This window comes from Notolepis coatsorum, assembly GCF_963971535.1.
Source record: "Notolepis coatsorum genome assembly, chromosome: 18".
NCBI lineage: Eukaryota > Metazoa > Chordata > Actinopteri > Aulopiformes > Paralepididae > Notolepis > Notolepis coatsorum.
This window is the reverse complement of record NC_140182.1, coordinates 21,138,947-21,211,035: the sequence shown is the minus strand read 5'-3', so window position 1 is coordinate 21,211,035 and position 72,089 is coordinate 21,138,947. Positions and strand designations below refer to the sequence as shown.

General features: G+C 42.6%; 1 protein-coding gene across 1 annotated transcript; it reads left to right on the top strand.

Moving 5' to 3' along the window:
* The first annotated feature begins 13,365 nt into the window (after positions 1-13,365).
* hsd17b12a (hydroxysteroid (17-beta) dehydrogenase 12a) lies at positions 13,366-67,513 on the top strand. Its single transcript, XM_084335610.1, has 11 exons — positions 13,366-13,679; positions 45,437-45,483; positions 48,575-48,650; positions 51,336-51,443; positions 55,784-55,848; positions 55,943-55,987; positions 56,533-56,567; positions 58,535-58,616; positions 58,969-59,034; positions 60,990-61,139; positions 65,828-67,513. Exons 1-11 carry the CDS (start codon positions 13,499-13,501, stop codon positions 66,110-66,112), a joined length of 1,140 nt encoding a protein of 379 aa, XP_084191736.1. The 5' UTR covers positions 13,366-13,498; the 3' UTR covers positions 66,113-67,513.
* The last annotated feature ends 4,576 nt before the right edge of the window (positions 67,514-72,089 follow it).

The following is a 72,089-nucleotide window of genomic DNA, read 5'->3' as shown; positions in this document are numbered from 1 at the left end:
GTTAAAAAAAACACAAACATTTAAATATTTTCAATATACCAAATGCAAAGTGGATTTTTCTGGGGGGGATTATTACAGGCTAATAATTGTTATAATCATCATGTGTCAATGATTAGCAACAACACTGATTTTTAATGGATTTTTTGTTTTTGTAATGTCAGACTTAACAACTCTTATCAGAAAAGTGAGAGTATTTCATTTTTAATCTGACATTACAAGAACAATGAAAAATTAAAATGGTTATCAGGGCGGTTAGGTGGCCGAGCGGAGATTGCGTTCGTCACCAACCCCGGAGCTGTGAGCTGGATTCGCCTGTTCGAATCCAGCTCAGTTCGAATCCAGCTCACAGCTCCGGGGTTGTCACCAGCTTGGCTGGCCGTCCGCACTAATACAATTGGCTGTATTAGAGGGTGGGAGAAGCTGGCGGGGTGGGTCCGGGTCGTTGTAAAACAGCGACTCCTACAGTTCGGTCGGGGCGCCTGCTAAGCGCGGATAGGACCTGAGGGGGATAGTGTGGTCCTCCCACACGCTACGCCCTCTCAGTGAGAATCCGCGCTGCCAGGTGAAAAGAAGCGGTGATTGGCTGGACGTGTGTCGGAGGAAGCACGTGGTAGCCTCCACTCTCCCAGATGATCTGACTGTGGGGGGTAAGTGCGCAGCGACCAGGAAGGGATTGGGAATTGGCATACGACTAACATTGGGATGGGAGAAAATCTGAGGAAAATGGAGGGGGGAAAAGATAAAAAAAAAAAAAAAAAAAAAAAAATGGTTATCAGGACTGAAGTTGAATAAAAGATGTATGGGAGGGGATGATGATGATGCATGGTAACGTTAGCTATGTTAGCTAGCTAGCATGTTTATTTTTATCACTGACTAACCTTGTGGTCCCGTGGTGCAAGAAAACATTTGGTAAATGTTGCCACATTTAGCGGCATCTTTCTCTCTCCCTCTCAGCTCCATGCTTCCTCTTTTTTTCACTGTTGGAAGTGTTGAAACATTTAATTTCCAGTAATTTCCATCTTGACTGGTCTGTTCTGTGAAATACAAGCAGTAAGCAGTATGTATTTTTCTCTCTTTCCCTCTGCTCGACCCTTCCTCTTTTTTCACTGTCCATTTTCAAGCGCAGGTTATGCTTGACATTTTTTGTCTTTCGCTGTCTCTCCCTGTCATTTTGCAGAAGTGCCATCTGCCATTCCATTCGCCATCTCCACTGTCAATCAGTTGTATGGCCTGGTCCCGCCTCCACCAATCACATGCGGCTCCCTTTGTGTGTGTGTGACAGACAGACAGAGCTCCCGATGGCGCGTGATTACCAAAACAAGCCGCATTTCTCGGAGACGCTCTCTGATTGGCACTGACTGACGCTCTCTGATTGGCCAATCCGTGACGAGCTGTGTCTTTGCCCATTTCCTTGTCAAACAGCCTGCAAACTACCTGGTGTTCTATCGCCATGCTCTAAGACAAACTCTAACCTTAACCAACTTCGAAAGAGTGCCTAAGCTTAACCGTCGAAAGAACTTGCCGTCACGCTCTAAGACAAACTCTAACCTTAACCTACATCGAAGAGTGCCTAAGCTTAACCAGTGTAGAAACAGGCGTCGGCCAATCAGAGAGCGTCTCCGTGAAATGCGGCTTGTTTTGGTAATCACGCCCCGATGGCCAGTCCGGGCCTTCGCCATACATGGATGCCAACATGAATCTGAAGGAAATCCTAACATGCAAAGTGTCTAAATGATGTGTTTCTTAATGGGGAATTTAAATATGAGTACATTTTTTGGGATAGGATAACTCTAACCTACATAATTTTGTATTGCAAAATTTCCAAATGTACCCATTCCCTTTCAAAGATTTTAAAAGATATGGGAAATCATTTATAATGACAAAGCCATCATTAGCACTATCCATCGTCACACATCGTCACACGTGCAGAGTTCAGGAAGAAATCCTGGACAGTCTGTGTTATACCCTGTATGAATGTTGGCTTTTTCTGAGGATGCTCCCTTTCTCTCATTAACTTATAGGTTAACCCAAAGTCTTTCATTTGTTGAAGAAGACGATACTTTTTAAGAATCGTGCCTGATGACACACTCAGTGCTGGTTTTTGGCGCCGTGGGCCAGGAGTTTGTTTGTTTGTCTTCAGCTCTCTTCTGAGGATGTGGTGGAATAGCAGGGCCTTTTGGATTTTCTGATTCCTTACTTTGCTTCCTGATAGCATATTCGTTGTTTCCGTGCCTGGAGAGTCCAGTGGTGATGTATTTGTAGCCTTTTTTCAGCACATTATTGTTTTTCTCAGGTTGTTTTGTTGCTTTGTTACATTTGTAATCTTCTCTTTTAAAGTTTGTATTTCTCTTGAATGCCTTTTTCGCGTTTTACTTTGTTTCTGTTCCTGTCTGAGAGACTCTCTGCGCTTTCTGGCATTGTTATCTAGAATATCCTGATCTGGGGGGGTGTCTGCCTCCAGCACTGCACCTTCACAGGACCTTTTCTATCTGCACCTTTTCTGGACCTCTCTCCAATAATTTCTCCGATACCTCTGTGCCCTGTCTCCCATCTTGTCTATTTCTATTACTTTTTTGTCTTGAACCCTCTTTTTCCACCTTTGTCTTTCCTGCTCTTGCATGGCATGTTTGCTCTCTTCGTCACTGTATATCTTTCTCTTCTCTTTCATTGGTACTCTCTATTTCTTCTGCTTCGCTCCTCAACTGACAATTTTTGTCTAGCCATGCTTTCCTATAATACAAAAGTAATGAAAATGTATTAGAATAAGACTATAAAATCAGGTGTGTATTTACTAAACATGATTGATTGATGTTAAAGCTGCAGTGCGTAGTTTCTACAACTAGATATTGCAAACATCTTCACACTGGCTTGTGCAGACAAAATCCATGTTCAGTGGAAGCAGTGGGAGAAAATTCAAGAAGACAGTCATTCCAATATTCCTAGGGTATATTACAACTGATAAGATTGTGACAACTGACTAGCAAAGAATTATCCTGTTGATTACTCCATACCATAATGTATTACACTATGGCTGGAAAGTCAGAGAAAGGATGATGCAGCAATCTAGACACACATGAACCAGTCCTATATTAAGAATTATTATAAATATATTAAGATGAAATATCCACAGTTTACCACTGTGCACCTTTGCTCTGATGATCTAAGTAAACAGTATAATAACAAGAATAACTGTTTTCTTCTGTCTTGTATCCCTTCTGGGATAGGGCAACATGGAACTCCTTCCCCACTCTATAAGAGGCAAGAGTGTAGTTGTTTGGTAGTGAAAACTACACACTGCACCATATTTTACATCAATCAATCAACGTAGACAAGTGATATATTTATATTTATTTATTAACACATGTGCTGGGAAAGTAAGACAATTATTCAATAAGCAGACCACAGCCTGCCCATGCTCTAAAAGTCAGAAGTGTATTGTAATGCATGCTATTATATGCACACTTCTGTGCAGATACAACTCTGAAATAACATTTAAATCCTTTACCATGTTCAAAAATAGTATAATAATAGCATATTATGAGGTTATTGATGGATTTGTCAGCTTACACGTCAACTCCGTCAGACACAAAATCTGATGGAATTGACGTCTGACAGAGTTGACAAAAGGGCACACATTTTCCCTCCAAGCCTGTATTGTGCACTACAGCTAGCTAGTTTTTTGGCAGTTGCTAGCTGTATTAATAATCTCACTGAAACACTTGAATTCAGTCCACTATTGTTTTTTAAAAGTATAATAACGGAGAGACGGTGTTGACATGTTCCAGCTGTGACCATCGGAATATTGACATTGTTTGTCTAAAATATCAAAAAGTGTAAAACTTACCAGACCATGGGTGGTAGTGTTGCATTCACCACATTCAGGGGAAGGAAAATGGGTCCTCAGGGATAGAGAATTCTAATCTACGAATTCCAATCTGGCTTCAGAACATCCCATCCACTGACACATGCCTCCTATATTTGAACGACCACATCAAACAAGAGGTGGACGCGGGCAAATACTGCGGCATGGTCATGCTGGACCTACAAAAGGCCTTCGACACTGTCAATCACTCCATTCTAATGGACAAGCTAAAGGCAATTGGTTTTGATAGCTTATCAGTGAGCTGGATGCAATCCTACCTGGAGGGGAGAGAACAGATGGTAGAGGTAAACGGTACTCTATCCCCCCCCTCACAGTGAGCTGTGGTGTTCCACAAGGAAGCATACTAGGACCACTACTCTTCCTAATTTATGCAAATGACATGTCGTCAGCCTGTGACTGCAACTTGTTCCTGTTTGCGGACGACTCAGCCCTGCTGGTCTCTGACAAGAACAAATTGCAGGTTGAAAAAACCCTCAGCACGGAACTAGGCAAAATCTGCATATGGCTCGCTGATAACAAACTATCATTACACATGGGCAAAACAGAGTCCATTCTCTTCGGTTCAAATAACAAACTCAGCAAGACCGACGGCTTCTCAGTTACAGTGGGTGACAATATTGTCACAAGGAAAGACGAAATTACCTACCTGGGTTCCATCCTAGAGGCAAATCTTTCCTGTGACAAAATGGCATCCAATGTAATAAAAAAAGTCAACCAACGAACTAGATTCTTGTACCGGATCTCCTCTCTGGTAAACAAGAATACCCTGAAGACTCTGGCAGGAGCACTCATTCAAGGGTACTATGACTATGCGTGCACCTCATGGTACCAAAGCACCTCAAAGGCACTTAAAACTAAATTACAAACATCACAAAACAAACTGGTCAGACTACTACTTGACCTGAACCCCAGAACCCACCTCACCCCTGCCCACTTTGACAACCTAGGATGGCTTAGAGTAGACGACAGAGTACAGCAACTTGCAATGGGCCTGGTCTTCAAGATACACTATACGACCGGGGTGCCCATGTACATGTCAAAATACTTCCCAAAGGTCAGTGAATACCACAACCACTACACCAGAGGAAGCTCAACAAATCATGTTAAACCCAGATTCGGCTCAAACAAGGGACTAAACACGTTTCGCAATTATGCCACAACAATGTGGAACGCCCTACCCAAAGCTGTAAAGGAATGTGAATCCCTGCCCACATTCAAAACCGCTCTTAAAGAGCACCTACGGGAGGCTGCAATTCGAAACTGGCCACCGTAAATGCCCAAAACCCCCACCACCTCCTAATAGACAGTCTCCTCCCCACCACATGTATATATTCCCTCCCCGCCGTATGTATATTTCCCTCCCACCCACCCACCCCCTCCTAATGTACAGTCCCCTCCCCATCATATGTATATACTCTGTCAGGATCTAGGGGTAACAGTACTGTATATTTGAATACCGCTTATGTCACAAATGTATCAGTACTAAATACCTATATGTCCCTATACCATAAATGTCATGTATGTTGTGTATGTCATAAATGTCTATATGAAATGAAAATGGGGGACCCTGATGGAAACAAGACAAACGTCTTTCTCAGGTCTGCATCCCCTTAACAATTGTATGTATTGAGCCGTACTGTATTGTACCCATTCTGCAATCTGTTAAATAAAGTTTTCATTCATTCATTCATTCATGCTATTGCCTGATTTAATTAGGTTTATGAAAAGGTCTGACAGAGTTGACATAAACTGAGGACACAACTTTGATAGGTAGATATCTATGGACAATATTATTTGAGTTTCATGGCATGCATTGTTTTATACATGTATAACCCTTATCTTTGATTTGATATGTATGTTTTCACAAGTGGAGAGGTCTTTCAAGCTTTTTTGGGCTGGTCAATAATGTGACCCCTTGCTGAGGACAAGATAATTAACATGGGAGCTTCTAACCACAGATTATACATTTAAACAAATATCCCCCAAAAAACAAATATATGTGCTAAAACATAACATCAGTATACACAATACCTTTAGATGTAACTTTGTGAGTATATCACTCATTATGAATTTATTTATTTTTTATATAAATTAGACTTTTCTATGTAGGACATGTTTTGAGACTAAACACAGAGAGTCCCGTCACATATTTGTCAAGCGCTTTCACACAATCATAGTTTGATACAGTTTGTTTGTGTGTGCGTGCGTGCGTGTGTGGTGTGTGTGTGTGTGTGAGAGAGAGAGAGAGAGAGAGAGAGAGATAGAGAGAGAGAGAGAGGGAAAGAGAGAGAGAGGGAAAGAGAGAGAGAGGAGGATAAGAGGATAAGATCTGAAATGGAACATCTTCATACTTGTTTTTACAGGACAAAGATACCGTCCCCATCAAGTCCCACTAAAGACCATCACACAGGCTACAGGTAATACTCTATAGCAACCACTAAAGACCATCACACAGGCTACAGGTAATACTCTATAGCAACCACTAAAGACCATCACACATGCTACAGGTAATACTCTATATAGCAACCACTAAAGACCATCACACAGGCTACAGGTGATATAGCAACCACTAAAGACCATCACACAGGCTACAGGTGATATAGCAACCACTAAAGACCATCACACAGGCTACAGGTAATACTCTATAGCAACCACTAAAGACCATCACACAGGCTACAGGTAATACTCTATATAGCAACCACTAAAGACCATCACACAGGCTACAGGTAATACTCTATAGCAACCACTAAAGACCATCACACAGGCTACAGGTAATACTCTATAGCAACCACTAAAGACCATGACACAGGCTACAGGTAATATAGCAACCACTAAAGACCATCACACAGGCTACAGGTAATATAGCAACCAGTAAAGACCATCACACAGGCTACAGGTAATACTCTATAGAGTCTATAGCAACCACTAAAGACCATCACACAGGCTACAGGTAATATAGCAACTAGTAAAGACCATCACACAGGCTACAGGTAATACTCTATAGCAACCACTAAAGACCATCACACAGGCTACAGGTAATATAGCAACCAGTAAAGACCATCACACAGGCTACAGGTAATACTCTATAGAGTCTATAGCAACCACTAAAGACCATCACACAGGCTACAGGTAATATAGCAACCACTAAAGACCATCACACAGGCTACAGGTAATATAGCAACCACTAAAGACCATCACACAGGCTACAGGTAATACTCTATAGCAACCACTAAAGACCATCACACAGGCTACAGGTAATACTCTATAGCAGCGTTTCCCAAACTCTGGGTCGCGACCCAAAATGGGTCGCAGACATGTTTTTATTGGGTCGCCAATAAAAAAAATAATAATAAATAGAAAATGTATAAATATATATATATATATATATTTTTTTAAGCTGTAGATGTGTTGATTCAGTTTGGCACCACATACTTATGTGAATCTTGGTTTTCTACTCTAGCATACCTGAAAAACAAATACAGAAACAAACTAAATGCTCAGCATGACCTCAGAATAGCACTTTCAAAAACCAAGCCCAGAATAGATCTGCTGGTTGAAAACTTCAACCAGCCACATACCTCTCATTAGATTTCATTGTGCCATAGATGAAATATTATGCCCCTTCTAGCATGATGTCAGGTCAGTAGAATTTTTAAATAAGTCAGTACAAATTAATCAGAATGTTGCTCAATGTTGGGGTTTAAGGTTGAGGGATAGAGGGAGGGGGTAAGAAATGGAGAGTTGAAAAAGGGGTGAGAAATAGAAAGGAGAGTAGAACATGTTTGTTAATTTAAAAGTGTTACAAAATTGTATGTACATATGTTATGAGGTGGTGAGAAACTTAACATTACACTCTGATTATTGCTGTGATGTACTTTTATAATTAAATAAATACATTTCATATACATTTGAAATTCATGGTTTGTTGTGTTCTTTATCAGTAGTTTATAAATGTATGTTATGGCAATTCATGATGTATTTTTGTAAGTTTGGGTCCCGGGAAAACACCAAATTTCTCTTTTGGGTCTCGAGCTGGAAAGGTTTGGGATCCCCTGCTCTATAGCAACCACTAAAGACCATAACACAGACTACAGATAATACTCTATAGCAACCACTAAAGACCATAACACAGACTACAGATAATACTCTATAGCAACCACTAAAGACCATAACACAGACTACAGATAATACTCTATAGCAACCACTAAAGACCATAACACAGACTACAGATAATACTCTATAGCAACCACTAAAGACCATAACACAGACTACAGATAATACTCTATAGCAACCACTAAAGACCATAACACAGACTACAGATAATACTCTATAGCAACCACTAAAGACCATCACACAGGCTACAGGTAATACTCTATAGCAACCACTAAAGACCATCACACAGGCTACAGGTAATACTCTATAGCAACCACTAAAGACCATCACACAGGCTACAGATAATACTCTATAGCAACCACTAAAGACCATCACACAGGCTACAGGTAATACTCTATAGCAACCACTAAAGACCATCACACAGGCTACAGGTAATACTCTATATAGCAACCACTAAAGACCATCACACAGACTGCAGGTAATACTCTATATAGCAACCACTAAAGACCATCACACAGACTGCAGGTAATACTCTATATAGCAACCACTAAAGACCATCACACAGACTGCAGGTAATACTCTATATAGCAACTAGGGATGCACCGAATGGGAAATTCTTGGCCGAAACCGATACCGAAAATAGAAAACAGTTGGCCGAAAACCGAAAGCCGAAAGGCCGAAAATGATTCATAGAATAGAATTTTTTTTACCAATGTTGTGGAACATTATGATTATGGAAAAATATATGATTATGGCAAAACTTAACTTAAATAATAAATAATCACTATTATGGGTCCATAAAACATTTATTCAGCACTTCTGAATGCATACAGTACATTAATTCCATATTTTCTCTGGCTGCGCAGCGGACATCTGTGCTCTACTGAGCGCACCTTTCTAGTCCCCAGCTGAATGTGCTCACTTGACTCGGCACAGTAGACGCGCGACAGACAGACGGCGTCAATGTGAGAAACACAATCCCCCCCCCCCTCTCGCTCTGAATAATATGCATATTAGATCACTCAGTGATTAACCGCGACGGGCATATAGTAAATAAGGATATAAAAGCATGTTAAAGACGCATTTATTGGACGCGTTGTGCGCAGAGTTTACATAGAAACAGCGCGACTCCCGACAGCGCGACATCATCACAACAACACGCGTTAGGTTACAGGTTGTTTCTGTTTCGGTGACATATTTTCGGTGAAAAAACTCTTTCGGCCAAAAGCCGAAAGGCCATTTTTGGCCATTTTCGGCCGAAAGTTTTCGGCCACCGAAATTTCGGTGCATCCCTAATAGCAACCACTAAAGACCATCACATAGGCTGCAGGTAATACTCTATAGCAACCACTAAAGACCATCACACAGGCTACAGGTGATACTCTATAGCAACCACTAAAGACCATCACACAGGCTACAGGTAATACTCTATATAGCAACCACTAAAGACCATCACACAGGCTACAGGTAATACTCTATATAGCAACCACTAAAGACCATCACACAGGCTACAGGTAATACTCTACTATAGCAACCACTAAAGACCATCACACAGGCACCATTAAAATGGGTAAAGATTGGGAAAAGATTGTCTCTCTCTCTCTTCTCTCTCTCTCTCTCTCTCTCTCTCTCTCTCTCTCTCTCTCTCTCTCTCTCTCTCTCTCTCTCTCTCTCTCTCTCTGTTTCTCACCTTGCATGCATGCAAGCACACACACACACATACACACAGATACACAAACACACAGACACAAAGACACACAGAAATCCAGATTATGCTTTTTATTGTTTAATTATTTTTACACAAAATGTTACGAAAGATGTGGAGAACATGAGAGGAGGGGGATTTATGTTTGACAATTATTTATGTTTCTGTGTGTTATTCTTTCTCTTATTAAGGAGACGTTATCTCAGAGCAGGCCTTATAAAATATTGATGTGATGCAGAAATGTGAATATTTCAAATAGGCTACATATAGGCTACATAGTAATTTATTTGCCACCTGTATTCAAATGTATTTTGTATTTGTATATGGTCAATGAAATTGGAATTGTTTGTCATATAGTGGATTTCTTGTGTTTTATTTATAATAAATATGTAGGGGAATTTAGCTTCACTTTGTGGTATTAAATGTAAATAAGTAGCAAAACATTTTACTTTGATTGTACCTTTTGGAATTGATCTGGGACCCCTGATATTGGAATAGCATTATGTGTTAACCCTTTCACTGCCACACGACAGAAGGTTAACCCTTTACTATTACTACTATAGTAAAGGGCTAACCTTCTGTATTGTCACAGTGAAAGGGTTAACCGGCTGTCGTGTGGCAGTGAAAGGGTTAATGTAAATGGCAGCAACAAAGTTTCTCCACTTGCATCTGTCTTTTGCCATCTTATCTATATGGTCCCCCGGCTCTAGTGGTGTTGCTGGAGCTCCAATATTATAAAGATCACAAAGTCTGCTTCTGTTCAAGTGGCAATTGTCACGAACGATTTGTTAGGAGATCTCCAGGTTTAGTGCTTACTGCTCATACATGATAGACAAATATAGCCTAGTAGGCCTACGTAACTTAAGTGAAGAGAGAGGAGGTAAGGAAGGGACTGAGTTTGTTGAAGGCAGAACCTGTGACCAAACGGCATCCAGAGTCTGTCTGTATGTCGCTGTCCAGTCATGAGGTGCTGAAATGCTGTGCCTGCTGTGTAAAATGTCACAGAGAATATTATGACCCCTCTAACACACAACGTTCCTTTGGCATGTTGTATCAAACGGTACACTCTCAGTTGTTTTAGATCGAAAATATTACTGTATGTGGAAATGTTAGTTTAATTGTACATATACTGATTTGCTACTTATTTGCTTGAAATTAAGAAGCTTGACTATACGGCTGTACAATACACTATCTTTAATATTATTATTTTAATTATTTGATAAATAATCACAGTTTGCGTCTTTATTTGGCTGGCATACACTGACTATTTGCAATATTGTTTTAACTATATGGTAGCCAGCCACATAATTAGGTTTCCATGTCATGCATGACTAAAAACTATTATTTCCTCTTGCTTTCAGCTGTCGATTCGGGGAACGACCGGGTCTTGAGGTAGGACTCTGTAAGACGTCAGTGACACGTTGGGTCTTGAATAGCATGACTGTATTTATTATAGCTGTGAAATATAATGACGTTTGTTGTTATTAATTTAAGAGATTGCATTGCAGGCTACTTTAGCCTATAGTGTATAAAGGAATGTGAATCCTCTCCTTCAAAACCGCTCTCAAAGAGCAGGTGGCTGCCATTAGAAACTGGCCCCGGTAAATGTCAAAATCAACCCCCCACCTGCACCCAACCCCCTCCAATGTACAGTATCTTCCCCTTCGGATGTATATTTTTTATGATCTATTTTTCTTACACAGTACTGTATATTTGTATGTCTTGATAAATTGAAAATGGAGGACCCTTATGTAAACAAGACGAAAGTATTTTTCTGGTCTGCATCCTAGCAGTTGTTTGTATTGAGCCGTACTGTATTGTACCCATTCTGCAATCTGTAATAAAGTTTTCAATCAATCAATCAGTGTGCACTTAAACAGTTGCCTTTATTTAATTTCCCAAATGCTATATGTTTCCCCCCAAATGCTGTGTAAATGTGTTGGTCCAGTATTTTGGATCCAGTTTATTTTGGATTTTATTGTTGGATAATATGTTATGAAAATGTTAGATCGATGGGCAGTGTTGTACATATAGGATGTGATTCTGTAAACTATAAACTGAAATCAGAGAAAGTTGGTCCAAATATTTGAGTTAATTTGTCAAATATTTGAGTTAATTTGTTATGAATGTATTATTAAATATGAATTAATCACAAAAATAAGGGGGAAATAAAGAGTTTATTCTTGCTGATCCAATGTGTATGCCCTGTTCATTTCGGTGTCTGACTTCTGTCCAACACTGTCGACCCTATGCCGAGTACATAACGGCTTTCTGTGTGTGTGTGTGTGTGTGTGTGTGTGTGTGTGTGTGTGTGTGTATGTGTGTATGTGTGTATTCACACGACTGGCTCTGTATTTATGTAACACACACATCTCATCGCATGTACTCTTCGCAAACTCTTTTCAAAACCACTCTCAAAGAGCACCTACGGGAGACTGCAATTAGAAACTGGCCCCTGTAAATGTCCTAACCCAACCCCCTCCAATGTACAGTAAATGACCAAGTATGGTTTCGTCAATATTCACATGTACAGTTTTGCTTGTACAGTTGTACAGTGTTCCCCACCGACCCTCCTACCAAACCCCCCCACCCCACCCACCCAACCACCTCCAATGTACAGTCGCCCCCCCCACCCACCCACCCACCCCCCCCTCCACCTACCCAACCTCCTCCAATGTACAGTTTCTACGTCAAATGTATATACTCTCTTCTCTAGACTCTTTTTGTATCAAAAACAGTACTGTATTTGCAAATCTGGTATGTAGCAGTACTGTCTATCTGTATGTCGTGTATGTCATATTATGTTATGATGAATTGAAAATGGGGGACCCTGATGTAAACAAGACGAAAGTCTTTCTCTGGTCTGTGAGCTGTACTGTACTGTACCCATTCTGCAATCTGTTAATAAAGTTTTCAATCAATCAATGTTTTGGATAAGGTACTTACTACGAGGAGATAGTCTCGCGAGTTTATGGGATGTTTGGGGCTTGTAGTTTATTTTTTGCATGCGCACTTTGTATGCTCTGTGTTGGGATTGATAGCAGAATGATACGCCACAACAATTATTTGGTGCTACTGGGGTTTTAAATTCTTGACGAAGGCAGCTTTTCTTGACTTTTTGTGCTTTACAGCAGTATGATGCAGCCAGAATACCTAAAATAGACGGGTGACTCATGTTTAGGTGGGAGCGCACAGATGCCACTGACTGACATCCCATTAGCCAGTAAGATCTACCAAAAAGCTCTCCAGGGGGCGGGTGGAAAGATATGTTTTCCACCAATGAGAGCATCCTTTCATTCATAAAGTGGTGTGGGCATCCCCCCCCCTCCCCGAAAGCGTGGGTTTCATAATACCCACTGAAACCGACAAACCTGTTCCAGCCAGAACCAATGACAGGCTCCGGATGGTAGCTGCCGTAATATTTGCCCAATCGCTACCCACCCCGGTCTCTTTTTGACCCACCCTATTTCATACAAGGAAAAATCGAATGAATGGGGGTGTGATCGCTCTATTTGATTGACATGCAAATGCAACCAAAGGGTGGGGAGTATCAGTTGTCGGACAGCGGCTGTAGCCAATGACGCTTGGAGGTGGGTTCGCTTGGAGGCTATAGAGTAGGTGGTGGGCGGTGCGTGTTAAAATCAGGCTAGACTAGTGTTGGGGGAGTTGTGGGGAGTGTTGTGTGTGATGCTACAAACCTCTTTATAAAGGGACTCTCTCGTTGTGGCTCGGAAATTAGAGCACCTAAAATTGAGGTCTCCACACACACACACAGTCACCGAAAGCTGCTGCCAGCCATGCATTCATTGACCGTGGTGGAGGACATGCTTCGCGGGGCCGAGGCGCCTCTCTTCTGGGTCGGCGCGGTGACCGTGGCCTCCCTGGCGCTGTGGCTGCTCTACATGCTGCAGGCGGGGATCAGGATCTGGGTGCTGGGCACCGGGCAGCCGCTCTCTCCGAAGCTGGGCAAGTGGGCAGGTGAGTCATGGGTCACATCAATTGCACCGTACGACGCCACTACTTTACACCATGATGTCACAAAGAGAGCAGCTCAGAAAGTATATAGGTTGTCGACTCGACGTGAATGAATTAATGAAAATTGTATTTAACAGATTGCAGAATGGGTACAATACAGTACGACTCAATACACACACAATTGTTAAGGGGTTGCAGACCAGAGAAAGGCGTTTGTCTTGTTTACATCAGGGTCCCCCCTGAAAACGTGAAAACCTAAAATTAGGTTATTGTTGTACTCAAATTTCACTAATAATACCAGGGGAAAATGCTGCATGATTCTGCTCCCATTTCTGTGTGACTCAATTCAATGGAAAGTTGTGTGTTACATAATGGCCCCACAGGTAAGCGAACTGATTGGTATAAGATAATGGATCCTTATTAGCCCAATTGGCTTTTCTCTGATGCCATGATACACGCTCCAATCAGCATCCACTGGCGAGGAATGCATTGGTGAAGCATACATTATTATTGCCAAATTGCGCAGGCTATGCGCACCTTTTAGAGCTGTCTGTGTGATGTGTGGCATTAGTTCATATCCGCATGATGTGGCACAAACCTATATTGCCAATTAAGACGTGACATTTGGATCATTTCTTAGCTGTCCTCCTCCTTCCTTGTTGTATAACGTGACACGTTGGATAATGAATACACTGACTTTCTTGAGATATACAGCACTTTGGTCATTATGGGGAAATAATCATGTTATTTAATAGAATCGTTGTATTTATGCGGTATCGTTTCTTTTTTATTCTATATATTTTTTTTGGATGATTGGTTCCAGAGAGACCCTTGCTATTGATGCTATTTACACAAAATCTGATTACCTTGCCCTTGTTCTATTTGGACTATAGCCTATATTATGTTTGAGACCAGGTTAGAATGTCACTCTTTTTTTCTAAACATGTTTAAATGTCTTATACATTTTTAACGTGTGTGTGTTAGCACATTTAAACTAGTCTCGTAGGAATCGCCCTGGCGAGGCTTGACCCAGTTCTCCAGTCTCCTCTTTCGAGAATACTTCGCGTCTGGATGGATCAGAGGCGCGTCATCCATGTTTTCATATCCAAAGCGGCGATCCTTTTATAGACATGTTTGAGTTTTCAGATAACCTAGACCTAGATGTTTATCACTGCACCACGACGACGCACTTTCAAAATCGTCCATGGTGGTGATGCCCCCGTTAGCCTACAGGAGGGAATAACTCATGATGATGCATTAGGTAGAATGCCTTTCGGAATGCGTAATGTACATTTTTGTGACTCCGCATATGCTGCGCGGAGTGATACCGGTTCACACCGGTGAATCATGCGCTTGCTCATCGCTTCATCGTCATTGGTCATCATGTAGACATTTAAATACCGCACCACCTGCATCATATCACCGGCATATATCTTACATTTAGTCATTTAGCTGACGCTTTTATCCAAAGCGACTTACAAGTTCTGTACGACAAGTAATCAGGAAGGGCACAACTCTTATCAGTTGAGCTTTTTTTAACTAATATCTTCCTATACACCTTAACTTAAGAGTTAAGACTCAATTGCACAACCTTGGTGCACCCCCCCTATAATTTATAATGTACTGTCTGGGGTTATAGCAGCACAAACTGTTTTTAAATGTTGATGTTTTATTTTTCGATTTATTATTTCCTCTCTCCATACTTTACTCACAGATCGCGCTCTGCTGTCCTATAGAGCCTTAAAGGAGCAATTCACACAAAAAAAAATTCCCCCATAACTTAAGTGTTCTATATCTAGATTGTTTCGCTGGGATTCTATAGTTTTGGAGATATTTTCCGTAGAGATGTCCGCTGTCCTGTCGCTCCAATACAATGGAGCTGAATGGCACTCAGCTTGTGGGTTGCTAAAGTTTGAAAAACTCAAAAGCAAATTATCTCTTTAACACACAGACCTTGTTGTGAGCAGTTTCATGATGTAGGAACTACTTTCTACTGAACTACACCCCAATAATAATGAATGGGGGTGTACTTTGGTAGAAAATGGTTCCTACATGAAACTGCTCACAACATGGTCTGTGTGTTATCCCGAGTAACAAGGTCATGATTTCTGGAAAGAGGCATTGCTTTTGAATTTCTTTGAATTAAATGTAAATATTTAGTTTTGAGTGCCATTCAGCTCCATTGCATTAGCAATAATGGACATATCTCCAAAACTATAGGCAACATCTTCAGGACAGGTCATGAACTTGCAGGCCACTCCCTGAAGCTATTTGCTGCTGTGGAACACGGTACCAGTCAGACTTGTCCCCTGCATTCATTTCCAATGACGAGCGTCTCTTCTTTCACTGGACGTATCCTACAGGCGCGTTGTTTGTCGGGTGTGTAGTGGGGTGGAGGCTGGGAAAACGGAACCACGTGTGCCCCAGCTTGTTGATCCAGATGTGCAGGTTTTGTCAGGTTGCTTGCAATGGTATGGTGACTTCATGATGACGCACACATAGCCTTCTCTGCTTCCATCCCTTTTCTGGCTTCAAGTGCATCATGGCGCGAGGCTCCCCGTGTCGAGGCAACAAGGCACCTGTTGTAACACACTCGCCCCCTGGCGGCCCCCACCTTTTTAGATTTGATTAATTATTTTCATGTAATGTCACTCGCAGTTCTCTTAAAGGAGAATAGCTCTAATTCTTTTAACCCTTTCACTGCCACATGCACGACAGCCGGTTAACCCTTTCACTGTGACGATACGGAAGGTTAGCCCTTTACTATATCACACAACCGACGGCGATGCTCCAAATGATGCTAATGATGGAGCATCGGCGCCGTCGGTTGTGTGATAGTAAAGGGCTAACCTTCTGTCGTGTGGCAGTGAAAGGGTTAAGGATCCACTTTTCATCTGACCTTGGGACAGTTCAGTTAGTCGGCGACGGCTATGTGTGAACAGGAACAGCTCGTTCAAATTTAAAACAAATAATAATCTTGAGACTTTAAAGTCCTGCTGATATGGCTGGAGTTATTCCCTTGAGAGACAACAATATTTTATATATATATATATATATTATGCGTGTGTATGTATAATCTCACTTTTAATAACTTTACATCAAAATTGACTTTATAGGTAACAATAACCTGTGTTTTGAGTTCCAAACTAAAACACAAACCTTTATATCCTGAAAATCATATAGGTGCCGTCTTGTCAATTATTATTATTACAGCCACCAATTAATTCTCAATGAAACTGTTATCCTCTGACTTCACACATTAGGGGGGTGGGGCAAACTGTTTCCTCTTGTGTCTGGCTGTAAGATACAATGGTGCATGTTTTCAACAAAAAAAAATAATTAAGACTGTGTATACTAGTATTAATAATGCTTATTTAACCAGGCAAGTTGACTGAGAACACATTCTTATTCTCAGCAAAGGCCCGGGAGAGACACACACACACACACACACACACACACACACACACCCATGGGAACTTCCCAGTACTCCAATTTTTTCAGTTTTATCTACAGTTCTATCTGTCCATCCAGATGGTTTCAGTGCAGATTGGCAAGGTTTTTGGAGATATCTGCTGTGGAGATATCTGCCGTCACACCCAATACAAGGTGCTCTCAAAGTGCCAAAAAGAATACATTTGAAAAACTCAAAATGAATGCCTCTTTCCAGAAATCATGACATGATTACTCAAGATACTCCAAAGGTCTTGTGGTGAACATGCAGTTTCATTTCATTCACTCAACTACACCCGTTATATATTATTATACACAAATCAATCAAGTGCCATTCAGCTCCATTGTGTTGGACTGATTTCTTATTTTGGGATTCTATTTTATTTTTTAATATTTTGGGTGAATTGCCCCTTTTTAAAATGATGTGTACCCCCACTTCAAGGTATGCTATTCAACATTCATGTTTCACATTCTAGTGTACTGGATGCATTTCCAATGTAATTTTGTCTGTAATGTTTCGCATGATCACCACAACATTCACATTACTCTTATGTAAAATGACAGTGAAAGATTCCACTTTGACTATTGATGTTTTATATAACATTTATATTTGTTGTTCCTGGGGAGCAAAAAGTGGATTGACGGGGACATTTACCAACGCACTTCTTTCTAACATGCACAAACGCATTACTCCACTCTCTCTACACAGCCTTCAACTTGTACACCCATAGCCTTCTCATAAGTATACGTCATTATCCAGATGTCTCTGTACATCATATATATAATTCATATCATGTATGTAAATGCTCCACTTAGTTTAGTCTACTCCTGTATAAATAACTTAGCTCGCCATTCTACAGAGATCTAGGCTAGGGCAATTGCTGTAACCTAGGTATCTCCATGTTGCAACATGTCATTCTGTCAGCAAACTCAACTATATCCTTAATCAAAGACTCTATTGTTCACCTCTGTGAATAATCTCGTAAAAAGTATTCCACACCATAGAGGAAAGCAGAGTTTCACATACTAAGATCAGAAATCTGATGTTTTTTCCCCATCATCCTTCCTTCCTTTCTCAAAACTGCAAAGCATTTGTCAGTAAACAACCACTTGTAACTTTAACTTGTGAGTTTAGGCTTGGGGCTAGTTTCTTCCATCATTAAACTTTAGTAGTGTTGACAATAATGAGAAGGATGTATATCAACCAATATGGGGGATAATCAACCTGTCCAATCCATTTTGAACAAGTGGTGCCCACTGCCCTGTCCTTTCCAGAACAACATGTGAAGTTTGCTGACTTGGCTCATTGTGCCATGTGCTCCTTTTCAATGTGCATAGCTGCACATTGTGCCATGTGCTTTTTTTTGTATACTTATTTCAACATGCATAGCTGCTAGCTGTTTAGAAGGGAGGAGGTGGCAGTTCTGGATCAACTGGTTCACTCCTCTGTGAGACGAGACAAAGCTTGCCTCTAACCACTTAACCTGGATACGATATAGTAATGTTTTTAAAAGTGGGTTAAAAATCTTTGCTTTAGGCAACTCACTTCTCTTTTGTCAGTTTTACCAATCTGTGCTTTCAAGTCACTTCAATTCCTAACCAGGCCCGTGTTTGCAATCTCTTAGCAAGGCCTGTGGTGAAGCGTGGTACTGAAGAGGCTATGTGTGTGTGTGTGTGCGCGCAGCAGCAGAAGCAGGGATTTCTCAGGAACTCCTGCTTGTAGAGTGGTGTTCCCCGTTGTGCATGGGACCCCTAGTGGTAGAAAGGCGAGTTGCAGTGAGCATGAGGTATCCCTCTGCTCTAGCCGTGTACAGTACTGCTTCATCTCCCAGCTCTTGTCAACCAAATATTCAACTATATTATATACACACTGTAGTGTAGAGTATCATCTGTTCTCGTTTATTCATAAAAATCAATATGGCTTTATCAGTTCAACATTTCAAACGATAAATAAGGAGCTTCCCTAACGATTCCCATAATTGAGTTATTTCCTCAAGCAGCATTCAGTATAGAGCAGTGCTTCTCACACTTTTTCTGTCAGGCCCCCCTTTGCCGGACCAAAATATTTTGGGCCCCCCCTCGCCCCAACAAAATAGTCATGAAATGGGCCATGTTTAAATTTATTGAAATAACACCAATATCGTGACCTTTCAAATTGACAACGCCTTCCCTCGCGAGAGCCACCTTGCTTCGCTGTGAAACAGCACTGCAGAATGGTCAGCTCCCATCTCCTCACACAACGCAGAGAACAGGCGTGCTTTCAGCAGAGAACAGGCGCGCTTTCAGGGGTCGGGTTTTGATGAAATGTACCACGTTTATAACTTCTGTCAAAACCTCATTCAGCTCAGGGCTAAGCTGTCTTGACGCTAGCGCCTCTCTGTGAATTTACAGTGCGTCCATTGCGCGTTTGGTGAGACCCCCTTGATGAGCGCCTGTAGCCCCCTCCTTTTCCCTGCCATGGCCTGTGCACCATCAGAGCAAAAGCCCACACAGTTCTCCCATTTCAGTCCATGTTCTGTCAGGTAACTGGCAATAATTTTGAAGAGCTCATCAGCTGTCTCTCTGTTTTTGACATATTTGCAAAACAGCAGATCTTCACTCGGTGACTGGGAATTTACAAAGCGAACATAGGAAATAAGCAAACGGTCTTTATTGCTGTCAGTCTTTGACAAGGCAACACGCATGTCATCCTCAAGGCTCAACTTGGCCCTATATTTTGTTTTCAGAGCTGTCATGGATGAAAAGCCAGCTTCACACAGATATGTGGTGCTGAATGGTATCAACACCTTAACTGCTGCATCATGAGATTTTTTTTATCCAGAGTAACTTGGTGATCCTTTTCTGTGTTAAATAATGATTTTGAGAAATGGTCAAACTTATCCAAATATGGTATTTTCATGGAGAACAGTGCAGCTGCAACAGATGGCACTTTAGTGATAATTTTCTGTAATCCAAAAAAGAATAAAAAAAATCTATTTTTTTTTTGTATCTCAAGGCCCCCCTGTCATGCCTCTGCGCCCCCCCTGGGGGGCGCGCCCCACACTTTGAGAAACACTGGTATAGAGGATTATAAAATAAATAAATCTAAATTTAAACGAAAAACCTGAGGACTTGCTTTAAGCATGGATGTAGCAGCTGTTCTCCGCACACTATAAGACGGTCCTCTCCTCTATCCCCCCTCATCTCCCTCCCCGCTCCGTTCCTCTTCTCTCCTCCCCTTTGCCCCCCCCCCCTTCCCCTGCTCCTCGCCCCCAGCAACCCATATTATGTAAGGGAGTTGGTGTGTTTGTTCTGTGACGCTTGGATGTACGTGTGTGCAATTCCGTTGTAAGGAGTGAATTGGACCAAGAGACAAGTTTTTTTGAAAGAGGTGGATTTTTGGATACCCCCCCCCCCCCATCTCTCACGCCCTTCCCTCTCTTGTCCCCCCCCATGACGACATTCGTTTATTGAGAAAAGGGTCGTGTTATGTAAGAGGGATAAAGCCATTCATGAGTATATCCAGCACAAGGGGTGATACAGACTTGGTTCAGCACTTACGCAATCATTTTATTCAATATTTTACATTTACATTTTGTCATTTAGCTGACGCTTTTATCCAAAGCGACTTACAAGTTTTGTACAACAAGACAGCAGGAAGGGTACAACTCTCTCAGCTGAGTAACAATGTTCATCAAAGTGTTGAGTGCTATAGTGTAGGTTATATTAAGACAAGTTCATGACAGTAAGGTTAGTTAGGGTTAGGGGTTTTACATATTTTAAATTTATTTCAGATAATGATTGAAGAAGTGTGTCTTTAGTCGACAGCGAAAGATTTGATGGGTTTCGGCTGTCCTAACTGTGGTGGGAAGTTCGTTCCACCATTGTGGGGCAAGGACCGAGAATAGGCGACTTCTCTTTGATGACCCTCCCGGAGCTCGGATAGGAGTAGTTTCTTATTTGGCTGTAGAAAGGGAAAAGATTTAAGACTTTATTATTATTATTATTATTATTATTATTATTATTATTATTATTATTATTATTATTATTATTATTATTATAAATTAAAGCTCTTAATCACAGCCTATCAAAAAGTTACAAGTAATTATTTTGGTAATTGTTTTTCAGACGGAATTGGAATGTTTGAGGGTAACAATTTCTTTATTTTTATGAATAGGTCTTGGATTTCATTCACTTTAAGGAAAATGCACATGAATGAAATGTATGTGTGGTGGCGGTTAGAGAGAGCGCTGCTGTTCATCATGTGATGAGCACGCTCTATGACACTGTGACACGTGCAAGGGATGCTGGGTAAAATAAATCTGCAGCTTGCTCATTTCATATCTCTCGCTCCAACTCCTTATTAATCCTTTATTTAGTAACTATTTTCTCTCTATTCTCTCATTCTCTATCTCTCTTATTAGTACTACAGTCGACACGGGTGTCATTCCCTCAATTATTGTATGTTTTTCTGTCCGCTCAGACTTCTGTCCTCTCAGATATCTGTCCCCTCTGAGACATCTCCATCCTGTCATGTCACGACCCATACTTTTATCAAATCAAATTAAAAGATTATCTTTTCAGAATAAGGAAGTACTCTTAGTCTTATTAGTCTATACATTTTAAAACCCTTTTAAAGCAAATTACTTTATATTCTTATTTAATTTTACCGTCACAACAGTTAATATGATCTATTTTATGCTCAATTCTTTCAGTTAGTGCAGGAAGTTATTCACCCGTTTAAACGTAACTTTTAAGTTGGCCTAATGTTAATTTACCTGACCACACCACACAGGGTGGTCTTACTTGGACAGTATTAAAGAGTTATTCATATCGCGGCATTAAAAAAATAAAATAAAAAAAAAATTGGTTAAAATCGTCCTCATTCAATTGTTGTTTTTAAGTTCATTTTCAGGGGATTTGACCAAGAATTATTCCAACACATTTTGCATGCCCCAATGACTCATTCATTTAGAGATGGCTAAGTTTAGATGATTATGTGATTATCAGAGACCCTGTCCGACCATGTATTTCCATCTTCCCTGTTTTCTTTCTTATCTATGCTCAGGCCAAATAACCATCTGAATATCGCTGCCGTTATCCTTATTTTGTATTTTTCAAAGAGTAGCACTTGGTAAAACTTTTCTGACCCCCCCCCCCCCTCAAACATGGCTGCTTGTAACCATTGGTGACCACCTTCGAAAGAAAAAAAAATGCCTAATTTCTATGCAGTGGTAAGAGTAGGTAAAACATTGGAAAAGCATGATATTACTGTTCCACTATAACTTATTTACAAGATCCAGTAATAAAACGCCAATTTATCACATTTATGTTGATATTTTTCTCACATATTTGTACATGGCAACTGTTGTTTCTTCCAACATGGAGGGAGAATGGGACATTCTTTTTATTTTATTTTTTATCTTTTCCCCCCTCCTTTTTCCTCCGTTTTTCTCCCATCCCAATGTTAGTCGTTATGCCGATTCCCAATCCCCTTCCTGGTCGCTGCGCACCTACCCCCTACAGTCGGTCTGGGAGAGTGGAGGCTATCGCATGCTTCCTCCGACACATGTGTAGCCAATCAACCGCTTCTTTTCAACTGGCAGCGCGGACTCTCACTGAGAGGGTGTAACGTGTGGAAGGATCACACTACCCCCCTTAGATCCTTTCCTCGCTGAGCAGGCGCCCCGACCGAACTGTAGGAGTCGCTGTTTACAACGACCAGGACCCACCCACCAGCTTTCCCACCCCTAACACTGCCAATTGTGTTAGTATGAACGACCAGCCAAGCTGGTAGCAATGCCGAGAGCTGGGCTCGAACCCAGCATCTCCTGCACTAGTGGCGAGCGCCTTGCCCACTGCGCCACTTAGCCGCCCCGAGAATGGGACATTCTAAAGATTCTGTGAAAGGCCTCTTATTATGTTAAATACATGGGTTCTCGCTGCCAGCCTGACTAAAATAATGAGACCTGTGTAAACTCGACCCCTGTACTTGCTCGTTCCACACAATAGTACATGGTATGAGTCTAAAGTGGTTCTCATTTTCCCAAATGATTTAAAGAATATTATGATTTTATATAAAGTATTTTTTTAGTGCATGTATCTTTTGAGCCGTGTGTGAGCTGGTAGGAATTTGCTCGTTTTTGTTTTTGTGTGTGACAAAAATAAAAACTGTAAACAAAGTGCAATACCATGTGCAATACCGTGCAATACCATGATAGTGGCTTTGGTAAATCAGATCACGCGTCCATTTTTCTTTCACCAAAGTACAAACAGAGAATCAAAAGTACTCCTGTAGTCTCGCGAGAGGTGCAGAAATGGGATTTGACGTCAGAGGAGACGCTCCAGGCTGCGTTTGACTGCACAGACTGGAACGTGTTCCGCGACACAGATAACATTAATGTCTACACGGAGACAGTGCTGGACTATGTTTGTACCTTGGTGGAAGAAACAATCCCCACTACCAAAATGAGAGTTTACCCAAATCAAAAACCCTGGGTAGACAAATCCGTCCGTGAAGCTCTGAGAGAGCGCACCAAAGCATACAACGACGGCCTAGTGGCAGGCAACATGAATGACCACAAGGTGGCGCGACACAGCGTAAGGAGGACAGTGACAGAGGCCAAACGGCGCTACAGGGATAAAATTGAACTCCAGTTTGAACAAGCTGACTCTAGAGCTATGTGGCAGGGGCTCAAAACGATGACAGACTACAAAGGCGCCTCCCTCAAACTGAACAGTGACATCTCCTTAGCAAATGACCTCAATACCTTCTATGCGAGGTTTGATGCTGGTAATAACAACACCAGCCCACAAGCCACGGCAATGGGGGGGGGGGGGGGGGGGGGTCGGCTGCTGATGGAGACGCAGTGTTCAGGGTAACAGAGCATGAGGTGAGGTGGACCTTTAAAAAAGTGAATATCAGGAAGGCAGCAGGTCCGGACGGCATCCCCGGCCGCGTCCTAAAAGTCTGTGCCGACCAACTGGCCCCAGTATTCACTGACATATTTAACCTGTCCTTAGAACAGGCTGTCATCCCCACCTGCCTGAAGAAGTCCACTATTATCCCTGTACCCAAAAAATCCAAGCCTGCTTGCCTCAACGACTACCGCCCTGTAGCTCTCACCTCCATAGCCATGAAGTGCTTTGAGAAGCTAGTAAAGGGCTACATCTGCTCCTCCCTCCCCATCAACATGGACCCCCTGCAATTTGCATACCGCCCCAACAGGTCCACGGAGGACGCCATAGCCCATGTGCTGCACACAGCAGTATCACACCTGGACAAGAGGCAGGGGAACTATGTGAGAATGTTATTCATCGACTACAGCTCGGCATTCAATACCATAGTCCCCTCCATACTCATAGCCAAGCTCAGGGACCTGGGCTTGAACTATGACCTCTGCCAGTGGGTCTTGGACTTCCTGACTGGCAGACCCCAGGTGGTGAGAGCAGGCAACTGCACCTCCTCATCCATCACCCTCAACATAGGGGCCCCCCAGGGCTGTGTTCTGAGTCCCCTCCTCTACTCCCTGTACACACACGACTGTGTGGCTCAGCGGAGTAGCAATACAATCATCAAATTTGCTGACGACACAGTGGTGGTGGGCCTGATCTCTGCCAACGACGAGAGGGCCTACCTGGAAGAGGTCAAGGTCCTGGCGGGATGGTGCCAGGAAAACAGCCTCTCCCTGAACGTCAGCAAAACAAAGGAGATGATTGTGGACTTCAGGAGGTCGGGGGTCAAGGACTACAGCCCCCTCAGCATCGACGGGGCACCGGTTGAGAGAGTCAACAGCTTTAAGTACCTCGGAGCCTACATATCCGAGGACTTGACATGGACCACACACATTGACAGTGTTGTGAAGAAGGCACGACAACGCCTCTACTTCCTCAGGCGCCTAAGGAAGTTCCAAGTCAGTCAGAAGATCCTTAAGAACTTCTACTCATGTACAATAGAGAGCATCTTGACTGGCAACATCACCTCCTGGTTTGGGAATAGCACTGCACAAGATCGAAGCAGACTACAAAGAGTGACACGTTCAGCCGAACGCACAATTGGAGGGGGGCTCCCCACCCTCCAGAACATTTACAACAAGCGTTGCAAGGGCAAGGCTAAGAGAATCATTAAAGACTCCAGTCACCCGAACAACTGCCTCTTTGAACTGCTGCGGTCAGGCAAGCGATACCGGAGTCTCAAGGCGAGCACAGAAAGACTCAGAAGAAGCTTCTATCCCCAGGCCATCAGGCTGCCAAACGAACAATGAACACTACACAACAACAACCACCAAAACGCACATAGCACACACATCCACACGCACACACTCACTTTAAACAAACACACTGTAGCACCCACTCCACACACTTTATAGCACACACCCACTTTAAACAAACACACTGTAGCACCCACTCCCCACACTTTATATTTATTGATGAAGGATTGCACTACAACTCGTACACCTTACTGTAAATTGTACCTAAATTGTACCTCATCCCATTTCTGCTTTGCACTATATAGTACTGTACATTAGTACACTGCATAGTATTGTATATTATATGGTAACTCAGAACATTGTACATATGTCTATACCGAACACTGTGACCTCATTTTCTTCTTCTAAATTACATGCTATACTATGTTATTTGATACTATCTTGTCTTAGCACAGTCTCTGGAGCGAAACAGTAAGAAGCATTTTGTATGAAAGTATTCTGTACTTCTGTATGACAACTATTAAAGAAACTTGAAACTTCTTGCTGTTTGACAACATTACAGATTCTACCTTTAACCACTCATGTACTGTACCTTAAACCTAACCTTAAATGACCACACCAGTCTCCTTTTGACTTCTCGCCATCGCCAGAGATTGTTTCCTTCTTTGACACATTTTGTGTTCATAGGTGTGTATACAGTGTGTGTTGGTAGATCTCAGCCTACCTTTCACACTGCCTTTGACGTTAAAGGGTTGAAAATATGCTCCATGAAACTTGAAAATCAATGGCATAGGTAATTTACCCTTGTGAAAATCACTATCTGGGTGGCTGAGTGTAGTGTAGAGGTCTAAGCACTCTCCTACCACCACAAACTGCGGAGTCAGTGGTAGCTCGGGCTTGGTCAGTCGTCCCTACAAACACAATTGGCAGTGTTTGCGGGTGGGAAGCCGGTGGGGTATGCGTCCTGGTTGTTGCAATAGCGACTGCTACTGGTCCTGTTCAGCAGGGAGGGGGTCTGGCTACTGGTCCTGTTCAGCAGGGAGGGGGTCTGGCTACTGGTCCTGTTCAGCAGGGAGGGGGTCTGGCTACTGGTCCTGTTCAGCAGGGAGGGGGTCTGGGGGAGGTGGCTACTGGTCCTGTTCAGATGGGAGGGGGTCTGGCTACTGGTCCTGTTCAGCAGGGAGGGGGTCTGGGGGAGATCCCTGTTCAGCAGGGAGGGGGTCTGGGGGAGATCCCTGTTCAGCAGGGAGGGGGTCTGGGGGAGATCCCTGTTCAGCAGGGAGGGGGTCTGGGGGAGATGGTCCTGTTCAGCAGGGAGGGGGTCTGGGGGAGATCCCTGTTCAGCAGGGAGGGGGTCTGAGGGAGATGGTCCTGTTCAGCAGGGAGGGGGTCTGGGGGAGATCCCTGTTCAGCAGGGAGGGGGTCTGGGGGAGATCTCTGTTCAGCAGGGAGGGGGTCTGGGGGAGATCTCTGTTCAGCAGGAGGGGGTCTGGGGGAGATCTCTGTTCAGCAGGGAGGGGGTCTGGGGGAGATCTCTGTTCAGCAGGGAGGGGGTCTGGGGGAGATCTCTGTTCAGCAGGGAGGGGGTCTGGGGGAGATCTCTGTTCAGCAGGGAGGGGGTCTGGGGGAGATCTCTGTTCAGCAGGGAGGGGGTCTGGGGGAGATCTCTGTTCAGCAGGGAGGGGGTCTGGGGGAGATGGTCCTGTTCAGCAGGGAGGGGGTCTGGGGGAGATCTCTGTTCAGCAGGGAGGGGGTCTGGGGGAGATCTCTGTTCAGCAGGGAGGGGGTCTGGGGGAGATCTCTGTTCAGCAGGGAGGGGGTCTGGGGGACATGGTCCTGTTCAGTCCTTGCCCCACAATGGTGGAATGAACTACCCATCCCAGTTAGGACAGCCGAATCCCATCCAATCTTTCGCCGTTGACTAAAGACTCACTTCTTCAACCATTATCTGAAATAAAATAAAAAAAAATAAAATAAAAAAAATCTAACCCTAACTAACCTTACTGTCATGCACTTGTCCTAATAAATAAATAAATAACCTACACTGTAACACGCAACACTTTGATGAATATTGTTACTCAGCTGATACAGAACTTGTAAGTCGCTTTGGATAAAAGCGTCAGATAAATGACTAAATGTAAATGTGAATGTAAATGCCTTGTAGAATTCCACACATAAGAAAGAAAGATACTGGGATGAATAAACAAAATGGGAAATAAAATGTAGAAATGCATGCAATACATAAATAAATATGAATCTCCATATATGAAATAGAACATTTAGATAAGGTGCTACTGAGATGTTTTGGTGTTCTTTGTTTTTTTGTGGAAGTAGCCCTTCTTAAAAATGCATGAACATTCACTGATAATTAGTCTGTAGTGGAGTCTACAAGGTCTACATTGCCGGACCATGTAGAATCCAGACCTTGTAGACTGACATAATTCTGTGCATAGTTTAGTCTACACAGGCCATATTTCAAATAATCAAAATCTTACTTCATTCATCTTAAACATTCTTGATTTGGGGGATTGGTAGTTCCCATGAAATCTGAAGTTGTTCAAACGACAACAGCGATCCACCTTGAATTAAATCACTGTGTTGGCTGCGTCACAGTCACGAAAGGGGCTACTTAATTCATTAATCCAATCCACTTTATTTATAGAGCACATTTAAAAACAACAAAGTTTACCAAAGTGCTGTACAAGTCCCACAACATAAGATAAAAAAAAATATATATATATATATATATGAAAAAATTAATTAATATTTTTTTTAAATTCGAAGCTTCGAATTAAAATCGAAGCTCGGCCCCGAAGCTTCGAAGGTCAGCCCTACAAGTCTCTCCTCTCAGAAAGAAAGCTCTGTTTTCCGGGGTATTTGAGGTGAAGGAAACTATTGATTGCTTGTGACTAGGCGAGGGGGAGGTTATTTTTGCCCTGTACCCAAATATTCATTGTTCATTCTATTTTGGGCAGCTCTTAACACTTTGGACGCCAAGAATGAGTTACGCCGTTTTTGCCCGCCATGCGTTGAATGCGAAGAACGACTTACGCCGTTTTTGCGATCAATATTTAATTTTTTCGCCATGGCATTCATAATTCATCCAGCCAACCTCCAGACTCCAGCGGGACCCTGTATGAGATTGCAACGCCTCAATACCACCGCCTTTTTTTACATGTTATACTATTATTTCATACTCGTAACAGAAAGAAGCATTTTGTATAAAAGTATTCTGTACTTCTGTATGACAACTATTAAAGAAACTTGAAACTGGTGGATGGTCGGGCGAGTTACACTCTCGCCAAAACCTGAAGTGCCGATCGGTGCGTCGAGGAAATCCCTCCTGCAGTGATATCTTGTTACGTGGCTCCAGACAAACACTATAGTGCATTTGGATCGCTTTCTAAACTTAATAATCTATATGATTTCAGCGTTTATTGCGCCATACAAACCGGAAATGGATGTAGGAGATCGGCGTCAAATAATTGGGATCTTTTTCCTCCAGTCTCATCGGCGAACGGTAAGAGGACCGTAACGTTATTTTCAGCCCGATTGTTTATTCATTTCACTGCAAACCATCTGATCAATATATCAACCCATACTAAATAAAGCCGTTACTGACGATCAAGGAATTATAAACGACCCCCCCCCCCCCCCCCTTTCCTTCACACATGATGAAGCATAATGTATACCGATCATATACATTTGAATTTTTTAATATAGCATGTATAGAAAACAAACAAAATCTATAATCCATCATATGCGTCGGGGCCTATAACTCTAGTTTTTGGAATTACAGCAGAAAAGATTTAAAACATACTTATATTCTAGACGACGGTATTAACACAACAATGTATGAATGAAAAAATATAACGTTCCCACATCCTGAACGATAGATAATCGATGTTGAATGGGCCATAGTAATGTCAATATAGCAATAAAATGTAAAAAGTTATAGCCCTGCAAAGAAGGTAAACATCTCCATAGGCTTTCAACGGTGGCAGACTAGGTATATTGATGGATATAACCCATGGCGCCCAATGTGTTAAGACTTAAGTACATGCTCTGCACCCCCCCCCCCCTCTCTCTCTCCGTCAATCCTTCTCTCCCTGGCTCTGATCAAGCTTTATTTTGGTTGACTTTTGATGTGACTTTTCTCCCTTGCTATGTGTAGCTGTGTGTGTGTGTGTGTGTGTGTGTGTGTGTGTGTGTGTTTGGATGTAGATGGTGGGCAGATGTGAGGGGGGGGGGGTGGTGGATCTTCTAATCTACTGCATCCCTCCCTCTCTTCCTTCTCTGTGGTGGGAGGGGCTGCTGTTTGGTAGGGGAGTGATGAGTGCGACAGATTACATAACAGTATAACAAGAGTGGGGCAAACAAGGACCGCAGTCTCTCCTCACAGATGATCCTAATTGAGGGGGGGGGGGGGGGGGGCGCACCAATTTACCACTAATTTCTAAACTGCTGATTGAATCTGGACTTCCAATTAACTAGACTGTAGAGGCTCATGTCTGGGGCCTCTGGGCTTCCAATAGGCTAGAGGCTAATCATAGTAATCACAACTACCTACCTCATATTATGTATAGTCTACCAATATAAGTATCTGTATGTTACTATTACTGACTTTACTGTTAACATTTGCACTCTGATTGGATGCCAAACTTATTTTCGTTGTGCTCTAATGACAATACATTTAAATCTAATAGTCTTCCAATAGACTAGCCTGTAGAGCAGGGGTCTCAAACTCGCGGGCCAATTGCGGCCCGCTGGATTATATTTTGCGGCCCCCCAGATGATTTCCAAAATGAAAAAAAAAGTCATGCAGTCGTGTCATCACAAACACTGGCATTTAAAGGGTACAAATAAAACAATTCCTGCACCAGAATGCAGGAAATTAAGTCTTTGTAACACAAAATCTCCTGGTGGGGGACCCCCAGCTTAAAAAGTGGCCTGACTGGGGCTATATTTCGCACTATATTTCCTGGCCTGAATGATTTCCCCAGTCTGGCCCTGGTTAAAAGCCTCCAATGCTTATTAGTGTGTGTGCGTTTGAACGTTTGCATGTTTCAACCATACATTTCCATAAAAATTTAAAAAAATACTTGAAACCTGTGTGGAATATTTGATGCGGCCCAGCCTTACCCAGACTACTCTACCTCCAGCGGCCCCCAGGTAAATTGAGTTTGAGACCCCTGCTGTAGAGGCTAATGTCTGGGCTTCCATTCCAATAGACTGTAGAGGCTAATGTCTGGGCTTCCATTCCAATAGACTAGCCTGTAGAGGCTAATGTCTGGGCTTCCATTCCAATAGACTAGCCTGTAGAGGCTAATGTCTGGGCTTCCATTCCAATAGACTAGCCTGTAGAGGCTAATGTCTGGGCTTCCATTCCAATAGACTAGCCTGTAGAGGCTAATGTCTTGGCTTCCATTCCAATAGACTAGCCTGTAGAGGCTAATGTTTGGGGTTCCATTCCAATAGACTAGCCTGTAGAGGCTAATGTTTGGGGTTCCATTCCAATAGACTAGCCTGTAGAGGCTAATGTTGTGTGTTCTGAGGATGCTGACTTTACGTTTGTCTTCAGATGGAACAGCCCCGAAGTTCTAGTGTGCTTTTTAGTTTTTTTAATACAAATTGTAATATTCTGAACATGGCAGGTTTAAAAACCCAACTTCCTTCTTCACCACAAACGTGAAACGTCACCGGCTGTGGACGTGAATATGCAGCAGCAGTCTTTGGTGCTGATGTTGCGTGGGTGGGGTGGGTCTTGTTGGTATTCAGGTGCTGCGGCAGGCAGGCAGATCCCAGACCAGCCAGTGCAGCATGTTGCTATTTTTACTCCTCCTGCTGCTTTTTTTAGACCCTCTCAATAGTGAGCAGGCAGGGGCAGCTTCTCCACTGAGGAGGGGGGAGGCGTTTGTGTGAGCGAGAGGGATGGGGAGGTAGGGGGGGGTCTCAGAACCTCCTGAATATGATGTGCAGCACTAAAGCGTATAGCGGAGCCGAGGACAGTGCACAGACGCCCCCCTCGGGTGGTTTGTAGAGCCGTCATGGTGGGCTAGTTTCTCTCTTAAGGCACTGGAATGGAGGAAACTATAGGGTTCTTTACGTGGGAGATGCTGGAGATGAATGAAATACTGAAAAGGGGGCAACAGTCCATACATCCTTTTTGTCTGTCATGTTATGTAGACACCCATGCATGCACGCACACATGCTGCCCATGCGCACAAATGCATACATATACACACACATTATGTCTTTACTACCCTAACCCATCCTCTCCTCTGGTCTTTTGTTCTTGCACACGCACTTCTCATACGCGGCAGTCCCCCCCCCCCCCCCCCCCCTCTACACCCATCTACCCTTTGTTGTTGGTGTGCGACTGTGCCGTGCGTGTGTCTTCACTGTCGAACGTCAGCACGGTGCATTCATTCACGCGCTTGCTTGCGTAGCGCCTTTAGTGTGCGTGTCGCAGATGTAATGCAACGCTCACGTGAGGGGAATTACATTTAGCTGGCGGCTCTGGTGTGTGTGTGCGTGCGTGTGTGTGTTTGTGCCGCGCGTGTGTGTGAATTTTAACAATGGGATGTTTGGACATGGTGTTCTTTTTATTGAGCCTGTGAAAATGAAAGTTGAAATGGGTGAGTTCATCTGTAGTATCTTTGTAGGATATTTGCAGCCAACTATATCGAATGCACATCTATTTATTATTATTATAATTTTTTATTAAAAAAAAAGTGATCCTTTATATTTCTCACACGGTTACGTTTAATGTCGATGCCTGTTAGTTAGGTTTGTAACAAAAATAACATATTTTCATTCCCTAATTGAGGCAGTCATTCTCCTCTCTCCCCCGCCCCCTCAACCATCTCGCTCTTTCTTCCTCCCTCCCACTCACTAGACGATACTTATTGAGAAAATGGTACCGTTATATAATGGGGGGGAGGAGTGTAGTCATTCATAAGTACAGGCACGAGGATTCAGGGTTTGGGAGGGGAGTGTGGGTCTGGGGGGGGGGGTGTTGACGGCAGCATTAATGCACAATGGAACATCCCCATTCAAACTATAGAATCTATGAAGAATGAAGTAGCAATATAATCTATGAAGTAGCAATAGATGAAGTGATTTAGATTTTATTTAGACATAAAAAAAAAAAAATACAAGATTCCAGAAAAACGTCAAGGATGCTACACAAAAAGTCAAGACTTATTTCCATTGTGGTCCTTGGTCTCAGACAAGAACAGAAGTAACAATACAATCTATGAAGAATCGAGTAGCAATAGAGGCACTTTTGGTCAAAAGCCATTCCCTTTTTCAGTTTTTTTTTTCCTTTTGTGTGACTGATTGACTGACTCCTCATTGTTGCGTGTGTGTTGTAGCTACTGACCAGACCCGAGCACCTGGGGCTGCTGCACATACCATTGACAACAGCATCTTTTAGCATAGTGGACCACATGAACAAAATGCCAACTTTGGTTGAGGCAAAATAAAGCAAGATGCATGTCACATTAACTATTATCACAGAAATGCATTTCTGACGGTAGCTATACGCTGCATACACTTGGCATGATTGGAGATGTGGAGTACTATCGGCATTGAGGTCATCGTTGATTTCATTGCCTTGTTGTTTTTTGCATCTTTGCTTAATTAATGTGTATTTGAAGTTATTTACTCATTCATTGAAGCTAAAATGCGGCCTGGGGGTAACGTTAGCTTTATCTTAACCTAATGTTCGTGATGGTGATGCTAGCTGCTAACGTTGGCACCAACAGGCCATGAAATTCTGTAATATGCATCAATTCATCGTCAATTTTACAACTTTGCTTTCTTTTGCATCTTGGCAGCAAAGCACACAGGGTTGTGTGGTGGGTGGTTGTGTTGCTTTAGTGGCTTAACATTGGCTAGTCAATAGTTGCCAGCCCCAAACTGTAGTGCATGCATCAAGTGCCACTCCAAGTGTTAGACATCGAATCTACAGTACACACGCATAATTGTTTACATTAATCATGCGTACATCCCGATTCCCCAGTGGCATGTAACCGGGTCCAGCTGGGCTTGCCTAGTCTCGTTTTACCTAAATGATGGACTCCTTAACTATAAGCCACCATCTATGCCATCACAGAAATATTTACAATATGCTTCGACACTTTAGTACTATATTAAACAAAATAAAAAGTACAATAATAATTATTAAAAAAAAAATTATTAGCAGGAGGATATTTATTGAGGGAAATTACAATTTTATACATTTGTCGATTTTTAAATGAACTGTAGTCGAATAAGAATTCCTTTAGTTGTGTAGAGTGACGTGGTTTGTGACTACATTTCTTACCTCATTATGCTCTCTTCCGTCTTCTCCTCATCGGTCTTATCTTCATTTGTCGACATGTAAAGTAGATGGTGTGCATAGTATGAATGCCGCTATGACATTGACATTCAAAACTAAACTTAAACTGTGGTGGTGGTGCTATTGATTGAGCCATGTGCGTAACCAATGACCTCGTGTGTAATACTTGACACCTGACGGTCATGTGCTGCTGGCGTACGTGCCAAAAAACCTGGGGAAATGGAATTCCGTCTGGGTTCATTTAGCGAATGGTTATGTCGTGTTGGCATCCAACTGGAATGTGGCGTGTGCACAGCGAGGCTCTCTTGGCCCGTGCAGCGAGGCTCGCTTGGCCCATGGCTGACTCCCTGACCTGGGTTTCTGCTCCGTCTCGTTCCGTCAGCCATGTTAAAATGACGTGACCTGCCTCTTTGTCATTCTCCTGTCTTTCCTCGACAGTCGATGCCGGGGTAATGGCTCGGAGAATACAGAAGTATGTGGGGTCTAGTGTTGTAGTTTTTTAATATATACAATAATATTATAATATACTATTTATATATATATATCATAGAATATTTGGCCAAACAAACTAGTCTTGTATTTTTGACGAAAGAACACGGTTATCTATCATTCTGCTCTTTTCACTTTTGACTTTATGCTACTCTCAACCCCCATCTCTCTCTTTCACTCACTCTTCCCCCTCCCCGTCTTTCTCCTTCACTCATTCCTTCTCCCGCTTCACTCCGTTTCTATTTTTAGCTGCCCCAGGATCCCTCCTCGCCCCCCCCCTCTTCCTCCTCCTTACTCGTCGTGCTCCATGTTCGTCATCACTCCCTCCTCTCTGCATCCTCTCTCTCCTCTTGTCCTCTATTTTTCCATCTCTCCAGCGCTCTCTCTGCCAGAGAATGGCCTCTATACCTCCTATTAATCTTTCATCAAGCTAGCGTGCTATTCGTGATGCACAATGGCGTGTTTGCACGTGCTTCTTGTGCGTATATATGGGTGAACCCCCCCCCACTCACTCACTCTAAAATTCTAAATTGTCTCCTTTGGTAAATGGTGCATTTATATAGCAGCTTTTATCCAAAGCACTTTCTGTTTCTCACATTTGACCCATTCACTCACACATTCACACACCGATGGTGGAGGCGACCATGCAAGGTGCCGACCTGCTCATTGGGAGAAATTAGCGGTTGGGTGTCTTGCTCAAGGACACTTTGACACGCTGCCCGGGAGGAACGGGAATCGAACCGGGAAGCTTCCGACTACCCAGACGACTGCTCTACCTCCTGAGCCACTGTCGCCCGTCCTTTTTCAGTTTTGCCCCCCCACCCCATCCCCATCTCTCGTCACTCAAGCAGGGATTGGGGTTGATGCCCCCCCCCTTTTTTTTGGTACAGATACCCGCAAAAGTCACACCATGATCATTTTATCCTTTTTTTTTTCTCAATGAGAATGACACAATAATGTGAATCCTATATCGGTCTGGTTTTGCAATTAGATATTTCATATCAACCTTTAAAAATATATATATTTATAGTTCTAGGACTACGTTTGCCCTCCATAAGCCTCACTACTTATTTCTATACCTAAACTTTCTGTGCAGATTTTTTTTCGACTTTAATTATATTTGCCCCCACAGTGAACAGCGTCTGTAGAATATGTAGAAAAACCAGTGTACTGTATGTGAAGGAAGGGCTCTGTGTCATAACAATACATAGAATATGGATTCAAGGAGTTTCACAGTACAGGTGCTATACAGGATCTGGTTTCAGTGAAAACACAGGTACAGCTGCTATACAGGATCTGGTTTCAGTGAAAACGCAGAACAGCTGCTATACAGGATCTGGTTTCAGTGAAAACACAGGTACAGCTGCTATACAGGATCTGGTTTCAGTGAAAACGCAGAACAGCTGCTATACAGGATCTGGTTTCAGTGAAAACACTCTGCTATACAGGATCTGGTTTCAGTGAAAACACAGGTATAGCTGCTATACAGGATCTGGTTTCAGTGAAAACACAGTACAGCTGCTATACAGGATCTGGTTTCAGTGAAAACACAGGTACAACTGCTATACAGTATCTGGTTTCAGTGAAAACACAGGTACAACTGCTATACAGGATCTGGTTTCAGTGAAAACACAGGTACAGCTGCTATACAGGATCTGGTTTCAGTGAAAACACAGTACAGCTGCTATACAGGATCTGGTTTCAGTGAAAACACAGGTACAGCTGCTATACAGGATCTGGTTTCAGTGAAAACGCAGAACAGCTGCTATACAGGATCTGGTTTCAGTGAAAACACAGGTACAGCTGCTATACAGGATCTGGTTTCAGTGAAAACGCAGAACAGCTGCAATACAGGATCTGGTTTCAGTGAAAACACTCTGCTATACAGGATCTGGTTTCAGTGAAAACACAGGTATAGCTGCTATACAGGATCTGGTTTCAGTGAAAACACAGTACAGCTGCTATACAGGATCTGGTTTCAGTGAAAACACAGGTACAACTGCTATACAGTATCTGGTTTCAGTGAAAACACAGGTACAACTGCTATACAGGATCTGGTTTCAGTGAAAACACAGGTACAGCTGCTATACAGGATCTGTTTTCAGTGAAAACGCAGAACGGCTGCTATACAGGATCTGATTTCAGTGAAAACACAGGTACAGCTGCTATACAGGATCTGGTTTCAGTGAAAACACAGTACAGCTGCTATACAGGATCTGGTTTCAGTGAAAACACAGGTACAGCTGCTATACAGGATCTGGTTTCAGTGAAAACACAGGTACAGCTGCTATACAGGATCTGGTTTCAGTGAAAACACAGTACAGCTGCTATACAGGATCTGGTTTCAGTGAAAACGCAGAACAGCTGCTATACAGGATCTGGTTTCAGTGAAAACACAGGTACAGCTGCTATACAGGATCTGGTTTCAGTGAAAACACAGAACAGCTGCTATACAGGATCTGGTTTCAGTGAAAACACTCTGCTATACAGGATCTGGTTTCAGTGAAAACACAGGTATAGCTGCTATACAGGATCTGGTTTCAGTGAAAACACAGTACAGCTGCTATACAGGATCTGGTTTCAGTGAAAACACAGTACAGCTGCTATACAGGATCTGGTTTCAGTGAAAACACAGTACAGCTGCTATACAGGATCTGGTTTCAGTGAAAACACAGGTACAACTGCTATACAGGATCTGGTTTCAGTGAAAACACAGGTACAACTGCTATACAGGATCTGGTTTCAGTGAAAACACAGGTACAGCTGCTATACAGGATCTGTTTTCAGTGAAAACGCAGAACGGCTGCTATACAGGATCTGGTTTCAGTGAAAACACAGGTACAGCTGCTATACAGGATCTGGTTTCAGTGAAAACACAGTACAGCTGCTATACAGGATCTGGTTTCAGTGAAAACACAGGTACAGCTGCTATACAGGATCTGGTTTCAGTGAAAACACAGTACAGCTGCTATACAGGATCTGGTTTCAGTGAAAACACAGGTACAGCTGCTATACAGGATCTGGTTTCAGTGAAAACACAGTACAGCTGCTATACAGGATCTGGTTTCAGTGAAAACACAGGTACAGCTGCTATACAGGATCTGGTTTCAGTGAAAACACAGGTACAGCTGCTATACAGGATCTGGTTTCAGTGAAAACACAGGTACAGCTGCTATACAGGATCTGGTTTCAGTGAAAACGCAGTACAGCTGCTATACAGGATCTGGTTTCAGTGAAAACGCAGTACAGCTGCTATACAGGATCTGGTTTCAGTGAAAACACAGGTATAGCTGCTATACAGGATCTGGTTTCAGTGAAAACGCAGTACAGCTGCTATACAGGATCTGGTTTCAGTGAAAACACAGGTACAGCTGCAGATCTATACAGGATCTGGTTTCAGTGAAAACGCAGTACAGCTGCAGATCTATACAGGATCTGGTTTCAGTGAAAACGCAGTACAGCTGCAGATCTATACAGGATCTGGTTTCAGTGACTCATCTCTCGTCTTCAGTTCTCTATACCGTGTCTGTTCTCTTCAGTTCTCTATACGGTCTATCTTAATCTATGCAATCTTCTCTTGCCTCTGAAAAGACTTTGTTCTTTTCCATTGTCTTGTGTTCCCTCTTCATCGTTTTACCGTTGTATTCTTCGCTTGTTTTAGTTTTGTTCTAGACCAGGGGTCAGCAACCTTTTTGACATGGAGTGCCTGTTTGAAATATAGTTGTAACTAGTGTGCCTCAACAATATTCCATGCATCGTAATTTTTTTTTCTCATAATCAGGTCTTTTTAATGATAATTTTTACATTATTACATCATTATTGTTATTGTTATTATTAACAATATTATTATGATGGTTGTATCAACCCTAAATCTGAGTTGGGGGGGGGGGGGGGGATGCAATGCAGACAAACAGCTGCATACAGTGCGACCATTTCACTCACATTTGCCCATTCATTTTTGGACACATCACACACCATCGGTGAGTGTACTGTACGTGTGCTGTCATAGCTCCACCTACAGGCCTAATGGAGAACACCAGGATGTGAATGGAGGGTGAATGTGAGGTATATCGTGTAAATAAGTTTTGATTGATTGCAAGACTACACTGTAAAAAAGAATATAATAATAAGTTACCAGAACTTAAAAATATTTTGTTCAGTTACTGTGCATTAAGGTTTTCAGTTTTCAACCCATAATAAGTTAACAGAAAAATAAGTACACAACCACATTATTTCAACCTAATAAAACTATGTTTATTGTCATTGTTTTAAGAACACAAGTTGACTTGGTAATACTCACATTTTGAGTAAAAAAAATGGCTTTTAACATGTGCAATGTTCAATGAAATAGAAAAATAAATAATAAAATGTGTTGATTAATCCCACTGGTCACAATGGTGACCATAATAATGTTTTTGTTATAAGGCTCTGCAAATGTTACTGAATGATGTAGCAATGTATTTCCAGCTAAATTGAAATAATAAACAAATAAAGGGTCTCAATTAAATATGTGGTAGTAAAAAGAACCTGTGGGAGGATTTCAATAAGATAAATGCGACAACAGTGCAAAATATTTCACTATAATATTTCAAAGCAAAAAAAACCAAAACAATTTATTTTTTTTTTTTTTTTTTTTTTTTTAATGCTGCCCCCTGTGCCTATGCAAATGCCCCCGCGTGCCTATGCAGGCACGCGTGCCTAGGGTTGCCTACCCCTGTTCTAGACCATCTCGCTCTCGTATAAGGTCTTCTTTACTAAGAGTCGAGTAGGTACCATGGAGTGGAAAAGCGGCATAATGAGAAGGGCTGACTCTCTGATATGTAGGTATTAGGACTGGTCATACGGTTTTTACTACACCACCATCCATGCATCGTAAGATATACTGTATCTTTTAAGATTCCTTGCAGCAGTATTGAAAAAAAATGTAAAATGGACCCATTTGAATGAAATAAGAAAATGACAATTGTATTGCAATGTAGTTATGTCGGGTTTGTCACCAATTGTTTCAGCATTCAGTTCACACCATCTTTTGACTGCTTTGGCTTGTGTGTTTACATTTACATTTACATTTAGTCATTTAGCTGACTCTTTTATCCAAAGCGACTTACAAGTTCTGTATGACAAGTCATCAGGAAGGGTACAACTCTATCAGCTGAGTAACAATGTTCATCAAAGTGTTGCGTGTTACAGTGTAGGTTAGTTTATTAGGACAAGTGCATGACAGTAAGGTTGGTTAGGGTTCGTTTTTATTTTTAATTTTTTTTTCATTATTTCAGATAATGGTTGAAGTGCGTCTTTAGTCGATGGCGAAAGATTGGATGGGATTCGGCTGTCCTAACTGGGGTGGGTAGTTCATTCCACCATTGTGGGGCAAGGACTGAGAATAGGCGGCTTCTCTTTGATGACTCTCCCGGAGCTTGGATGGATGCAGAGCGTAGGGGTCTTGAGGGTGTGTAGTTAAGAGACCATTGACCGGAGGTAGGCGGGAGCGGTTCCCTTTGCCGCATGGTATGCTAGGTCGAGGGCCTTGAAGCGGATACGTGCAGCAATGGGGAGCCAGTGCAGGTCCCTAAGAAGTGGGGTGACATGGGCCAACTTCGGTAGGTTTGAGATCAGGCGGGCCGCTGCGTTCTGAATGAGTTGAAGAGGCTTGGTGGCAGTGGCCGGGAGGCCAGCGAGCAGTGCGTTGCAATAGTCGAGGCGGGAGATGACTGTTGATTGGACGAGGAGTTGGATGGCTTCTTTTGTCAGGAAGGGGCGGATCCTTCTGACGTTGCTCAGGAGGAATCTGTATTCATAGTATTCTAATTTCTAATGTGTTTTTCGCACACAAAGGGTGCAGCGCTACACAGCATGTTGTCATTTGATGATAATAACCTGCTATTTGATTACGATCACGTGTTTGCGGCCAAGATGTCTGTGGTCGAATATCATCAATATCAGCATGTGTAAATTCCATATTGGTACATACTTGACTGTTAATGAGCCGTGTACTGGAAGTGGTCAGACCTGATGCAGAGGTGTGGTGGCAGCTGCCTTGCAAACACAGGATTTGGGTGTGTGCACATCTGCGTTGTTTTACCGATGACTGTTGGCACACAAAGTACAACCACAAACCATTCCGCTTATGAAGATAAAATCTAATCAGAAAATGTTCATCCTCGGGGCGCTTCAGTAGCACACCACACCACATAGCGTGCTGAGTCGCGAAGCGGTCGCCCCGGGTTCGTTTCCCAGACCCGGTGGCCATATGCCGCATGTCTTCCCCTCTTCTCCTCCCGTTTCACCCTCTCTCCTCTGTCGGTCCTGCGTGGCCAAAAGGTCCTGCGTGGCCAGAAAAAGCTGAAAATGCTATAAATAAAATAAAAATGTGTCATTCTGAATTTCAACCAAATGCTTTCTGACATGATGGTAAAACTCACTATACTTAACGGAGGTCGCATTTATGAAGGTAGTGAACATTTTGTGACAACTGTTTTCCTAAATGGAATCCTACCTTTTTGGAATAATAAATGTCACACCAGCCAACAACATGTTACTAGTACCCACCAGCCAACATGTCACTACCCACCATCTAACAACATGTTACTACCCACCAGCCAACAACATGTTACTACCCACCAGCCAACAACATGTTACTACCCACCAGCCAACAACATGTTACTACCCACCATCCAACAACATGTTACTACCCACCATCTAACAACATGTTACTACCCACCATCTAACAACATGTTACTACCCACCAGCCAACAACATGTTACTACCCACCATCTAACAACATGTTACTACCCACCATCTAACAACATGTTACTACCCACCATCTAACAACATGTTACTACCCACCAGCCAACAACATGTTACCACCCACCATCTAACAACATGTTACTACCAACATGTTACTACCCACCATCCAACAACATGTTACTACCAACATGTTACTACCCACCATCTAACAACATGTTACTACCCACCATCTAACAACATGTTACTACCAACATGTTACTACCCACCATCCAACAACATGTTACTACCAACATGTTACTACCCACCATCTAACAACATGTTACTACCCACCATCTAACAACATGTTACTACCAACATGTTACTACCCACCATCCAACAACATGTTACTACCAACATGTTACTACCCACCATCTAACAACATGTTACTACCCACCATCTAACAACATGTTACTACCAACATGTTACTACCCACCATCCAACAACATGTTACTACCAACATGTTACTACCCACCATCTAACAACATGTTACTACCCACCATCTAACAACATGTTACTACCAACATGTTACTACCCACCATCTAACAACATGTTACTACCCACCATCTAACAACATGTTACTACCAACATGTTACTACCCACCATCCAACAACATGTTACTACCAACATGTTACCACCCACCATCTAACAACATGTTACTACCAACATGTTACTACCCACCATCCAACAACATGTTACTACCAACATGTTACTACCCACCATCTAACAACATGTTACTACCCACCATCTAACAACATGTTACTACCAACATGTTACTACCCACCATCCAACAACATGTTACTACCAACATGTTACTACCCACCATCTAACAACATGTTACTACCCACCATCTAACAACATGTTACTACTACCCACCATCCAACAACATGTTACTACCCACCATCCAACAACATGTTACTACCCACCATCTAACAACATGTTACTACCAACATGTTACTACCCACCATCCAACATGTTACTACCAACATGTTACTACCCACCATCCAACAACATGTTACTACCAACATGTTACTACCCACCATCTAACAACATGTTACTACCCACCATCTAACAACATGTTACTACCCACCATCTAACAACATGTTACTACCCACCATCTAACAACATGTCACTACCCACCAGCCAACATGTTACTACCCACCATCTAACAACATGTTACTACCAACATGTTACTACCCACCAGCCAACATGTTACTACCCACCATCTAACAACATGTTACTACCAACATGTTACTACCCACCATCTAACAACATGTTACTACCCACCATCTACCAACATGTTACTACCCACCATCTAACAACATGTTACTACCCACCATCAGCCAACATGTTACTACCCACCATCCAACTACATGTTACTACCCACCATCTAACAACATGTTACTACCCACCATCTAACAACATGTTACTACCCACCAGCCAACAACATGTTACTACCCACCAGCCAACAACATGTTACTACCCACCAGCCAACAACATGTTACTACCCACCATCCAACATGTTACTACCCACCAGCCAACAACATGTTACTACCCACCAGCCAACATGTCACTACCCACCATCCAACATGTTACTACCCACCATCTAACAACATGTTACTACCCACCAGCCAACAACATGTTACTACCCACCAGCCAACAACATGTTACTACCCACCAGCCAACATGTTACTACCCACCAGCCAACATGTTACTACCCACCATCTAACAACATGTTACTACCCACCAGCCAACATGTCACTACCCACCATCCAACATGTTACTACCCACCATCTAACAACATGTTACTACCCACCAGCCAACAACATGTTACTACCCACCAGCCAACAACATGTTACTACCCACCAGCCAACATGTTACTACCCACCATCTAACAACATGTTACTACCCACCAGCCAACATGTCACTACCCACCATCCAACATGTTACTACCCACCAGCCAACATGTTACTACCCACCAGCCAACATGTTACTACCCACCAGCCAACATGTTACTACCCACCAGCCAACATGTTACTACTCACCAGCCAACATGTTACTACCCACCAGCCAACATGTTACTACCCACCAGCCAACATGTTACTACCCACCAGCCAACATGTTACTACCCACCAGCCAACATGTTACTACCCACCAGCCAACATGTTACTACCCACCAGCCAACATGTTACTACCCACCAGCCAACATGTTACTACCCACCAGCCAACATGTTACTACCCACCAGCCAACATGTTACTACCCACCAGCCAACATGTTACTACCCACCAGCCAACATGTTACTACCCACCAGCCAACATGTTACTACCCACCAGCCAACATGTTACTACTCACCAGCCAACATGTTACTACCCACCAGCCAACATGTTACTACCCACCATCTAACAACATGTTACTACCCACCAGCCAACATGTTACTACCCACCATCTAACATGTTACTACCCACCAGCCAACATGTTACTACTCACCAGCCAACATGTTACTACCCACCAGCCAACATGTTACTACCCACCAGCCAACATGTCACTACCCACCAGCCAACATGTTACTACCCACCAGCCAACATGTTACTACCCACCAGCCAACATGTTACTACCCACCAGCCAACATGTTACTACCCACCAGCCAACATGTTACTACCCACCATCTAACAACATGTTACTACCCACCAGCCAACATGTTACTACCCACCAGCCAACATGTTACTACCCACCAGCCAACATGTTACTACCCACCAGCCAACATGTTACTACCCACCAGCCAACATGTTACTACCCACCAGCCAACATGTCACTACCCACCAGCCAACATGTTACTACCCACCAGCCAACATGTTACTACCCACCAGCCAACATGTCACTACTACCCACCAGCCAACATGTTACTACTACCCACCAGCCAACATGTTACTACCCACCAGCCAACATGTCACTACCCACCAGCCAACATGTTACTACTACCCACCAGCCAACATGTTACTACCCACCAGCCAACATGTTACTACCCACCAGCCAACATGTTACTACCCATCAGCCAACATGTTACTACCCATCAGCCAACATGTTACTACCCACCAGCCAACATGTTACTACCCACCAGCCAACATGTCACTACCCACCAGCCAACATGTTACTACCCATCAGCCAACATGTCACTACCCATCAGCCAACATGTTACTACCCACCAGCCAACATGTCACTACCCATCAGCCAACATGTCACTACCCATCAGCCAACATGTCACTACCCACCAGCCAACATGTTACTACCCATCAGCCAACATGTTACTACCCACCAGCCAACATGTCACTACCCATCAGCCAACATGTTACTACCCATCAGCCAACATGTTACTACCCACCAGCCAACATGTTACTACCCACCAGCCAACATGTTACTACCCACCAGCCAACATGTTACTACCCACCATCTAACATGTCACTACCCACCAGCCAACATGTTACTACCCACCAGCCAACATGTTACTACCCACCATCTAACATGTCACTACCCATCAGCCAACATGTTACTACCCATCAGCCAACATGTTACTACCCACCAGCCAACATGTTACTACCCACCAGCCAACATGTTACTACCCACCATCTAACATGTCACTACCCACCAGCCAACATGTTACTACCCATCAGCCAACATGTTACTACCCATCAGCCAACATGTTACTACCCACCAGCCAACATGTTACTACCCACCATCTAACATGTCACTACCCACCAGCCAACATGTTACTACCCATCAGCCAACATGTTACTACCCATCAGCCAACATGTCACTACCCATCAGCCAACATGTCACTACCCACCAGCCAACATGTTACTACCCATCAGCCAACATGTTACTACCCACCATCTAACATGTTACTACCCACCAGCCAACATGTTACTACCCATCAGCCAACATGTTACTACCCACCATCTAACATGTTACTACCCACCAGCCAACATGTTACTACCCATCAGCCAACATGTTACTACCCACCAGCCAACATGTTACTACCCATCAGCCAACATGTTACTACCCACCATCTAACATGTTACTACCCATCAGCCAACATGTTACTACCCATCAGCCAACATGTTACTACCCATCAGCCAACATGTCACTACCCACCAGCCAACATGTCACTACCCACCAGCCAACATGTTACTACCCATCAGCCAACATGTCACTACCCACCAGCCAACATGTTACTACCCACCAGCCAACATGTTACTACCCATCAGCCAACATGTCACTACCCATCAGCCAACATGTTACTACCCACCAGCCAACATGTTACTACCCACCAGCCAACATGTTACTACCCATCAGCCAACATGTCACTACCCATCAGCCAACATGTTACTACCCATCAGCCAACCATGTACTATGTTAAAGTCCATATAGTTCATTTCAAGTGTCTTAATACGGAGAACCTATAATGACCTTGTCTCCCACCCCCTCCTCTGTCTCTCTCTCTCTCCAGTTGTGACGGGAGCCACGGATGGAATTGGTAAATCTTATGCGGAGGAGGTGAGGTTCCTGAACCCTTATCTATTTAATTTCCTTGACAAAAAAGCTCTGACTCTCTCAAGCTTACGCTTGCAGCGTGTTCGCTCACACATGCCATGGTTGGGAGAGCTTTTATAGGCCTATTAATGTTGAAAATACTCCCATATGCACACTTAAATACAAACTGCTAGCAAGGCATAATATACGAGTGGTAATATCAAGCTAACAAGGCATATATACAGTAGGAGTGCTAATACCAAGCTAACAAGGCATATATACAGTAGGAGTGGTAATATCAAGCAACAAGGCATACAGTAGGAGTGGTAATACCAAGCTAACAAGGCATACAGTAGGAGTGGTAATACCAAGCTAACAAGGCATATATACAGTAGACGTGGTAATACCAAGCTAACAAGGCATACAGTAGGAGTGGTAATACCAAGCTAACAAGGCATATATACAGTAGAAGTGGTAATACCAAGCTAACAAGGCATATATACAGTAGACGTGGTAATACCAAGCTAACAAGGCATATATACAATAGAAGTGGTAATACCAAGCTAACAAGGCATATATACAATAGAAGTGGTAATACCAAGCTAACAAGGCATATATACAGTAGAAGTGGTAATACCAAGCTAACAAGGCATATATACAGTAGGAGTGGTAATACCAAGCTAACAAGGCATATATACAGTAGGAGTGCTAATACCAAGCTAACAAGGCATATATACAGTAGAAGTGGTAATACCAAGCTAACAAGGCATATATACAGTAGGAGTGCTAATACCAAGCTAACAAGGCATATATACAGTAGGAGTGCTAATACCAAGCTAACAAGGCATATATACAGTAGAAGTGGTAATACCAAGCTAACAAGGCATATATACAGTAGGAGTGCTAATACCAAGCTAACAAGGCATATATACAGTAGGAGTGGTAATACCAAGCTAACAAGGCATATATACAGTAGGAGTGCTAATACCAAGCTAACAAGGCATATATACAGTAGAAGTGGTAATACCAAGCTAACAAGGCATATATACAGTAGGAGTGCTAATACCAAGCTAACAAGGCATATATACAGTAGGAGTGCTAATACCAAGCTAACAAGGCATATATACAGTAGAAGTGGTAATACCAAGCTAACAAGGCATATATACAGTAGGAGTGCTAATACCAAGCTAACAAGGCATATATACAGTAGGAGTGCTAATACCAAGCTAACAAGGCATATATACAGTAGGAGTGCTAATACCAAGCTAACAAGGCATATATACAGTAGGAGTGCTAATACCAAGCTAACAAGGCATATATACAGTAGAAGTGGTAATACCAAGCTAACAAGGCATATATACAGTAGGAGTGCTAATACCAAGCTAACAAGGCATATATACAGTAGGAGTGCTAATACCAAGCTAACAAGGCATATATACAGTAGAAGTGGTAATACCAAGCTAACAAGGCATATATACAGTAGGAGTGCTAATACCAAGCTAACAAGGCATATATACAGTAGGAGTGCTAATACCAAGCTAACAAGGCATATATACAGTAGGAGTGCTAATACCAAGCTAACAAAGCATATATACAGTAGGAGTGCTAATACCAAGCTAACAAGGCATATATACAGTAGGAGTGGTAATACCAAGATAACAAGGCATATATACAGTAGGAGTGGTAATACCAAGATAACAAGGCATATATACAGTAGGAGTGCTAATACCAAGCTAACAAGGCATATATACAGTAGGAGTGGTAATACCAAGCTAACAAGGCATATATACAGTAGGAGTGGTAATACCAAGCTAACAAGGCATATATACAGTAGGAGTGCTAATACCAAGATAACAAGGCATATATACAGTAGGAGTGCTAATACCAAGCTAACAAGGCATATATACAGTAGGAGTGGTAATACCAAGCTAACAAGGCATATATACAGTAGGAGTGCTAATACCAAGATAACAAGGCATATATACAGTAGGAGTGGTAATATACCAAGCTAACAAGGCATATATACAGTAGGAGTGGTAATACCAAGCTAACAAGGCATATATACAGTAGGAGTGCTAATACCAAGCTAACAAGGCATATATACAGTAGGAGTGCTAATACCAAGCTAACAAGGCATATATACAGTAGGAGTGCTAATACCAAGCTAACAAGGCATATATACAGTAGGAGTGCTAATACCAAGCTAACAAGGCATATATACAGTAGGAGTGCTAATACCAAGCTAACGAGGCATATACGAGAGGTAGCCTAATACCAAGCTAAGTTTCAAGTTCAAGTTTCTTTATTAGTTGTCATACAGAAGTACAGAATACTTTTATACAAAATGCTTCTTTCTGTTACGCTCCAGACTGTGCTAGACAAAAATAGGTAAGTATAAAATAAAATAAGTATAGCAAGTATAAAATAGAAGTCACGTACGTAGGCACAAGTGTTCAGTATGTACAATGTTCAATGCAGAGTAGAAGTAACTGAGTTACCATACAATATACTATATAGTGCAAAGCAGAAATGGGATGAGGTACAATTTAGGTACAATTTACAGTAAGGTGTAATGAGGTATGGGTTGTAGTGCAAATTATTTACGAATAAATGTGTGTTTAGGTGTTCTAAAGTGTGTAACGAGGCATACATGAGGTAATACCAAGCTAACAAGGCATACATGAGGTAATACCAAGCTAACAAGGCATACATGAGGTAATACCAAGCTAACAAGGCCATGTTGAACATGGACTGCTTTGCCATGTGTCTGGGCCCTACTAACGTGGTCTCCCACTGTCTGCATATTTATACAGTAGTCATGTAGAACCCTTTTGACTCATTCTGTTGTTGTCTCAACGCCAAGTTGGCCAGGTACATAATACTATAGATAACGGTACTACTGGGACTCCCGATTGACTTGTTGCAGCTTGTCAATGTTTTCATTGTCCCCTTTCCTCCATTGTCTTGTAGTTGTGTCCGTGTGTACTAAATGTCCTTTTCCTCTATTGTCTTGTAGTTGTGTCTGTGTGTACTAAATGTCCTTTTTTCTCCATTGTCTTGTAGTTGTGTCTGTGACTGTGTGTACTAAATGTCCCTTTTCTCCATTGTCTCGTAGTTTGCTCGTAGAGGATTTGCGATGATGCTGATCAGTCGCTCCCAGGACAAACTGGATGACGTAGCCAAGTCACTTGGTAAGCAAGCGTGCGTGTTTGTGTGTCATGGAAAGCTTTTTTGGCTTGTGAGCACAGTGAGTGGGCTGATAAGGATGTGTGTATGGGCAGGCTTTTGACATGCAACCCCCCCCCCCATTACACTACTTATCTGGCATCAATGAGGGGGCTTATATCCTGTAGCAGAAGAAATTGGAATATTATTGTCCACATATGAAGTTCTATTTCAAAACTATATGTCACCAGGGCGGCTGAGTGGCGCAGTGGGCAAGGCGCTCGCCACTAACGCAGGATATGCTGGTATCGAGCCCAGCTCTCGGCGTTGCTACCAGCTTGGCCGGCCGTCATACCAACACAATTGGCAGTGTTAGAGGGTGGGAAATTGGATTGGACGTTGTGGACAGCGACTCCTACAGGTCGGTTGGGTGTTGCCGGTGCGGAGGAAACGGGAAGTATCGGGGGCAGCGTGAGCCTCCCACGCGTTACTCCTCGCCACTGAGTTCGAGCTGCTGCGGTGAAAAGATGCGACAGGCTGCCTCCTCGTGTACCGGAGGGGACACGTGATGCAAGGCTTCTATCCTCACTACAGCCGACCAGTGGGAGGCATAGTCTAGCAACATTCAAGACAGGGGAGGGAAGAATTGGAAACACGAAATTGGGATGGGAGAAAAATAGAAAATGGGGATAAAAAGTGGATAAAAAAAAAAAAAAAACAGATGTCCCCAGGATATGGGGTGGGGGAAGTTAATCATACAATAATATAATGCCATTTAATAATAAAAAAATTAAAATGTATCCAAACTGCCCTGCCCAAGTGGTACTAAAAGGAGCTAAAAACAAACGTCACCCGAATTAATAATTCCAATGTGTTATTTAGGGATGCTCGATATTGGCTTTTTTACCGATATACCGATATTGTCCAACTCTTAATTTCCGATACCGATATCAACCGATACCGATATATGCAGGGTTTCCCCCCCAAAAAACTGAATAATTTCAGGTAATTAACATTACATATCTCTTGTTGTGGAATTAACACAACATTATGCATACTTTTGACAATAAATAAAATCAGAATTTGTTCTTACTTGCTTGCCTGGGTAAATAAAGGTTATAGAAATGTAAAAAAAATATATATATATTTTTTGAAAACCGATACCGATATTTTCCGATATCACATTTTAATGCCAATATCGGCCGATAATATCGGACATCCACTTATTCCCATGGCCCAGGAAAGATTTGTGAACATGAGCTACTCTCATAAAGCCAGCTATCATCAGAGAAGTAAAACTCAAACTTCAGGTATAAAGTCTGGTGCGATTTTGTGGACCCACAGAATGTTTTAAGTTTGTATACCAAAATTGTATACCGATACTCTCTTTCTGTTTCACCACTCATCTCTCTCTCTCTTTCCGTTTCACCACTCATCTCTCTCTCTCTCTTTCCGTTTCACCACTCATCTCTCTCTCTCTCTCCGTTTCACCACTCATCTCTCTCTCTCTCTCTTTCCGTTTCACCACTCATCTCTCTCTCTCTCTTCCGTTTCACCACTCATCTCTCTTTCTCTTTCCGTGTCACCACTCATCTCTCTCTCTTTCCGTTTCACCACTCATCTCTCTCTTTCCGTTTCACCACTCATCTATCTCTCTCTTTCCGTTTCACCACTCATCTCTCTCTCTCTTTCCGTTTCACCACTCATCTCTCTCTCTCTTCCGTTTCACCACTCATCTCTCTCTCTCTTCCGTTTCACCACTCATCTCTCTCTCTTTCCGTGTCACCACTCATCTCTCTCTCTTTCCGTTTCACCACTCATCTCTCTCTCTTTCCGTTTCACCACTCATCTATCTCTCTCTTTCCGTTTCACCACTCATCTCTCTCTCTCTTTCTGTTTCACCACTCATCTCTCTTTCCGTTTCACCACTCATCTCTCTCTCTCTCTTTCCGTTTCACCACTCCTCTTTCACTACTACTGACTCACAACTTTGTTTTTCTTTAAGTTGTGAGTCTTTCTCGTGCCCTCTCCTCACTGCCACCGTCACACAAACCAGTCTCTTTTGGGCAATACATTGTAATTGCAGCAACAGGTGGAAGACAGAGGGGCTTTCCGGGCTTATTTGTTAGTACACAGCGCCCCCTCCTGTTGGGAGTTGGCAAGTGATACTTTTGGTGCTAGATTCATTCAGATGTATTTTTTTTAAGAAGCCAAAAATAGATGTTTTAGGAGAATGTGCAAGGGCGGGTCAAAAGAGAGAATCACTCGGTCAAAAGAGAGAATCACTCGGTCACCGGTCCATGTACTGAGCTGTTGCAATGGTTGACTTGTGACAACGTGTGTTAGAAATGTGTGGTGTGCAGGTTCATATGTGTGTGTTTGTGTATACAGTATGTGTGTGTGTGACATCTTACTTAAAAAGGTTGTGGAGATTTGCAATGTTGTCCTGAACCTTTGTGAGTGTCTGAATCAAGAAATCACTGTTTTTGCCAAGAGATAAATGTAGCCTATTATTAATAGAATTTGTCTTGGTCACATTGCACCAAACGGTACAAGGACAATCTGTCTAGCCCTTTGCCTAATGTAAATTTATTTGGGGATCCTTGAGATCCAGACGTTTTGTAAACCACTGAACTAACCCATCACGGTATATTCCTTTCATCACTCTCTCCCTCTTTCTCTCTGTATTTCTATCTCTTGTCTTTCCACAGAAGAGCAATATAAGGTAGAGACTAAGACCATTGCGGTGGACTTTGGACGGTCAGACATCTACTCTAAGATCGAGGAAGGGCTGGCCGGACTGGAAATTGGTGTTCTGGGTAAGGAGGACTTGTTTGTTGCATCTGGCCTTTCCCATCGCTACACTGAAGCGGCACGGTGGTGTAGTGGTTAAACACTGTCGCCTCACAGCAAGAAGGTCCAGGGTTCGATTCCCACTTGGGTACCAGGTTTCCATGATGCCAGTTACCCAGGTGGGGTATCTCCCAGGCCTTTCTTTGTGGAGTTTGCATGTTCTCCCCGTGCTCGCAAGGGTTTCCCCCCCCGATAAGATAAACCCAATGGAAAAACATGCACAACAACAAGATCGCTAACGCTGTGGCGTCCTTGACGAAGACGGACAGGAGCACTTGGATTGGTCCCCTGGCGCGGCTCACGTTGCGCCTGTCTGCTCCCGGCTGCCCTTGGGGGGGAAGGACGACGGGATGGGTTAATCGCAGAGACGAATCGCATACATGCATCGCATGCATGCCGATTAATGACCTCCTCTCCTCTACCCCAAGGGCTGACCTGTGTATAGCGCAGTGCATAGCGCTTTTATACAAATCTCTTTACAACTTACAGTATGCCTCACATTCACCCATTCACTCGCACATTCACACCATGCAAGGTGCCAACTGTCGCTGCCTTATATTGTGAGGAAGGTTCTTATGATTGAGGAAGGTTCTTGTGATTGTGAGGAAGGTTCTTGTGATTGTGAGGAAGGTTCTTGTGATTGTGAGGAAGGTTCTTGTGATTGTGAGGAAGGTTCCTGTGATTGTGAGGAAGGTTCTTATGACTTAGCTCGGTGACTAAGTAGTTTATAGGCACATGTCCCCATGTTGACGTACACTCAGCAAACCTAATGCCACATGAACTGTCTACTATGTAAAGCAAGCAGACGACTGTTGAAGGATTCGGGTTTTGATTGATTGATTGAATTGATTGATTGATTGATTGATTGAAAAGTTTATTAACAGATTGCAGAATGGGTACAGTACAGTACAGCTCAATACATACAATTGTTAAGAGGATGCAGACCTGAGAGACTTTCGTCTTGTTACTGTTCATTTGGGTTCATTTGGGTTCACTGGGTTACTATTCATTTGAATAGGCAAAACGATTGCCTATTCATTTTGTCTTTTAGCTGACTCTTTTATCCAAAGCGACTTACAAGTTTTGTACGACAAGTCAGCAGGAAGGGCACAACTCTTATCAGCTGAGTAACAATGTTCATCAAAGTGTTCAAACTTAGTCCTGCAGTGTCGAGTGTATGTTAGTATATTAGGAAGAGTGCATGACAGTAGAGGACAGTAAGAAGGTTGGTGTGTTTTTTTTAAATCTTTTCATTTCAAATATTGATTGAAGAAGTGTCTTTAGTTGACGGTGAAAGATTGGTCGGGTTTCGGCTGTCCTGACTGGTGGGAAGTTCGTTCCACCATTGTGGAGCGAGGACCGAGAATAGGGGGCTTCTCTTTGACGACCCTCCCGTGGTAAAAGTCACTGCTCACTATAGGCTACTGCTATTGAACTGATATAATACCATGGTATAATTCATTTTAAAAGGCACACCTGTATTGGTGAGGTGCTGGCTAACGGGGCTCAGTTTCACTTCAAAATAGAATAGTTGCCGCACAGTTTCAAAACAAAAATCACCAAACCAATGTTTCAGCAGTCCATGCTGCCTTCATATGGGCCAGCAGTATTCATCAGTGCTATGGCTCTTCATCCGGGCTAGGACTTAATCAGGGCTAGAAGTATTCATCAGCGCTATCATGGCTCTTCATCAGGGCTAGTACTCTACATCAGGGCTAGTACTCTACATCAGGGCTAGTACTCTACATCAGGGCTGGTACTCTACATCAGGGCTGGTACTCTACATCAGAGCTAGTACTCTACATCAGGGCTAGTACTCTACATCAGGGCCATGGCTCTACATCAGGGCTAGGACTCTACATCAGGGCTAGTACTCTACATCAGGGCTAGTACTCTACATCAGGGCTAGTACTCTACATCAGGGCTAGTACTCTACATCAGAGCTAGTACTCTACATCAGGGCTAGTACTCTACATCAGGGCTAGTACTCTACATCAGGGCTAGTACTCTACATCAGGGCTAGTACTCTACATCAGGGCCAGTACTCTACATCAGGGCTAGTACTCTACATCAGGGCCAGTACTCTACATCAGGGCTAGTACTCTACATCAGGGCCAGTACTCTACATCAGGGCTAGTACTCTACATCAGGGCCAGTACTCTACATCAGGGCTAGTACTCTACATCAGAGCTAGTACTCTACATCAGGGCCAGTACTCTACATCAGGGCCAGTACTCTACATCAGGGCTAGTACTCTACATCAGAGCTAGTACTCTACATCAGAGCTAGTACTCTACATCAGGGCTAGTACTCTACATCAGGGCTAGTACTCTACATCAGGGCTAGTACTCTACATCAGGGCTAGTACTCTACATCAGGTCTAGTACTCTACATCAGGTCTAGTACTCTACATCAGGGCTAGTACTCTACATCAGGGCCATGACTCTACATCAGGGCTAGTACTCTACATCAGAGCCAGTACTCTACATCAGAGCCAGTACTCTACATCAGAGCTAGTACTCTACATCAGGTCTAGTACTCTACATCAGGGCTAGTACTCTACATCAGGGCTAGTACTCTACATCAGGGCCATGACTCTACATCAGAGCTAGTACTCTACATCAGGTCTAGTACTCTACATCAGGGCTAGTACTCTACATCAGGGCTAGTCCTCTACATCAGGGCTAGTACTCTACATCAGGGCTAGTACTCTACATCAGGGCTAGTACTCTACATCAGGGCTAGTACTCTACATCAGAGCTAGTACTCTACATCAGGGCTAGTACTCTACATCAGGGCCATGGCTCTACATCAGGGCTAGTACTCTACATCAGGGCTAGTACTCTACATCAGAGCTAGTACTCTACATCAGGGCCATGGCTCTACATCAGGGTTGGTACTCTACATCAGGGCTAGTACTCTACATCAGGGCTAGGACTCTACATCAGGGCTATGGAGGCAGTAATGTTTGTTTGGCGATTTAATTTTTTTACAACCACGGAATACAGTGGAATCGTTATGATGGAAATACCATGATACTTTTTAATAAGTCATCTGAAAATTCTTACCAGTGAGGCGGTCAGGTGGCGTAGCGGAGATTGCGCTCGTCACCAATGCAAGTGGCTGCGGTCTCGACTCCCTGAGTCGGCATTGCTTGGGGCTTGGGCTGATCGCTATACTAACCCATTTGGCTGGGTTAGGGGGAGGGCAAGTCATGGGTGGGAATCTGGCGTTGTGGACAGCGACGCCTACAGGTCGGGTCTGGGCGCTTGTTCAGCGGAGGCAGGACTTGATGAAGGCAGCGTGACCTCCCACGCGTTACACTTCACCAATGGGAGTCGTCGCTGCCAGGTGAAAAAAGTCACTGGCTGTCGCCGCAAGCGTGCGGATGACTTCAGGGTTCCCTTGTACCGACCAGTAAGAGAACATGCGCACAACAACCAGGTAGGGGAGGGGGGGGAATTGGCACAACGACTAAATTGGGACGGGGAGAAAACGGAGAAAAAAATCGGAGAAAGAGGGAATAAAAAAAAAGTACATACCAGTGTCTCAGAGGTCGGTATGCGCTGTGATTCAGAGGTCTGTGTGCGCTGTGATTCAGAGGTCTGTATGCCCTGTGATTCACAGGTCGTATGCGCTGTGATTCAGAGGTCGGTATGCGCTGTGATTCAGAGGTCGGTATGCCCTGTGATTCACAGGTCGTATGCGCTGTGATTCAGAGGTCGGTATGCGCTGTGATTCAGAGGTCGTTATGCCCTGTGATTCAGAAGTCTGTATGCCCTGTGATTCAGAGGTCGGTATGCGCTGTGATTCAGAGGTCTGTATGCCCCGTGATGCAGAGGTCGGTATGCCCCGTGATTCAGAGGTCGGTATGCCCCGTGATTCAGAGGTCGGTATGCCCAGACTGGTGTGACATTTGAGGTTGTTACTGGAATCTGGAGAGTTGGGATTATATTTAGTCCACTGCGTGGCGTCAAGTCCACATTGGTGTACAATTTATTATAATTTTCTTTACTAGAGAAATTCCACAGTATAGTATCGGCAGACCGCCTAACTCTTATTGCCATTGTGAGTCCAGAGACTATAATCTTTTATTTTAGAAGTATTTCTTTATGGTAATATATGCACTTTCCCACTCACACGTTGTGGTGGTTGTAATGCCCATAAAATATAAATGTCAGTTTATTTTTTTTGTCTGCTGTTGGTTAAAATCTTGACCCAATTAGACCCTCTTCCCTCAAGCAAACCAATGGAGATTTTCTAAACGATGGCCTAACTGTTTTGTTGTTTCTTTGTCTAACAACAGTCAACAACGTGGGCGTGTCCTACTCCTACCCAGAGTACTATCTTCATATCCCTGATCTGGACAACGTGAGTTGACATCTCTAGATTTACCATGTATATTTATTCACACTTGGCAACTTCATAATCGGCTTATAATATCTCTCTCTTGCTCTCATTTCAGTTTATTACAAACATGGTCAACGTCAACATAACGTCTGTCTGTCAGGTATGTTTCTTGCACTCTTGGAAAGATCTGTCATAAAATTACATTTTTATATATCAAAACATTTACAATCCAGATTGTTTACCCCCCTCCTTATTTAAAAAATGTGTTCTCAAAAGTTGAGGGCATTTCCAGCACAATATGTTCTATAACGATTTTCACATAAATTGTATCCATGAGCCCCCCCCCTCTATTTTTGTTCTTACCCCTCTCTCTCTCTCTCTTCTCTCTCTCTCTCTTTCTCCCTCTCTCTCTCTCTGGTTCCCAAAGCAACGGTGGACGACACCAACGCAGTCTGCTCCCCTCCCACACACCTCTCTGTACATTTGTTTCTCCCTCTTCTCACACTCCCTCTTCTCACGCCCTCCATCCCTCTCTTATTCTGTCCATCCATCCCTTTTATTCTGTCCATCCATCCCTCTTCTTCTGTCCCCTCTGTCCGTCCATCCCTACCTCCCTCTTCCTCTCCCTCTCTTGATTGCTCGTACAGCTTTGTGTGACAGGGTTGTTGCAAGTCCACTGACCTTGTGTTTATATATATTTTCTAGATGACCCGTCTGGTGCTGCCCAGGATGGTGGAGAGGTGAGTTCAATGCCATACATTTTTGTTTTTGTGACATGACCGTGGTCTCAAAGGAAACCGTTTTTGAATTGGAGATTAGAGTGCAAGTGTAGACGATGGGCTATGAGGTTGGAGAGGGATGCCAAACATGATTTTATTTGTTTTGCCATAGTTTTTGTCTCTTCTACCCATGTAAAGCGTCTTTGAGCACCTGGAAAAGCGCTATATAAAATAGATGTAGTATTATTATTATTATAATCTGGGAGAACCCCCTCACCTATCCTTTATAATCTGGGAGGAGGACCCCCTCACCCATCCTTTATAATCTGGGAGAACCCCCTCACCTATCCTTTATAATCTGGGAGAACCCCCTCACCTATCCTTTATAATCTGGGAGGAGAACCCCCCCACCTATCCTTTATAATCTGGGAGGAGAACCCCCTCACCTATCCTTTATAATCTGGGAGAACCCCCTCACCTATCCTTTATAATCTGGGAGGAGAACCCCCCCACCCATCCTTTATAATCTGGGAGGAGAACCCCCTCACCTATCCTTTATAATCTGGGAGGAGAACCCCCTCACCTATCCTTTATAATCTGGGAGGAGAACCCCCTCACCCATCCTTTATAATCTGGGAGGAGAACCCCCTCACCCATCCTTTATAATCTGGGAGGAGAACCCCCTCACCCATCCTTTATAATCTGGGAGGAGAACCCCCTCACCCATCCTTTATAATCTGGGAGGAGAACCCCCTCACCTATCCTTTATAATCTGCGAGGAGAACCCCCTCACCCATCCTTTATAATCTGGGAGGAGAACCCCCTCACGCAACATTTATTATCTGGGATAATTTTTTAATAAACACTGCTCACCAGTTCTTTCCATATTCACATCCCTCCTTCTCTCTCCTCCTTTGTTCACAATGCTGACAAGCTTTCAATTCACACAAACTGCACATCCCACCCGATTGGCTGCACTGTTCCCATGTGACCCCTCCCGACCAATGGCGGCACAGGCACATTTGGTGCCATGTGAGGCTGGAGCGTCACTAGTCTACTACATCACTGCAGCAACAGGCTGCCATGGCAACGCACACTGCCACCACCAACAGTGTGTTTTGGATTTACTGCTGTGTGCGTGTGGAACATTGCTGTGTGTGGGGCACATCATTGTGTGTTTGGTCTGCAGTGTATTTGGGTGTGTACACATGTACAGTATAGCTATATTTGTGACGACTCACTCTTTGTGTGGACTTGAACGCTGCTTATAGGGTCAGAGGTTAAGGTTAAACTTGTTGTAGGTCACTTCTTATAATTTACGTTTTGTTTGAATTCTCACAAAGAATATAGAGGGGTTGTTACTGACCAGTAGGATGATGTGAGAGTTTCATTAATCACCAGTAATCCCTTCCAAAAGTTTATACGTATATAGTAGTATGTACTATATACTATTATATATGCTATTATATACTGCGGGTATACTATACTGTAATGTGTACTGAAATGTGTACTATATGTATCTACTATGTATGTATGTAAATAAAAAAAAATTAAAAATTAAACTCAAGTCTTCAGGGGTAGGGCCTGACGAGCCTAGTGCTTCTCCCTAGCCCTTTTCGGACAATGCTGCAATAGCAGCTGGTAAAACTTTGGTGATTTATGGAATGGACGTTGTTATGTGTCCAAAGCCCGAAATAAAAAATAACTGAACTGAACTGGCTTCCTGCCAATCAGGGAAGCTGCCAGGGCTGCCACAGTTGTCAATCACACTTGTATGGGGGGTAGAGTAGAGCGAAACAACTTTGCAAAGCAAAATGGATAAAAGTGTAGACTAAATGACGATGGGGAAAAAAAAGTCAATGCACTGTCCTCACAAGTATGGTAATTTGAAGGTGTGTCTGTGTGTGTATACTTTCTACACTCCATACAATAGAGCCGATTTTTAATCTGCCTGTTTTCTTTTCCTGTATTTATTTTTGTCTCTTCAGGTCCAAAGGAGTGGTTCTCAACATCTCCTCTGCCAGTGGAATGTACCCTGTCCCCTTGCTCACAGTCTACTCCTCTACTAAGGTGTGTGATGTTTTACAGATGTAGGATAAAACCACGGACACTAGGCATACAAACAATCTTAACATGAAGAAAGGGGGCATACTCTTTTTTTTTTTTTACGGTTTGTAAACGATGATGACATTTTTGGATGAGCACGCAATTTGGTTTTCGGAGGCTAATTTATCCTCCTATGACATCACAAACTGCAATAACTGCAGCGCCTAAAATAAATTTCCGACTGCCAAATCTAGGCAAATCCCCGATTTGCCATAATATACGTCTCCTTTTGTATATGTACTTAGCGGTGTGGGAAACACTGGAACAAACTGTGTGTGTTAACCCTTTAACTCCAGCATGTTTCCTCTGGCTGTAGGCTTTCGTGGATTTCTTCTCCCGTGGTCTTCAGGAGGAATACAGGAGTCAAGGAATCATCGTGCAGGTGAGTCTGGGGGGATACCCAATACATGCATACATACAGTACATAACATGCAATAGGGCTGACCCCTATTAGTCGACTAATCGGTCGAACGGGAGCCGTAGTCGACTGCCAACCTCTTAGTAAAAAAAAATATATATATACCGGTGTGTGTATATATATATATATATATATATATATATATATATATCTTTATTTTTTTATCATTCTTTCCAAAAGAAAAGAGGCATAGAAGCGTGGCTAACGCTAATGGCATGCATACCAGAGGCTAACTGCCTACGAAAACAGGCACAGTGGCACTGAAAGAGGATTTCACCCATCTGATGAACACACTAGACTAGACAAATATCAAGATGTATCCATCAGTGGACCAATTGCATGCTTTTGCAGAGGACAAGAAGCCTTCAGTCGACTCCTTCAGACATTAAGCACCCCCCACAGCCCAAATGGAATGATAAAATATATATATATATATATATATATATATATATATATATATTATTATTATTGTTATTTTTTTATAGGTCGACTAACGGCAAATTTTGGCCAATCATAGTCTACTATCCAAATCCTTAGTCGGGGACAGCCCTAACATGCATACCGGTACATGCATACATACAGGGGCTTTCTCTTGCTTTTTAGAATGTTATTGGTGTGGAATTGGCCCCTTAGACAAAGGTGTAACCATAGATATAGAATGAACACCTTTGTTTACCCATCTATGATGAGTAAAAAAAATAGCTGCTGTGAAAAGGGGCGTATTGCTAGGAGATGGGTGATTTGATGATGATCAATCAATGTTGTTGATGTCCCTGTTTTTATAAAGCGTTATGATATTGCTGCTTGCAGCATTGCCGGGGGACATGCCCGTTTGCACGTGGCCTTTCGGAACCTTCGGCATGCCAGTTCGGAGCGGGCTGATTGCTTGGCCCTCTGAAGTGCTGCTTGCGGTGTTGTAGTGACCCGTGGTACAGCTGCTTGCGGTGTTGTAGTGACCCGTGGTACAGCTGCTTGCGGTGTTATAGTCACCCGTGGTACAGCTGCTTGCAGCGTTCTCGAAAACTGCTCATTCAATCGACTTCTCACTGCACTCCCTTGGGTCCTGGGCGATACAACCTCCAAACATAAACGTAAGGTTCATTGTTCTGGTACCACCAAGTGGCACCATATTCGACACTCCTCCATGATCAGTTCCCGGGATATGCAAAGGACAGTCGGACGGACACACAAGCAGACGGAGATTCCTTCCCTTATAGTTGGATTCATATTCTTCCAGTACCCCAGCAAGGAGGCTAAACGTAGGAGATGTCACGACGTATTGCATCATATGTGTGAATAAATTGGGGTATATTGTAGCTTTAATGTTTAAAAACACTCTATGCAATTTAGGGAGAGAAATGTGTTTACAAATTGTCCAGAGTAATTGGGTTTACAAAACCTTTACTACACGCAATTCGTTATCGTAAAAACACATTTTTAGAATTAAATCTCTTGTAGACTTGCTGTTCCTTCCCTATTCGCTCATCCTTTCCTAGAACTATGGCTAGTGCTCAATAGAGGTGTTGTCAATAATTTGTCATTCCACACGAGCCCTTTCCTTGCCTTTTTGTTGCACCCCTGTAGTTGTTGGTCCTCTTGTGGCTGGACTGTGTACTGCAGTTTTACCTTTTTGAAAACCATGGATGAACTTGCACTACTAGGCCATCTCACACACCAGGGCAAAATACAAAGAAATATGAAATTGACTTTGTAAGTTCACAAGGTATGCTTGATTTTGAGGTTTCTCTTGCTGACCTTTTTTAGTTGTCATGTAACATTGAAATTCCACTTCCTGATTGAATTTTTTTATGGAAAGAGACTTGACCCCTGACCCTGCTGCCAATGCTCTTGTGTATATGATACATTTTCTTTCTTTTCTCCTTCGTTTGACTTTATCTCTCCTTCTCTTCTCCCTCCAGAGTGTGCTCCCTTTCTTCGTGGTCACCAAGATGACTCGTATCAAGAAGCCCACCCTGGACAAACCCACCCCGGACCGCTATGTGGCCGCGGAGCTCGGCACCGTGGGGCTACAGGACCAGACCAACGGTTATTTCCCCCATGCTGTTATGGTGAGGACCCGCCAAACACTGATGCACATAATGTCACTACATCTAATTAAACTACAGATAGCCAGTGTCACTACATCTAATTAAACTACAGATAGCCAGTGTTGGGGAGAAGTGTCACTACATCTAATTAAACTACAGATAGCCAGTGTTGGGGAGAAGTGTCACTACATCTAATTAAACTACAGATAGCCAGTGTTGGAGAAGTTTCACTACATCTAATTAAACTACAGATAGCCAGTGTTGGAGAGAAGTGTCACTACATCTAATTAAACTACAGATAGCCAGTGTTGGAGAAGTGTCACTACATCTAATTAAACTACAGATAGCCAGTGTTGGGGAGAAGTTTCACTACATCTAATTAAACTACAGATAGCCAGTGTTGGAGAAGTTTCACTACATCTAATTAAACTACAGATAGCCAGTATTGGAGAAGTGTCACTACATCTAATTAAACTACAGATAGCCAGTATTGGAGAAGTGTCACTACATCTAATTAAACTACAGATAGCCAGTATTGGAGAAGTGTCACTACATCTAATTAAACTACAGATAGCCAGTGTTGGAGAAGTGTCACTACATCTAATTAAACTACAGATAGCCAGTGTTGGAGAAGTGTCACTACATCTAATTAAACTACAGATAGCCAGTGTTGGAGAAGTTTCACTACATCTAATTAAACTACAGATAGCCAGTATTGGAGAAGTGTCACTACATCTAATTAAACTACAGATAGCCAGTGTTGGGGAGAAGTTTCACTACATCTAATTAAACTACAGATAGCCAGTGTTGGGGAGAAGTGTCACTACATCTAATTAAACTACAGATAGCCAGTGTTGGAGAAGTGTCACTACATCTAATTAAACTACAGATAGCCAGTATTGGAGAAGTGTCACTACATCTAATTAAACTACAGATAGCCAGTGTTGGAGAAGTTTCACTACATCTAATTAAACTACAGATAGCCAGTGTTGGAGAAGTTTCACTACATCTAATTAAACTACAGATAGCCAGTGTTGGAGAAGTGTCACTACATCTAATTAAACTACAGATAGCCAGTGTTGGAGAAGTGTCACTACATCTAATTAAACTACAGATAGCCAGTATTGGAGAAGTGTCACTACATCTAATTAAACTACAGATAGCCAGTGTTGGAGAAGTTTCACTACATCTAATTAAACTACAGATAGCCAGTGTTGGAGAAGTTTCACTACATCTAATTAAACTACAGATGGCCAGTATTGGAGAAGTGTCACTACATCTAATTAAACTACAGATAGCCAGTGTTGGAGAAGTGTCACTACATCTAATTAAACTACAGATAGCCAGTGTTGGAGAAGTTTCACTACATCTAATTAAACTACAGATAGCCAGTGTTGGAGAAGTTTCACTACATCTAATTAAACTACAGATAGCCAGTGTTGGAGAAGTGTCACTACATCTAATTAAACTACAGATAGCCAGTGTTGGAGAAGTGTCACTACATCTAATTAAACTACAGATAGCCAGTGTTGGAGAAGTGTCACTACATCTAATTAAACTACAGATAGCCAGTGTTGGAGAAGTGTCACTACATCTAATTAAACTACAGATAGCCAGTGTTGGAGAAGTGTCACTACATCTAATTAAACTACAGATAGCCAGTGTTGGAGAAGTGTCACTACATCTAATTAAACTACAGATAGCCAGTGTTGGAGAAGTGTCACTACATCTAATTAAACTACAGATAGCCAGTGTTGGAGAAGTTTCACTACATCTAATTAAACTACAGATAGCCAGTGTCACTACATCTAATTAAACTACAGATAGCCAGTGTTGGAGAAGTTTCACTACATCTAATTAAACTACAGATAGCCAGTGTTGGAGAAGTTTCACTACATCTAATTAAACTACAGATAGCCAGTGTTGGAGAAGTGTCACTACATCTAATTAAACTACAGATAGCCAGTGTTGGAGAAGTGTCACTACATCTAATTAAACTACAGATAGCCAGTGTTGGAGAAGTGTCACTACATCTAATTAAACTACAGATAGCCAGTGTTGGAGAAGTTTCACTACATCTAATTAAACTACAGATAGCCAGTGTTGGAGAAGTTTCACTACATCTAATTAAACTACAGATAGCCAGTGTTGGAGAAGTTTCACTACATCTAATTAAATTACAGATAGCCAGTGTTGGAGAAGTTTCACTACATCTAATTAAACTACAGATAGCCAGTGTTGGGGAAGTTTCACTACATCTAATTAAACTACAGATAGCCAGTATTGGAGAAGTGTCACTACATCTAATTAAACTACAGATAGCCAGTGTTGGAGAAGTTTCACTACATCTAATTAAACTACAGATAGCCAGTGTTGGAGAAGTTTCACTACATCTAATTAAACTACAGATAGCCAGTGTTGGGGAGAAGTTTCACTACATCTAATTAAACTACAGATAGCCAGTGTTGGAGAAGTTTCACTACATCTAATTAAACTACAGATAGCCAGTGTTGGGGAGAAGTTTCACTACATCTAATTAAACTACAGATAGCCAGTGTTGGGGAGAAGTTTCACTACATCTAATTAAACTACAGATAGCCAGTATTGGGGAGAAGTTTCACTACTTGTAAATTGTAATTAAACTACCGTTGGACAGTATTGGGGAGTAGTTTGACTAAATCTAAACTACCGATGGACGGTGTTGGGGAGTAGTTTGACTAAATCTAAACTACCGATGGACAGTGTTTGGGAGAAGTTTCAATACATGTAACTAATTAAACTACAGATGGACAGTGTTGGGGAGTAGTTTGACTAAATCTAAACTACCGATGGACAGTGTTTGGGAGAAGTTTCAATACATGTAATCAAACTACCGACTACACTTCCTGCTCTCTTCTCATGTTTAATAAAACTCTGCAACTAAAACACTTTCAATGTAAGGTCCCTAATGGTAATTGAAATCAGGAATGTAGGTGGTGGAGTGGCACGGCACGTTTGCGTCACAGCAATAGTTGGGTCAAGAACGTCAATTCCGTGACCATTCTCTGGCTAAGATGTTTTGATGATTGATTTGATTTCTATGGGCCTTTTTTATAAAATATTTAGCCCCCGTGTCCCTCCCAAAAATCCCGGCATTTTGTCAGAGGGCCAAATCCAAAATACCTTGAAAAATTTACTTTTGAACCAGAGCACCTAGAATCATGTATGAATACACTTTTCTGTGTAAGTGGACCATGAGGATTCCGATTCTGACAACATTTTTACGTTATGATATAATTTTTGCCCAGAAATCCAAGATGGCCGCGACCCAGTAGACTCGGAGCAACATTTTTACTTTTAATGTCAAAACCAATTTTACCATGGTACTGCTGTACTTTAAACAAACTACCTTCATAAAGATCTCAGTAAAATAATTGATGAATGTACAGTATGACAAGATAGCTAATTATACTTCAAAATACACTCTTTAATAGTTGTAACCTGAACGGGTTAAGAATGAAACGACCGCCCACCAGCTCCCAGCCATGATGCCAGAGTGGCGTTCTTCATTCTCTTCCACCTTGTGTCACGGGCCTCAGCCATGGTGCTACTCTTCTTGTCGCCATAGATAACATGTCATGTCATCTCCAAGAGCTCCTCTACCACCTCCTCCTCGAGGTCAAGGCTATCAGTGTAGCTGGCTGCACCATACAGTCTGCCATCTCCTCATAACCAGGCCACGGCAGAAGACTTGTCTCCGGCTTTCTCCTGATACAGAGCATACCGGGCAGCTGTTGCGAGATGACCGCTGCCATAGGCATCGGTGTCGGCTGCATCAATGACCACAGGGCCACTGCAGCCTGACTCTCATAGAACTGTGTACGCAGAGAAGAAGATGGGTGTCAGCCTCAGACTGGTCAAAGCTGTAGTTCTGCATTGGTTGCTGGGTTGACAAGTTGGCGCAGTGGGGGCCAACAGAGTAGACGATCTCTGTATCTATACAAGGTCCTGGGTTCAAACCCCAGCAGGGGGGCCTTTCTGTGGGGAGTTTCATTGCATGGGTTTCCTTCCACACCAAAAGACATGCATGCTAGGTTTCCTGCCATTGCCCTTGACCAAGGTACCAACGTTACAGCTGGAGTTGGGCCCCGGAGGCCGCATGGGCTGCTGCCCACTGCCCCTCAATAGTTAGGGAAATTGGTTCTCTCCATCCGATCCATCCTAAGGGGATTAATATAGCTGCAACTTAAGTCATTCACGTAATATATCCATACTAATATTAACCCTTTATCATGATCATTATTTATTTTTTCTCATCTTCTTTTTGTTTGTTTTTAATGGTGCCCTTGTTCTATGGTGTTTGTCTATGGGAAGTGGTTGTGTCTTGTACAGTATGTGTGTATATATATATATACATGTATATAATAATAATACATCTATTTTATATAGCGCTTTTCCAGGTGCTCAAAGACGCTTTACATGGGCAGGAGAGACAAACTATGGCAAAACAAAAAAAACAGAACAAAAATAATACATGACAAAAATTAAATAACACAGACAGAATTAGAGGTCAAAAGCAAGATTGAAAAGGTGAGTTTTGAGGGCTGATTTAAAAGATGTCAGGGTGTTTGCATCACGGATATGGCTGGGGAGGGCATTCCAGAGGGAGGGGGCAGCAGCAGCGAAGGCTGAACCTGTATGTCTCTATCTCTCCCCCCCCCCCCCCCCAGGGTTGGTTGACCACCAAGCTGGTACCCATCAACCTGGTCATATTCTTCGGTGCCAGGATGAACCGTCTGCAGCGCACCGGATATCTGGCCAGGCGGAAACTGAGGGAGCGAAACAACGGGACAGGACTGAAGAGTGACAACGGTACAGAACTGAAGAGTGACAACGGGACAGGACTGAAGAGTGACAACGGTACAGAACTGAAGAGTGACAACGGGACAGGACTGAAGAGTGACAACGGGACAGAACTGAAGAGTGACAACGGGACGAGACTGAAGAGTGACTAACTTTGAAGACTATTACTGTGACTGTTCTGATGTGGGGGGGGGGGGGGGGGAGGGAGGGAGAGTCTGTGTCTGTGTGAGTGAGAGTGAGAGTGAGGAATCTTCTAGGGTTATCTGGGATTTCACCTCTGTGTGTGTGTGTGTGTTGTGTGAGAAAGGGAGAGAGAGAGAAAACATGTTTGACTACTGACTTGGTGTCTGAAACGCTGACCTCCATCTTGTTGTAATTTGGCTTGGTTTGAAGATGCATTGCTCTGACCCAAAATGGCGGATGAAGGCAGAGGGTCAAAGGATAATAAAATGCTTTCCTCCGTCAAGGGAATTCTTCTTTTTCTAGCTCACTTAAATTGATGGTGGAAACTGTTTCTTTTTCTTCCAGTTTCCTTTTTATTTGGGTGATTTCAGTTGACCCTGCTGTTGTAAGCAGAGGAGAAAATGGTGGTGGATGACGCCTTTTTTATTTTAAGATAATTATTTATTTTTTTGGTATGTACACAACATTTGCCTGTTATGCTATTGTTTGTTGTCAAGTGTTGACTTCTATTTCTTTCTTTTCTACAAAAAATATTGTATTTTTGTATATTTTAAAGAAAGAAATGCATTGTTGTGGAATTTGATGCACAGACTTATTTTTTTTGGCGGTAAATTCACATCATTCACGATATCAAGTGGCCTTTATATTCATGGTCTGATTTAACGAGAAGGGACTCCAGCTTGTGAAGTCTTCTGCTGTGAGCACCGGCTTCATTTAGTAAACACTGTATTACATACAGGCTGCCCTCAGGGGCTCTGTCTTCATAATATATGATGGAGAATAATCGATGCTGCAAAGTGAGGGAACTACTCCACTTGACACATGTTTGTATTGAGACCTTCCTCTGAATGTTTGTGTAGTTATTTCTTTCAACATGGCTGCCTGTGGCTGCCAAAAAAAAGAAAAAAAATAGCCTAATTTCTGTGCAGTGATGGAGGAGGTGAAACACTGGGAAAGCATTCTATTACTGTTCCACTGTGACTTATACATAAAACGCCAAATTATAAAAATCTTTGGTGATCTACACGACACATGGCAACCACGGCTTCTTATAACATGGAGGACAAATGCGCATTCTAAACAATTCTGTGAAAGGCCTGTATTTCGATCCCAAAGAACCATGTATGACTTTGTCTGGCCAGTGCCCACTTGAAAGAATTTTGCTTCAGTGGAATTGACCTACAGTGCCTTTTTTTTATATAAAATATTTTCTATATTGTTTGCTTTTTTCTCATCAGGTGTCAAACTTCTTTTTTATATGTTTTGGAATTTGTATCAGGAACTCTAAATACGGAGAATAATGTGCTATATTTGTTTCGCTTTTGCCAACTTTTTCTATTGTATATTTTGTTAATAAATGCTGTAAAATATTTTGTAGTTTGTGTATTTTCACTTGCAAAAGCTGGATGTAAGCTGGGTAATGTGAACCATTTAAAAATGTAGTGTATCATACGAATATAATAGTTTTTGACAACATTATACGTGCTCAGAACAGTTTATAATTTCACTTTTGATCAAGACTCTGTATGAAAAGGGGTGCTTTGTGTTCTTTTTTTTAGATATTTTTCTTTTACCACTTTTTCTATTTTTGATCGTTGCTCGCATGTGCCCCCCACTGGCCGGTTGTAGGGAGGATAGAAGCCAATCGCATGTCCCCTCCGATACATGTGTAGGCAGCCAGTCGCATCTCTTCACCTGCCAGCGCGGACTCTCATTTGGCGAGGAGTAACGTGTAGGAGGCTCACACTGCCCCCGCCATTTTCCGGTCTCTGCTGTGCAGGCGCCCCAACCGACCTGTAGGAGTCGCTGTTTACAACGTCCAGATTACCACCCATCGACTTCCCACCCGCTAACTCTGCCAATTGAGTTAGTATGGCGGCCGGCCCAAGCCGGAGGCAACGCCGACAGCCGGATTCGATACCGGTGTCCCATGCGTTGGTGACGAGCACAATGTCTGCTGTGCCACCCAGCCGCCTGGTGCTTTGTGTTCTTAAACCAAATCTAATTTACACTGAGATTTCTTGAATGATTTTGATTGAAGAATAAAGCCACTGAATTTTGGAAGAAATGCAGAAAGTTACAATACTGAATTCCATTCAGTATTGCCACACAAATCACTTCAAAGTTCTTGACCTGGCATACCGTGCAACAAGGGGAACGGCTCCCTCCTACCTCTGGTCAATGGTCTCTTAACTACCCAACTTCAAGACCTCTGCGCTCTGCATCTTCTGGCCACCTCGGACCCACTCCTATCTGAGCTCCGGGGGGGGGGGTCACATCTAGGGACCTTAAAACCTACTCTAGTGAGGCCTTTAACCAAGAACTGGAGAGCCTGGACTGGTCCGATGAGCTCAGGGATATACTAGTTGAAGAAACATAGCTTTGCTTCAAAACCAAATTCTCATCAATACTTAACAACATGGCTACCCTGAGAACCACTAGGGTTAAAAATCGCGCTGAGCCATGGATGCATTCGGACATGCTGACCGCTATGAAAACCAGAAACAGAAAATGCTCTGAACTTCATAAAAGTCGGTCAAAGCTCGCCAAAAGCTTCAACAGTGATCTCCAAGCCCACGTGGTTAAACTCAGACAACAACGAAACCGGCAAAGAAACTATGTAAATAAATACCATGATCAAATCTGCAATTATTTTTTGTCAATGATAAAACTGAGGAAAACAAACAAACCCTGTGAGCTTTGGAAATTACTCAACAACCAACTAGGCTACAGTAAGAAACAACCATATTTACAAATACCAACATTAACACTTTGAGTGCCCGAGGTCGGGTCGTTTTGATAGTTCATCAGTGAGCTGCCTGGATGCAATCCTACCTGGATGGGAGAGAACAGATGGTGGAGGTGAACGGTACACTGCCCCCACCTCCCAGTGAGCTGTGGTGTTCCACAAGGAAGCATACTAGGTGACTGCAACTTGTTCCTGTTCGCGGATGACTCAGCCCTGCTGGTCTCTGACAAGAACAAGTTACAGGTTGAAAAAGCCCTCAGCTCTGAACTCGGTAGAATCTGCACCTGGCTCGCTGATAACAAACTATCATTACACCTGGGTAAAAACGGAATCCATTCTCTTTGGATCAAATAGCAAACTCAGCAAGGCTAACGGCTTCTCTGTTACAGTGGGTGACAATATTGTCACAACAAGGAAAGATGAAATTACCTACCTGGGTTCCATCCTAGAAGCAAATCTTTCCTGTGACAAAATGGCAACCAATGTAATCAAAAAAGTCAACCAACAAACAAGATTTTTGTACAGGATCTCCTCTCTGGTAAATAAGAATACCTTGAAGACTCTAACAGGAGCACTCATTCAAGGTTTCTACAACTATGTTTGCACCTCATGGTACTCAAAGACCCTAAAAACAAGGCTCCAAACATCACAAAACAAACTGGTCAGGCTACTGCTTGGCCTTACTCCTAAAACCCACCTCACCCCTGCCCATTTTGACATCCTAGGATGGCTTAGAGTAGATGACAGAGTACAGCAGCTTGCAATGGGCCTTGTCTACAAGATACACTACACCACTAAGATACCCATGTACATGTCGAAATACTTCCCAAAGATCAATGAATACCACGACCACAACACCAGAGCTCCACAAATCATGTTCAACCCAGATTCGGTACAAACAAGGGACTAAACATGTTTCGCAATTATGCAACATCAATGTGGAATGCCCTACCCACAGCCGTACATTTTTTTTTTATCTCTGTCATAAATGTAACAGTACTGTATATCTGTATGTCATGTAGGCTATGTCATAAATGTCATGATATATACCTGTATGTTGTGTATGTCATAAATGTCATTATGAATTGAAAATGGGGGACCCTGATGTAAACAAGACGAAAGTCTTTCTCTGGTCTGCATGTGTATTGAGCCGTACTGTATTGTACCCATTCTGCAATCTGTTAATACAATTTTCAATCAATCAATCAAACTCCAATACTGGATACCAACCGGCGTAAACATTTCAAGAAGGAGGTAAGTGGGAGAGGAACCATATCAACAAATGAGTTTCGGGTAGGGTTTATTTTGTGTATGCATATATTAGTCATTCTTTGGGTGAAATTGTTTTGTTTTATCACAGAAAGGAGAAGTCACGTAATAAATGTAGTCGCCCAGTACTGCATCTGTGTTTAACCATTTCACTGCCGCACTACCAAACGGTTAACCCTTTCACTGCGACAATACACATAAAGGTTAACCCTTTCACTGCCACACAACCGTAACCGCCGGTAGTGTGATAGTAAAGGGTTAACCTTCTGTAGTGGCAGTGAAAGGGTTAAGGACCTTTTTTTAAACATGGCCCCTGGTGCCTGCATTGCCACGGCGACGTCCTGTGGCCACTGGATCTCCACAAGTCGTTGCCAAGGAAACGTTGGACGGCTAGACCTCTATTTTCTAAATACCGTGGATGTACGGAGTTACGGTTGACAGACGCACTTCTCAGCCAATATATATATATAAAAGGTTACTCTTGATCAAACAAAGATGAATGTCCCTATTGGGATTAATAGTGCAATAACTTGCTTTTTCACCAAACTTCACTTAAAACAAATAAAAGGTGCCTCTTGATCATCAAACAAGAATGAATTTCCCTATTGGGATTAATAAAGTGCAAATCTAACTTTCACCAAACATGACTTTTTGTAAAAATAAAGGGTGTTGAAAAAAAAAGATTATATATATTTTTTTGAAAATCGATTTAAATTTTTGAAAATCGTCCTAAACCACTCATTCGATTTAATCGATACAATCGATTAATCGCCCAGCCCTAGTTTGACATCACTTTACATCATGCAGGTGTTTGAGGGGAGGTTTGGTTTGACATCACTACATCATGCAGGTGTTTGAGGGGAGGTTTGGTTTTACATCACTTTACATCATGCAGTTCTCCACCAACGCCTGGGGGACATTATGAGACCAGTTGCATCTGTCTGTTTATTTGTTTGTTTATTGTTATTTGCACTTACAAACATACATTCTGGAATAAAATAAGTAAAAGAAGAACAGTTATAAGAAAGGTAAAAAAGCCCAAGGGCTTATAAGCGACCTCCCCTCTTAAACCTATATAGGATAACTACACAGAACCCCCCCCCCCCGCATTATGCACAAACACACATATCCCTCTCTCATACACACAGATACATACAATACAGCATTATACAACGATTATAATGGTGGGGAAAGAAAAGACTGCTCACAAACACACATGGATACTAGACTACAGGATCTGTAGTTATTTTTTAAGCTTGCTTTTAAATGTATTTAAAGTGGAACATGTTTCTGTTAAATTTTGTATATCATTCCACATCACTGCACCTTGATAAACAAATGAGAATTTGGCAACAGAGGTCCTACAGAAAGGAATGCCTAAGTCTTTATTTCGTCTTGTGAGATGTGCATGATAATGAGAATTAAACTCAAAATAATTTTGAAAGAAATTAGGCAAAAATAAAGGAAGACCAATCACTTTGTACATAAGAACCCCTGTTTAGTACTTGTTGACATCATAAATTGTGAGTAGTTGCAGTTGTTTAAATAATGGTTTGGTTGGGGCTAAATAAGAAGAGTTGGTTGCAATTCTTACAAAGGATTTCTGAGCTCTATGGATTGCTTGTAAGTAAGAAGGGTAAGTGTTGGCCCAAATTATATTGCAGTAAGAGATGTGAGGATAAATTAAACTGTAATACAAAGTTAGTAATGTGCTCTTTTTTAATTGATTTTTAACCCTTTTTATAATGCCCAACGATTTTGAAACCTTCTTGCAAACAATTTCACAATGATTCTTAAAGCAGAGTTTCTTTGACACCTAAGAACTTCACAGATGAGACTTTGTTCTTATTTCTAAAAATAATGAAGTAAAATGTTTTGACATTGAGTGATGTCTTGTTTGTCAACTTGTTTAACTGAAACCAATAGGA

Bases quoted from the DNA above. Each gene is read 5' to 3' on its own strand.
- hsd17b12a (XM_084335610.1), top strand. From the start codon at position 13,499: ATGCATTCATTGACCGTGGTGGAGGACATGCTTCGCGGGGCCGAGGCG. The intron at 13,680-45,436 runs GTGAGTCATGGG...CTCTCTCTCCAG, and splicing joins GAAGCTGGGCAAGTGGGCAG to TTGTGACGGGAGCCACGGAT. The intron at 59,035-60,989 runs GTGAGTCTGGGG...TTCTCCCTCCAG, and splicing joins GTCAAGGAATCATCGTGCAG to AGTGTGCTCCCTTTCTTCGT.